Source organism: Artemia franciscana, chromosome 14 (assembly GCF_032884065.1).
Source record: "Artemia franciscana chromosome 14, ASM3288406v1, whole genome shotgun sequence".
Lineage (NCBI taxonomy): Eukaryota > Metazoa > Arthropoda > Branchiopoda > Anostraca > Artemiidae > Artemia > Artemia franciscana.
Window position 1 is genome coordinate 12,729,617 of NC_088876.1, and position 72,089 is coordinate 12,801,705.

The 72,089-nt window shown below is 36.4% G+C and overlaps 3 protein-coding genes across 5 annotated transcripts in view; 2 read left to right on the top strand and 1 right to left on the bottom strand.

Moving 5' to 3' along the window:
- The first annotated feature begins 900 nt into the window (after nucleotides 1–900).
- On the top strand, nucleotides 901–33,472 carry LOC136035328 (uncharacterized). Its single transcript, XM_065717058.1, has 5 exons — nucleotides 901–1,115; nucleotides 12,346–12,601; nucleotides 20,335–20,421; nucleotides 26,321–26,542; nucleotides 33,021–33,472. The coding sequence occupies exons 1-5, from the start codon at nucleotides 949–951 to the stop codon at nucleotides 33,378–33,380; spliced, it is 1,092 nt and encodes a 363-aa protein (XP_065573130.1). The 5' UTR covers nucleotides 901–948; the 3' UTR covers nucleotides 33,381–33,472.
- Nucleotides 33,473–45,849: 12,377 nt separating this feature from the next.
- On the top strand, nucleotides 45,850–70,169 carry LOC136035334 (uncharacterized). Of its 2 annotated transcripts, none has more exons than XM_065717066.1 (4): nucleotides 45,850–46,049; nucleotides 59,424–59,521; nucleotides 64,849–65,023; nucleotides 70,029–70,169. In XM_065717066.1, exons 1-4 carry the CDS (start codon nucleotides 45,867–45,869, stop codon nucleotides 70,065–70,067), a joined length of 495 nt encoding a protein of 164 aa, XP_065573138.1. In that variant the 5' UTR covers nucleotides 45,850–45,866; the 3' UTR covers nucleotides 70,068–70,169. The 2 variants fall into 2 exon arrangements, with proteins under 2 accessions (XP_065573138.1, XP_065573139.1); XM_065717067.1 differs by having other exon boundaries at nucleotides 45,850–46,028.
- The window catches only part of LOC136035331 (integrin alpha-PS4-like), a 207,886-nt gene continuing 205,928 nt past the window's right edge, over nucleotides 70,132–72,089 (bottom strand). For both annotated transcript variants that reach the window (XM_065717060.1, XM_065717061.1), the window contains 2 exons: nucleotides 71,577–71,694; nucleotides 70,132–70,287 (listed from right to left, as the gene is read on the bottom strand). In XM_065717060.1, coding sequence (XP_065573132.1) covers nucleotides 70,192–70,287; nucleotides 71,577–71,694 — 214 coding nt within the window. In that variant the 3' untranslated portion in view covers nucleotides 70,132–70,191. The remainder of the gene's footprint in view (nucleotides 70,288–71,576; nucleotides 71,695–72,089) is intronic.

Sequence of the window (72,089 nt, forward strand, 5' to 3'; positions counted from 1 at the left end):
AATATGAATAAATACGCATCTGTGATTTTGCTTCTTGCAAAAAAAATATAAAATTCCGCATTTTTTCTGATGCCAGCTTGAAATCTCAAAAGGGTTTTCTGATGCGCTGAATCTGGTGGTGCGATTTTCATTAAGATTCCTTTACCTTAAATCCTTATTTAGAAACGGATTTATGTATTTGTTTGTTTTCCCCAAGTGATAGTATCAAACCCCTGTCATAGAATATTGAAAGAGGGCTCATTTAATGGAAATTTAAGTTTTGCTACCATTTCTTAGGAATGAAACAGGGTATGTCGCAGAAAAGTGCCAGATTTCTGCCGTTTTGTACGGGAAAACAAAAGTATTGGCTCGAACACGACCAAATGCTATCGAGCAAAAATTCTGAGATAAACGGTCACAGTATAATGCAATTATTGGTAAACTTACATGTAGACTCTTGTTTTGGGCTGTGCCACAAAACAAAATTTTAAAGTTCTGCGATTTTCAGCTGGAAAAGAGATTTCTTTAGGACATGGGGACCCCATTTTTTTCTTTTTAAGAAAATTTCCAAGGTAGTCCCATGCGAGGATTGTGCGACGGATAAGAATAAATTCTTGACGTCCTGATTTCAGGCTATAAAAAAAAATAATAAAAGCTTTTAATAGTTTTTGTAAGGCTGTTGTTCCAGGAAGATTTATCCAATGTGTAGCACTGGACGGTAGGTGGATGCAAAATATGATTATCAATGACCTATAATAGAACATTAAAAACACAGCCTCAGACTTATTAGTACAAGGCTCGATTAAATATTATGTTCTTAAACCTCCGAAATAAACTTTCGATTTTGATAAACCATAGTTCTTTGGAAAATATGAAGCACTATTGCCATCTATTTTTAGAGACATGCATAAACGTTGATCATTCGAATATTAGCAAGTTTATGAACTAACCTTACAACATATTTCTATCATGATGCTAAGAAAGCAGATGTGTCAATGCGGTCTTGCTTTTTTACGTAAAAAGCGAATATCAACTAGCTCACCAGTATTTTTTGAGCCCAATCCAACAAATCCTGATGTCAAGCAATCAACAGGATATCAATTTAGAAGTGGAGAGCAAAAAAGCGGTAAAAAAGAGTAAGTTTTAATTTTAAGATTTTAGACACTATAATCTAAAGATTTTAAGATTTCAGAAATCTGAAAGCGAGGTTTATCTTGTAATTTTATGAAGAAATGACTCGTAAACTGATCGTGCGAGCAGTTTCATGTCTGAATCTCTAGCAGATCAAGAGCAAAATCTTGGGTAAGGGGGCAACTGGACCAAGGGTACCAGTGTGACTCGAGGTGATAACCAAATTAAAAAAATTATTTTAAAAAAGATTAAAAAAAGAAGAAAAAAGAACAGAATAAGGGCACAAGAAATATCTTGGGGTAAGGGTTACCCCCCTCCCCCCAACCCCATGGATCTGTTTCTGGCCTAAATTGCTTTTAACTTTTTCATTCATCTAATTTCAACCAAATTAGCCATATAGTTAAAAATAATAGACAGATTTATCACACGAAAGCCCTATTGGGCCATTCGCTCTTTAATTAGTCACAAAACTAAAATTAAGAATTTTTGAGTAGAGAGTAGACAGGGGCAGTTCAAAAAAATAACTCCTTAACATAAATTAATGTTGTAAGTTGCCTTGTCATATCCCCATCATTGAAGCCTAGACACCATACCCAAAATCGACAGGCTCAAGACAGAGAATAAAACATCAGCCAAAAAAGAAAAAAAGAAAACACATTCTGAAGATGAAGATCTAGCAAGCAACCCCCCAATATTACAGGATCTGGTCCAAATTTAAAATTAGAGCTTTAAAGCACAAGATCCTTCTAAATATCAAATTTCTTTAAGATCTGGTCACCCTTCCATAAGTTACAAATAACTCAATTTCCGAAATTACCCCCCCCCCTCCCAACTCCACCACAGAGAGCAGATCCGGTCTGGTTATGTCAGTCACGTATCTTAGGCAGGTTTTTATTCTTCCCATCCAGTTTCATCCTGATCTCACCACTTTAAGTATTTTCTAAGATTTCCGGTCCCCCCAACTGCCCCCCCAATCACGCTGGATCCGGTTGATATTTAAAATAAGAGACCTGAGTTACGAGGTCCTTCTAAATATGAAGTTTCATGAAGATCCGATCACTCGTTCTTAAGTTAAAGATACGTCATTTTTTCTAATTTTTCAGAATTAACTCCCCCCCCCCTAAAAGAGCGGATCCGTTCCAATTATGTAAATCACGTATCTAAGACTTCTGCTTATTTTTCACACCAAGTTTCATCCCGATCCCTCCAATCTAAGCGTTTTCCATGATTTTAGGTTCCCCCACCCCCAAACTCCCCCCAATGTCACCAGATCCGGTCAGGATTTAAAATAAGAGCTTTGAGACACGATGTCCTTCTAAATATCAAATTTCATTGAGATCCGATCACCCGTATGTGGTTAAAAATACCTCATTTTTTCTAATTTTTCAGAATTAGCCCCCACCCCCAACTACCCCAAAGAGAGCGGATCCGTTCTTGTTATGTCAAGTATGTATCTAGGACTTGTTCTCATTTTCCCCACCAAGTTTCATCCCGATCCCTTCACTCTAAGTGTTTTCCAAGTTTTAGGTTTCCCCCTCCCAACTCCCTCCCCCAATGTCACCAGATCCGGTCGGGATTTAAAGTAAGAGCTCTGAGACACGATATCCTTCTAAATATCAAATTTCATTGAGATCCGATCACCCGTTCGTAAGCTAAAAATACCTCATTTTTTCTAATTTTTCAGAATTACCCCCACCCCCAACTACCCCAAAGAGAGCGGATCCGTTCCGGTTATAGCAATCATGTATCTAGGACTTGTGCTTATTTTCCCAACCATGTTTCATCCCGATCCCTCCACTCTAAGTGTTTTCCAAGTTTTAGGTTTCTCCTCCCAACTCCCCCCCCCAAATGTCACCAGATCCGGTCGGGATTTAAAGTAAGAGCTCTGAGAAACGATGTCCTTCTAAATATCAAATTTCATATAGATCCGATCGCCCGTTCGTAAGTTAAAAATACCACAGTTTTTATAATTTTCCAGAATTACCCACCCCCCCTAACTACTTCAAAGATAGTGGATCCGTTCCGGTTATTTCAATCATGTATCTAGGACTTGTGCTTATTCTTCCCACTAAGTTTCATCCCGATCCCTCCAATCTAAGCGTTTTCCAAGATTTTAGGTTTCCCCCTCCCAACTCCCCCCAATGTCACCAGATCCGGTGGGAATTTAAAAAAACAGCTTTGAGTTACGATGTCCTTCCAAACATCAAATTTCATTAAGATCTAATCAACCGTTTGTAAGTTAAAAATACCTCAATTTTTCTATTTTTCCGAATTAACGGGCCCCCCCACTCCCTCCCAGACGGTCAAATCGGGAAAAAAACTATTTCTAATTTAATCTGGTCCGGTCCCTGATACGCCTGCCAAATTTCATCGTCCTAGCTTACCTGGAAGTGCCTAAAGTAGCAAAACCGGGACCGACAGACCGAAAGACCAACAGACCGACAGAATTTGCGATTGCTATATGTCACTTGGTTAATACCAAGTGCCATAAAAAGAACGGAATAAGTGTGCCAGAAGTGTTTTAGGAGGAGGGTCGTCCCCTCCGACCTCATGTATCTGTTCCTGGTCTTAGTTACTTCTAATTCTTTCATTCATCTAATCTCAACCAAATTAGCTATATAGTTAAAATAAATAGATCGTAGATTTATTCACACGAAAGCCCTATTGGGTTATTCACTATTTAATTAGTCACGAAACTAATATTAAGGATTTTTTTTTAGAGTGGAGGGGGTTTATTATTAGTCAAAACCCACCTTTTGATTTCCGGGTATTTTTGGATATTTTACCAAAATATCAGGAAATATCCTTCGATCCCCTTGTACATTCAGCTACCAGTCTTCGTCTCTTATCCATTCTATTCTCATGTCCAGATTTTTTATTTTATTCATTTTGAACTTTTAGCTACAAGCCTAATTTTCAATATGTCATTGTGAATAGACAAATAGCTATAACTGCGTTACCACGCTTATGAAACGTGTTGAAGATACTCCTTTTATCTTCAACAGGTGTTTCCATTTTCGTCAAAGAGGGGAAAGTTCCATGTTCGTAGAAAAATCTTTGCAGCAATGAAAGATTTTTATTGCTTTATGCAGATATATACTGAACAAGCTGAATAAAAATAATTTTTGTTTGTTTTAAGTTTCAACTTTGCTCTTTACATTCATAGGAAAACTTTGCTTTTTGTTGTTAATTGGGCAAATCACCTATAAATAATTGATCAAATTGACAAGTATACTTAAAAAAGGAGTAAAAAAGAAGAAGAATAGAATGCGAATGAGGGCGCCAGAAAAATCTTGGGGGAGGGAAGGCTGAGGAAGGGTGGCTATTAAAAAACTGCTTTGAAATTGGGTTCTCCTCGCAAATCTTTTTTACGGATGCCTGTCGTGAATACTGGATGAGGAACAGCCATCAATTAATGAATAGAACATCAAAAAATTTATATATACAAGACAATGACAAATATACCCATCTAAATTACAGTAAAAAATGGTAAAATTTATACTTTTCTATGTAGTTTAGCTAGGAAGAAAGTGAATTCATCACTAATGCATCTTCTATGCTGTCTCAAAATATTATAATTGCTTATTGGGGGAATTTTTTTTAGCCTTTCGTGGGGCCCTATAAGGTAAGTCATTATTTTGTCTATAGTCTTACCTAATTAGTTGAAAATTAAGTAAATGTAAAAATAGCTTTTAAATAAGCCCTTAAACAACTATCAAGCAAGTTTTAGAGTCCTGCTAGCAGCAGAGAACAAAAAATCAGAGCAAAAAAAGAACGAAGACACGTCAGAGCTAACCATGCAAAAATATGAGGTAAATGTTTAGTTTCGTTCCAAGTAAAACTATGCTGCTAAGCAGCATAGTTTTCAGTTAACAGCACTTAGAAATGCTAATTCTAGAAGCACAACCATTTCAGGTTGACCCTCCTCCTCCATGGCACAAGCTAAAAATGTATTAAGTGGGCTTGCTTAAGGGTAACATTACCTATAGAGCGAAGCGTACTAGTCCATGCGCCCCGTGGGCAGCAGGGCGAGGTCTGTATTCTATGTTCATTTAATAAACCTCGTTTGAAGTTTTATGACCTTGTTGAATAAATACAGAATACAGACCTTGCCCCGCTGCCCGCGGGGCTCATGGACTAATACGCTTCGCTCTATAGGTAATGTTACCTGTAAGCATGCCCACTTTACGCATTTTTAGTCTCGTTGGAGGGGGATTTTAGAAAGTTGAAAAATGGATTTGCTTGTCTAATAACGACAAAGAAACAATATACGATCATCAGAATCTTGCTATATGCAGTAATACGCACTTTAGAGCACTTGGAACAAAACTAAACATTTACCAAATATGATTTTCCTTGTTATTCAAGGTGGGGGGTCTAAGTTCCTTTTAAGGGTCTCCAATATTTTTGATTCCAATGTTGTACTTTGTTTAGCTGTAATCCTCTTCAAGGGGTTTTAGATTCTTTCTAAGAATCCCTTTGAATTTGTTTTCGAAATAACATTTTACTATTAAGAATAATTGAAATAATAATTGCCATTCTTGAATCAGCTACAAATGGGAATTGTTTCGTCAGGTACAAATGGCAATTGTTTTTTAGAAATATAATTTTAAAATTCTGGTGATTGTGGGCTGTTTTGAGCTCCTTAAGGGTTCAAAACAGTTCGCCCCAGAAGTTATTACATTTAGAAAAAAAATAAAAAATACATCAAAATTCAAGTGATGTTTTGACTTTCTTTCAGGCTAAATTATGTGAAAATGTAAATTTGCCAAAAAAGTTGCTTGTGGTCGCACTTTCCCCCGCAACCTTGATAATATCATAGTGTTTCTTAAGATGGCCCTCCCTTCTTGACCATTTATACCAGCAATCACATGAATTTAATCTTTTACGTAACACAGAAAAGATTTTGCTGCGATGAGACGGAAGTTATCACCCTGCTTCAATCGCATTACAGGCCTGTTCAACCTAGAAATAGGACAATATTAGAAAGAAATTTCAACTCCCAACCCATTCCACACCTCCTTTCATATCAAATAGTTCGTGGTAACGAACTTTAAGTAAGGAGCAACTTGGCTCAATAGTCACCAAAACTTTAATTTTGATACCAATAGATGCATCAAAAGAATGAGAATTTTATGGTAATTTCAAATATACAAGTATTTACAAGTTTATATACATTAAAGGCTACGATCCTGAAAAAAATGCCTTATTTTCGAAAAAGGGAGAAACTTCCCCTAAAAGTCATTGAACCTTAATGAAAATCAACCATCATATTCGGCATATCAGACAAATCTACTGTAGATGTTTCAAGCTCCTATCTGCAAAAAAGTGGAATTTTTTATTTTTTGCCAGAAGAATGATAACGGATGCGTTTTTATTTATTTTTTTTCCAGGAATAATCATATCGACCCAGTAGTCCCAGAATATCGATGGCTTATTGAAGGGCTCATTCGAACGGATACTAAAAGTTTTAGTGCCCCTTTAAGTGACCGAAAAAAATGAAGGGCAAATAGGCCCCCTCCCACACCCCCTTTTTCTCAAAATCGTCCGATTAAAATTTTGAGATGGCCATTTTGTTCAGCATAATGGAAAGGCCACATAACCATACCTTTGGACATATGTCATAAACCCCTGAAGCCCCCGGGGAAAGGTATTTAAGTTACAGAATTTACCCGTTGTTTACGTATAATATTTGTTATTGGGAAGTATGCCTACATTTTTTTGTGGGAGAGGGTGAATTTTCTGATGGTGGGATTTTCCAAAGGGATAATTTTCCACGAGGAGGGAAGTTTCCAGGGAGTAACTTTTTCAGGGAAAATTTTACACTGGGAGAATTTGCCAGAATTCCTCTACGAAATTACACTTCTGTCTTATTTTCTCTTTGCCGACTCAATTTTACGCGTTGAGATATTAACGGTAATTGTACAGGGTAAATTTTCACCAGGATTGAATTATTTAGAGAATAAATCCGTGGAGAGGGGGGGGGATTTTTCCGTCGAGGTGTAGCCAGATTTCCTGAGATTATTTTAAAAACGATCAGAAATTAAATAAAAAAACAAGTTTTTTCAACTAAAGTAAGGAGCAACATCAAAACTTAAAACGGACAGAAACTATTACGTATATGAGGGCGGTTGCTCTTCCACAACGCCTCGCTCTTTGCGCTAAGCAACATCAAAACTTAAAACGGACAGAAACTATTACGTATATGAGGGCGGTTGCTCTTCCACAACGCCTCGCTCTTTGCGCTAAAGTTTAAATTTTGTCCCAATTTTTTAAAAACGACTCCTGAAACACTATTTTGTTTAATTAGAACAATAAGAAGCTTTTTTTTAAAAGTAAAAACCACTTTCGCGTAAAAAGCAAGGTATTGAGGAAGTACAACCGCCCTCATATACGCAATGATTTCTGTTCGTTTTAAATTTTAATGTCGCTCCTCAGTTTAAGTTGAAAAAAATTGTTTTTATTATATAATTTATCTGAAGGCTTGTGAAGAGCTTGAAAATTTTTGTGTAAAATTGTACTTTTAGAGGCTTCCGGCATACTTCTCCTCCCTAAGCACAAAGATCACTCTAACAGCTTGTGTTTAAATATGTAAGACTGTGCAAAGTTTAATTGAGCTTCAAATGAATCAACTTAGTTAAATGAAGCTCCAAAATGAGTTTCTAAATTAGCTGTTTAATTTGTATGAACTAGGACTTGTCGATCATTCTAAATCTATTGGCTATTTTAGAATATTGAGTTGTGAGCAATTTCTCTCTTTTGTGGCAAAATTGCTGTTTTTGTGCCATAAAATAGTAGAAAGCATTACTTTTTGCTACTTAAAAAGGGCAGTAGAACTTCTGATTTTTATTCGAACAAGTCTAACCCTGATTTTCTAGGACCATCTATTGGATACAATCACACCCGAAAAAAAAAATAACACACATCCATAGTGAATTTGATCAGAAAAACGCCTATTTTTGAAGATAGAGGCTTGCAATTTTTTCATAGTTTACTACTACTACTACTACTAACAGCTCACCACAGCACCGAGCCAGCTGAGGCCAACACAGCTACGCAAGCTCCTCCTCCATCCCAATCCATTCAAAGCCTCCCTTTTACACCCTCCAAGGAAGTTCCCATTTCCTTTAAATCTTTATTTATGACTTCCTTCCATCCCAGACAAGGGCGACCCGTTTTCCATTTACCCCTTCACGGTTGGCCGAAAAGGACAATCTTCGGCAATCTGTCATCTTTCATCCGTACAACGTGCCCTAGCCATCTCAACTTTTCTTTCGTTATAGCCTTAGAAAGCCCGATTGAACCAGATTTTCCGTACAGCCTACTGTTTGAAATACGGTCAGTCAGCCGGGTACCCAGAACAATCCGTAGGCAATTTCTCTGGAAAACATCTAGCAAATCTTCATTCGCTTTTCAGAGCGGCCATGCTTCAGAGCCATATTTGAACACTGTCACCACTGTAGCTTCTAATCTTGGTTTGCAGACTTATCATCTTATTCTTCCAAACTTTTTCTAACTGTGAAAAAGCACCCTGAGCCTTGAATAATCTACTTTTAACGTTTTCAATGCTCCCACCGTCTTTACTAATAATACTACTAAGGTAAGCAAAACTGACTAATAATACTACTAAGGTAAGCGAAACTGCCCACCTGACCAATCTTTTCGTTACCCAACGTCACCTTTTCATCTTCATCACCTATATATATATATATATATATATATATATATATATATATATATATATATATATATATATATATATAATTTGCGTATATACATACATAAATAAATACACAGTTGCTCATGTAAAGGGAGTAGTTATTTGCAAGCAGGAGGGCTTAACCGTCTATAATCCACACTATCTTGTCATCTTGACACTGAAATCCCAGTGAATCAGCAAATCGATTTACATCATCCTCCACTTCTGACATTTTCATATATTCTTCGGCATAGTTATTTGTCTCTCGGAATATTTCTTCCGACAGATCTATTAGGTTACGAAAGATCCCATAATTTAAAGGTATGCAACGAGTTTGTCAACAGCATTATTGGGGTCTAAAAAGTACATTTGGCCATATGAAAGTGGTTCAAAATCACTTATGATGGATGTGCTGCCAAATTGATTTTGTGATGTATTTGTCCAGCTACTTTAAAGCTATAAAATTACGACTATTGATGGTTCGATCATTGCTTACGTTAAATGAAGCTTAAGAAAAACATGAGTTCAGTTGTAGATTCTTCTATGGAACTGTTTAGAGAGCGAGTGACGTCCTAAAAAAGGAAAACCAACTCATTTGGAAATTGTGGAGGTGGCGATTTGATTCGAAGATGCAAGCAGCAATCTCCAAATGATACCTTTGTTTGCTACTCCTTCCTCGGGAAAATGGAGGTCTCCAAAGTGAATGCATACTACGTTGAAGGGTCTCAATGACTTGTAATTAACACATGTGTAGTTCATGACATCTTTGTAGGTTTGTACTGGGTTCTATGCCATAGCTTGTCGGCGTCAAACATTGCGATGGCGCTGTTTTTTCCGATTTTTTTTCCCTTTATCCGAAAATTTCTTTGTTCTTCTCTTTGGTTTAGGAACCGTTGCAATTCTAGCTGTCTCTTATCTTTTAAGCCCATACGTCTTTGTTCTTCACTTTTGCTTCTGACTCGTTGTAATTGTCGCTGTTACACTTCTTCTAACCGTATATGCCTTCTTCATATATTTGTTTCTAACTGCATGTAATGTAAACTTCTTCTTGGTGTCTCGGCCTCAGGTTAAGTTCGACACAATTACCCTGGGAAAAATACAAGTTTTTCCATGAAGTTATGACCTTTTTAGATCCTTTTTGCGGCCAAAAATGTCTGTGTGCCAGTTTTAAGAGGAAAAACAACTACGTAGCCAGTTTTGAGGAAAAATAAACACATATATGAACAATTCTTGCTCGTTTCATTAATTAAACAGGCATATTATTCTAACTAAGATCTGTATCATTGGTAGTTGTCAATGCTTCCTGACACACAGTATTAAATGTTTGTCGTTCATTTTAAGGTTGTAGCAGAACTTTTAGGCTACGTTGTCATTTAATACGAGCAAATGCTACGTACATCATATCGTGATTAAAAAGGGTGCAAATTCGTGAGTTTGACCTTGCAAATTATGTAATGTCATCACAAGTAACAGTAAACAGTGAAAATAATATATATATATATATATATATATATATATATATATATATATATATATATATATATATATATATATATATATATATATATATATATATATATATATATATATATATATATATATATAATAATTTAATTTGTTACCCGCTTGTTTTGACAAATTAAGCGGAGTAAAAACATTAAGGAAAGAAAAACGAAATAACACAAACAATACAATTAATACAGTCTAATCAAAGGGTGGTAAGGGCCCAAGCGTTGAGAGGCCTCAGCACCTAATCTAGCATAGAGTTTTTTATAAACGAAAATAATATCAGTGGCACAAAACTTTCTGATAATCTTCTGATTTCTATAAGAACGCGGCAGATACAATAAATATTTACAATAACGAAAATACATAACTCGGGGGGGCTTGGGGGCGCGAAGCGCCCCCACCAACTAGGTGTTGGTATATATATATATATATATATATATATATATATATATATATATATATATATATATATATATATATATATATATATATATATATATATATATATATATATATATATATATATATATATATATATATATATATATATATATATATATATATATATATATATATATATATATATATATATATATGTGATATATATATATATATATATATATATACTACTACTACTAATAATAACTCACTGCAGCACCAAGCCGCCTGAGGCCAACACAGCTACGCACGCTCCTCCTCCAACCTAATCTATTTAAAGCCTCCCTCTTTACACCCTCCCAGGAAGTTCCCATTTCCTTTAAATCCTTATTTATGACATCCTCCCAACCCAGACAAGGACGACCTGTTTTCCGTGTAGCCCCAGACGGTTGGCCAAAAAGGACAATCTTCGGTAATCTGTCATCCTTCATCCGTAGAACGTGGCCTAGCCATCTCAACCTTTCTTTCATTATAGCCCCAGAAAGCGGGATTGAACCACACTTTTCGTACAACCTACTGTTTGAAATACGGTCAGTCAGCCGGGTACCCAGAACAATCCGTAGGCAATTTCTCTGGAAAACATCTAGTAAATTTTCATCTGCTTTTCGGAGTGTCCATGCTTCAGAGCCATATTTGACCACTGTCATCACTGTAGCTTCCAATATTCTAATCTTGGTTTGTAGGCTTATCTTTCTATTCTTCCAAACTTTTTTTAACTGTGAAAAAACACCCTGAGCTTTAGCTATTCTACTTTTAACATCTTCACTGCTCCCACCATCTTTACTAATAATACTACCAAGGTAACTGAAGCTCCCAACCTGATCAATCTTTTCGTTACCTAAGGTCACCTGTTCATCTTCACTTATTCCTAGCCTTAGTGACTTAGTCTTCTTAACATTAATTTTCAAGCCTATTTTAGCACCCTGAACTCGTAAAACCTCTAAAAATTCATTCATTTTGCTCACACTTTCATCTAATATGCTTAAATCATCAGCATAATCTAAGTCCAGGAGCGTTCTTCCTCCCCATTTGATTCCATGGTCTCCAATTGCCTTTCCTGTGCTCCTTAAGACGAAGTCCATCAAAATGATCCATATAAAGGGGGATAGAACACAACCCTGCTTAACTCCTGATTTAATACAAAACCAGTTGCTAACCTCATTTCCTACCTTAACCGCAGCAGTATTATTCTCGTACATAGCGCAAATCACTTTAATGTATTTTTCTGGTATACCATATAACGATAAGACCTTTGTTAACGCTGTTCTATCAACAGAATCGAAAGCTTGCTCATAATCGATAAAACTAAGGACCAAAGGTGTTTGACAACGAAGGGACTTCTCAATTATTAACCTAAGAGTGAAAACATGGTCGACACATCCTCTACCTTTTCTAAAACCGCATTGTTCTTCCCTTAAAACTTTGTCTACAGCATGTCTCAGTCTAAAAAGTATCATATTACTCAGTAATTTGCTACCTACAGAGACTAGACTAATGCCTCGATAATTACGACATTCACTCTTGTCACCTTTCTTATATATATATATATATATATATATATATATATATTGAAAAATATCCTTTTCCAGGAAAGAAGGAGATGAAAGTGCTTACAAAAAGATGGTTAGTACATTTAAGGAAGATTATGATCCCAATCACCCTATTAAATCTACCCTGAAGGGAACCGAAGATATCCTGACGGAAGCTACCAAGGCTGCAGATGAAGTCGTTTCAGGGGCATTTGAAACATTAAAAGGGAAAATAAGTCCCGAAGAATTGGCCCAAGAAAAAATTGGGAAAGCAGTGGAGAGTGCAATGAATAACACAGAACTAGGGGCTGAACAAGTAAGCCATATTATCATGTGTTAATGAACTCATGGTTCATTATTTTCACTTTATTTGCAAGATTTATTTAAAAAAAAAAGTTCTTTTTATGAAAGTAAAGTGTAAAATTGAAACTTAAAATGAACTGCCTTATGGTTTGTAAAACACATTTTTTAATGAATAATTTATGAGTAATTTCTTTATGAGTCATGGGCTGTCAAGTCTTTTACCGCCCATGGAATCAATGACTTTTGCAACACAATTTCAACTATTTTAAAAACTCGAGAAGGATTAGTTTTCAGTTAAAATCTAGTTTTTCAGGATTCTACAAATAAGGACAAATACTACCAGTCTGTTTGTATCGGTTTTTCATAGATATATTGCGTATAATCGCGGAAGCAGTAATTTTTGCTAGTTTCAAGTTTCCAACTTCACTCTTTACTTTCATCAGAAAAACTTTGTTTTTCTTAAATTAGATTGAGAATAGTTTTTAAAAATATTGACAATAAACCTTATAAGTTTTTTTTACAATTTAGGTAACTTTTTTACAAATATAGATTTAACTTCACATCTCTCCCAAAACTTTCCCTTAAAAACCTGGGACTTGTCACAAAAAGAGTCCATTGAGAATTATAATTTGCATCTTTAAGGAGTCTGAAGTAAAAATTCCAATATCTATGAAATTACTTAGAGTTTAATATGTGCAGTTAAATTGCCTACAAAACTGTGGTTTTACTATTTTTGCATCCTTGACTTAAACATTTTGGGAAAACTGATCATTGGAAGTAAGTCGGTACTTGAAATAAAATATATATATATATATATATATATATAAACTTCTATCCCAGATTCTAACTTCTATTAACAAAACCACAATTCAGAGCCGTTTCTATTATACCAAAGTATCTTGTGAATAGGTTTTCTTTATAGTATTTTGCTTTTCAAATAATGGACTTAATACATCCTAGTCATTTAAAATAAGCAAACCTTGACCAGAACAAACATAATTTACCTTTTACTGAAAGAAAAAAAAACAAAAACGAATGACAATGGATTGTCAGTTTAATTGAAATATACTGATATTTATTCCTGGAAGTTTTGATAATTTTTATTGATGAAAGTAAAAAAGCGAAACGATTCTAAACGTGTATTGTTTTCAGTGAAGTGCAAATTATGTTCTGGTCTTGAGAAGGCATGGGGGCTATCAGCCGTATTAATGTTACTTTTTGCTCGTTTACAGTTTGACTCGGCTCTTTATTGTGTCTTTATTTTTGTTCGTTTTGAGTTTCATTTATTTATTAATGATGATTTTTGGTAGTTTTATGCTTGGAAAACATTTTGACTTTATTTTCGCTCATTTTTTGCTTAATGGAGCTCTTTACTTTTCTTTGGAAAATTTGTATTGTGGAAAAAGTTTTCCCGACTAATTTCTGTTCGTTTTTTATTGACATAGTCTTTTTCATGGAAAAAAAATAATATTCTATATATTTTTGTTTTTTTTTCTGTAAGAATCCGTATATTGGGTTGCTATTTACATGGTCGAAAACTTTTTCAAAAATTTTTAATCCTGACACAAACAGTATCTTTTGATTTAATCTTATAACTCCTGAAGTTTACCTGAAATATAAAACAATATCATTCGCAAAAGATTCTATCTATGTTGTTTGACAACCTGGATGCACTTACACTCATTTTATTTATTTAAATTATAAGAGAAGTAGTAATAGTATTAGCCCCAAAAGTTTCAACTTAATACTCCGAGTCGTTCTCGATGTATTGCTGAGGCATCTTCTTAGCAACCATAAACAAAATTCTTTTTGATATAGTTTAAAGCAACATTAAGTGTTAAAGTATAATGGGCCAATTGCACGATTGTGGGGGGGGAAACATACCCAGTATCCCTAGACTTAGCTGCTGGACCTTTCTACTATGCTGAACAAAATGGCTGACTCAAAATTTGGCTGACTCAAAAAATGGCTGACTCAATCTTAAAAAGGACACTAGAACTTCTGATTACCAATCCAATGAGCCCCACTCCGAAGTTTTTACGATCACATTTTCTATATAAACCTTATATGACCCCAGGAGATAACTTGCATCCCTTGCCCTGAGGGCTTTGGGGGTGGGGGTTGTCATCCTCAAAGACATAATTTCTGGGCCTTTCAATTGTGTTGAACAAAATGCCTATCTCAAAATTACGATCGGATGTGTTTCGGAAAATAATAGGCGTCAGAGGGGAGTTAGTTACCCTCCAAACACTTTTGACTATTAACAAGGGCACTAGCCCTTTCAGTTTCCAATCGAATGAGCCCTTTTTATGGTACTTGGTATTAACCAAGTGGCGTATAGCGATCGCAAATTCTGTTGGTCTGTCTGTCCCGGTTTTGCTAGGTTAGGCACTTCTAGATAAGCTAGGACGATGAATTTGGCAGGCGTATCAGGGACCAGACCAGATTAAATTAGATATAGTTGTTTCCCCGATTCGACCATCTGGAGAGGAGTGGGGGGACGGTTGATTTGGAAAAATTAGAAAAAATGAGGTATTTTTAACTTACGAACGGGAGATCGGATCTTAATGAAATTTGATATTTAGATGGATATCGTGCCTCAGAGCTCTTATTTTAAATCCCGACCCAATCCGCTGACATTGGGGGAGTTGGAGGGGAAGCCTAGGGATCGGATCCACTAGGAGTGGAGGGATCGGGATGAAACTTGGTGGAAAAATTAAGCACAGGTCCTAGATACGTAATTGACATAACCGGAACGGGTCGGCTCTCTTTGAGGGAGTTGGATGGAGGGTTAATTCTGGAAAATTAGAAAAAAATGAGGCATTATTAGCTTACGAAGGAGTGATCGGATCTGAATGAAATTTCATATTTAGAAGGACCTCATAACTCAAATCTCTTATTTTAAATCCCGACCGGATCCAGGGTCATTGGGGGAGGGGACCGAAAATCTTGGAAAAGGCTTCGAGTGGAAAGATCAGGATGAAACTTCGAGGGAAGAATAAAAAGTTCAAGATACGTGACTGACATAATCGTACCAGATCCGCTCTCTTTGGGCCATTAGGGGGGGGGGGTAATTTGGAAAAATTAGAAAAAATGAGGTATTTGTAACTTACGAACGGGCAATCAGATCTTAACGAAATCTGATATTTAAAAGGATCTTGGGCTTCAGAGCTCTCATTTTAAATCCCGACCAGATCTGCTGACATTGGGGGTGGATTGAGGGGGAACCGGAAATCTTAGAAAACGTGAAAATTGAGGTAACTTTATCTTACGAATAGGAGATCGGATCTGAATGAAACTTGATATTTAGAAAGATCTTATGTCTCAGATGCTCCATTTTAAAGTAGAATTGGAACCGGGGGCATAGGTGGTTGGAGGGGGGAAACAGAAATTTTGGAAAACGTTTAGAGTAGAGAGATCGGGATGAAACTTGATGGGAAGAATATGTACAAGTTATAGATACGCGATTGAAATAATTGGAATGGATCTGTTTACTTTGGAGGAGCTGGGGGTGTTGATTTGAAAAAATTTAAAAAAATTAGGAATTTTTAACTTAAAAACGGGTGACTGGATCTTAATGAAATTTAATATTTAGGAGGAACTCATGTCTCAGAGCTCTTATTTCAAATCCCAACCAGATCTGTTGACATTGGGAGAGCTGGATGAGGAAACCGGAAATCTTGGAAAACGCTTTGAGTGGAGAAATCGGGATGAAACTTGGTGGGTAGAATAAGCAAATGTCGTAGATACGTTATTGACGTAATCGCACTGGATCCACTCTCTTTGGGCAAGTTAGGGGGTGGGGTTCAGTTCTTTGGCGAGTTTGGTGCTTCTGGACGTGCTAGGACGATGGAAATTGGTAGGCGTGTCTGGGAGCTGCACGAATTGACTTGATAAAGTCGTTTTCCCCGATTAGACCATCTGGGGGGCTGAGGGAGGAAACAGAAATCTTAGAAACTAGAAATCTTGAAAAATGCTTAGAGTGGAGAGATCGGGATGAAACTTGAAGGGAAGAATAAACACAAGTTCTAGATATGTGATTGACATAATTGGAAGGGATCCAGTCTCTTTGGGGGAGTTGAGGGGGGGTAATTCGGAAACATTGAGGTATTTTTAATTTAATAACGGGTGACCAGATCTTAATTGAATTTGATATTTAGTAGTTACTCATGTCTCGGAGCTCTTATTTTAAATCCCGACCAAATCTGGTGACATTGGGAGGAGTTGGAGGGGGAAACTGGAAATCTTGGAAAACACTTAGAGTGGAGAGATCGGGATGAAACTTGGTGGGTAGAATAAGCGAATGTCGTAGATACGTGATTGACGAAACCGGACTGAATCCGCTCTCATTGGGAGAGTTAGGGGGGTCCAGTGCTTTGGCGAGTTTGGTGCTTCCGGATGTGCTAGGACGATGAAAATTTTTAGGCGTATCAGGAACCTGCACAAATTAACTTGTCAAAGTTGTTTTCCCCGATTCGACCATCTGGGGGGCCAAAAGCAGAGGAAAAACTAGAAAAAATGAGGTATTTTTAACTTACGAGTCGGTGATTGGATCTTAATGAATTTTAATATTTAGAAGGACCTTGTGTCTCAGAGCTCTTATTTTAAATCCCGCCGGCTTTAAGCCTCTGATTTTCCTTTTAAATCAATCTATTGATTCTAAGAATTTTGCTAGAGCTCATGCCATATCATGCGAGCTTTTCATCACTTTCAATTTTAATAAGGGAACTAGAACTTCTGATCACCAATCCAATGAGCCCTCCAAAGTTTTTATGATCATCCTTTCTGTATAACTTATATACCCCCAGGGCATAGCTTACAACCCTTACCCTGAGGGCTGTAGGGGGTTTTCATCCTCAAAGATATAAATTCCACACCTTTCAATTACATTGAACAAAATGGCTATCTCAAAATTTGGATTGGATGTGGTTGTCATCCTCAAAGACATAATTTCCGGACCTTTCAATTATGTTGAACAAAATGGCTGTTTAAAAATTTTGGTTAGATGTTTTTGGAGAAGTGGTGCGCTTGGGAGAGGGTTTTGTTGCCCTCCAGCCACTTTGATTATTAAAGAGGGCACTATCCCATTCAGTTTCGAATCGAATAGGCCTTTTTCGAAGTTTCTACGACAACAAATAGCAATCTCAAAATATCTCTCAGATGCATTTCGGGAAAGTACGGGGTGTAGGGGGGGGGATATCCAATCACTTTTGACTATTATAAAGGGCACTATCCCTTCAAATTTTAAATCGAATGAGCCCTTTTCGAAGTTTCTACGACAAGTCCTTCGATACGAAGCACCCTGGTCTAAAAAAAAAAAAAAAAAAAAAACATTGTGCCCACAACGCTCTTTTATTAGGCAGCGCTATTGCGCTGCCTATGATATGACATGCATTTGTGTCGGAATAAAATTATTGAAAAACAATCTAGAATGCAATTTTGTTTGCAATATCGCAATTTATAATGGTGTTAACAAGTTGACTTAATAGTAAGTGATTAAATATATAAAGAGGCTTTAAAGTGAGCCCTTTAACAACTCTCTAGTATGTTGCAGTAGCCTTCTAGTTTTGTGTCACTATACAGTTAATAAATAATATTAAGTGGGCTGGGAGGGAGAAATCAAGAATAGGGGAATTATAAATCTCAGAACTTGTGTTATAAGCCGTAACTATTATGATAGTAACCTTTTAATTCTTCCCAGTCTTTCCATTCCAGAAATGATACCGAAAGCGCGATTTTTGGTGCTATATGGCACATTATGAAAGCTTTATCAAGTCCGCTGTACGTATTGGCTTAGAGTTTTCGATAAATGGTATTACAATAGTTTATTTTTTGTTTTGATCTGACGCTTATGTCGAGGGGTTTTAGGCTCTTCCAAATTCCTGTAAATTTGTTTTCAAAATATATTTTATTATTAAGATTAATCGATATAATAGATAAAACTCCGGAACTAAATGCAAATGGCAATTTTTCCCCAATAGAAATTAAAAAAATGGAATTTAAAAATTTTGGCTAAAATAAGTCGAACTTTCACCAAGTTTCAGCTATAGCCGCAGCCATGATTTCAAAATGCTTTGAAATGTGCTGATTCTAAATATAAACTATTCATTAAGATTTAAATATTTTAGGATTATTACTTTTTTGGAGTAAAAACATTTTTTGACGTTAACCCAGGATTATACTATCCCCTCTCCCCAAATGACTGCATCAATACAACGTCAGTAAGCTCTATTTCATAATTCAATTTGATTATGATTACTTTGCGAATGAGAATTGAAATAATTTTACACATATTTTCAACTTTATATTGAACATTAGCACATTTCCTGAACTGCTACATTTCGTGTCCCCAGAGAATTTAGGATGAAGCGTATTGGGATGTAGCATATTAGAACCCACAGAGAAATGGATTTTCGTTTTAACGTCTGACTAATGATTTTTGTATTGTCCATGTCTGTTGCTGCTAGCCATCAGTTTCCCAAAAATGAGTAACCCTAGACCAAGTCAAAACCCGCATTAGAAATTCTAATTGACGTTGAGAAAGATACCTGTCAAGGCGATGTTTCCTCTCCCCTACTTTTCAATGATGGGATTCCTAATTCTATCATATATTCATATTCTTCCATCATTGCGGGTCTAAACCTGTCGTTAGTTTATTATGCTGATGAGATCTTGAACTCAAACCATAGTACCCAGTCTATAAGTGAGATCTTCACCTAGATACAGTAAGTCTAAGAGTGAGATCTTCACCTAGATACGATTCAAATGCAGAAAATCTGTTAACGAATTTAAAGTTGAAAACTCGAAGTCATATTTACCAACCAGATGTAAGAGAGTTCAGAGAATATTTCTCTTTGGGATATGAAATCAAGCCAGTTGATATCGTCGCTTATCTCGACATTCCCTTTGGATCCGCAATAAATGTTTCTTGGTTTTCATTGGCTCATTAAATCCTATTGACAAACTTTGGTAGCTCATCTTATGTCAAGTTAACATTTTTCATCGCAACTTTTCTTTTAAAATACTTTATGTTTCAACCAACGATTCCTTTTGAAAATTTTCAACTTGACAGTTTACCAAATTGTTTGTTATTACGAATTAACCGTATTGCATATCAGCTAAGTCAAAACTTCAACTTTTCTGTTTTGCCAAACATTCCATTTTTCCTGAATGGCCCCTAATTCTTATCTCATGTGAGAAAGTATTACTTTTATTTTGTAGAAGAGCAAGCATGCGTACACAATGCTTGATATAAAATTCAATTTATAAGCGTGCTGATCTGGAAATTGAGATCTACTTCTAATCACTAACGATCAATCAGTTTTTTTAAGTAGACCTGATTGGCCGAAAGTGACGGTGCCTGGACATTGACACCTGACAAAGCACGCATGAAAATAAGGATGGAGCTAAGCAGTCCTTAACATCGAGTACTGATCCACCAATTTTTTCTGTTGTTATCCTTTTTGTTTGTATTAATCGCTGTCTTTTTTAGTATTTTTGCCATTTGAGTTAATTGTATTTGATAAGTGGGCTCATTATATTGGTGTTTACTGTAGTAATGTACTTATTCTCTTACTGTCATTGTGTTAGTATTACTGTTTGTGTAAATGTTGTGATTCAAATTATGTCCATAACAATTCTTGCATCTTGTTCAATCCGTAGTTCAGTATACCCAACTTTTTAGCGGTACTTGCGGCTTTGAACTTCTGATAGCTAAGCAAAACCACATTTTTATTTCAATTTCAGATAAAAAATTTGCATCCAAAGCTACCTCGCGATCCCAAGAATCCAGATAGCATCGTGATTGAATCTAGAACAGAAACTGTGGATCAGGTAAGATCCATTTTATTAATCCGAGTTATTTATTAATCTGAGGGTCATGCAAATGAGTATATAATGAATCTTTGCGAAACTTCTTTATTAAAACAACATCAGCTACCTATTATTTAAAACTTTCAACGTGTCTCTAATAGCCTTCACCAGGAAAGACAAAAAAAAAGCAAAACATGTCAACAATTTTACAAAAACTCACTTAGCTTCGAAGTGGGAAAAAAATAGCCGTATCTCAACCAATTGAGTTGAGCTTAAGTGGGCTAAAAAAAAATGGGAAAACAGCAATGAAATAGATTTTTCTAAGACATATAACATCTTAAACAAGCAGCTTTCTTTAAAAAAAAATTCCCTTTTTCTGCATCAACTATTCTACATATAGAATTGAGGGATTTCAACCTTCCTCGAACCTTACTCTTTACCCTAAATTTTGACAAGCGCTATCCTGTGGAATTTAGAATGCAAAAAATACAGTTAGTTGTTAATTGCAAGTCCTATTGACCATTGCCCTTTCAAACATTTCAACGACAAATTTTAGCGTTTCAAGCAAACACAAGAGGGTTTTGAATAAAGAGTGATGGTCGAGGGGCGCAGTAGCCCTTCCCATATATATCATAATTTCGCTCATTTTAAGTTTTAGCACTATTCTTCATTTTTGTTTGAAAGAAATACAAATGTTTGGTTACGTTTTTTTTTGGTTTTTAAAACCCACTAGTTTACCCGTCGCGTATTTCTTCGATCTCAGAAGAAAGGAAATTCATCTCTCCAAAATCCCCCCCAAGAAAATTTCTTGCTGTAGAAAACTTCCCCAAAGAAAATCCCCCGGAAAATCTCCCCCATCCCCGGGGAATATTCCTCCCCCAAATTAGCGTTCCAGCGGAAAGTGCTCCTTCAAAAAATCCCTCCGATATTTTCCCCTGGAAAATATCAAGAGTATTTTCAAATAAAAGTATTTGAAAAATTAGGTTAAATATCAAACTAATGAAACAGTTGAATATAAAATTCAGAGCATCTAATGAAAAATAAGTTTTATTATTTCGGGAATGTGTTAAACAATATAGTTCATAATTAAATAACTTGTTAATTGAATGTCTAGAAAATATGAACAGTGCGCCCAGATGGAACTGTCAAGTGTTTGTGTTCTGGATCTCTAATTTCAGTCAGTACGAAAAATGTTAGGAGGATCTTGGGGGGTGGGGAATTTCGTACCAAAAAAACTTAACCAGAAGTGTGAATATGTAGATTTTTCATATTGAATCATATCATAAACGATAATTTTAGTCGTTTTGAGCTTTAACATAGTTTGTAATCTCCGTTTTGAAAGGGATTAATTCTTTAGTTTAATTTCTATTTTCCATCATATTCAAGTTTATCCACAATATAGGGGGCGGGATATTTTCCTTTTCATTTCCTTGTGTTTTACGCTAAACTTTAGCTTATGCACAATGATCCTTCAAGAACAAAAGTTAACTAAGGAGTGTTTTCTTTATACAAAATAAAATAGGATTATGATGAACTGTCACTATTTAATCTTCTCCATGCCGAAGCTCCAAATCTTATCAGAATGATTTAATACATAAAAATAAGTGCCTGCTATTTAAGATGTTATTTCCATAATAAGTACTGAACTATCATTCCCTTAGCACCCGTGTTGGAAGATCTGTCACATTTAGTTCTCTAAACGGGGGGGTTATGAGTTAGTTCCACTCCCTCATTTTGCACTACACATTGATCTAGACGAATTGAGGATTTGGAAATCTGATAAGTCTATCTACATAAGTCTATCTATCATCCGTCCATCGTCATTCCAAGGGGATCACTAAGGTAGATTGTCATAGAACTAGGGAACAAAAGATTGGATTGATTTTGGGTTCACGCGTGACTGACAGTATCTACTGGACTTGTATGAAAAACCTGGGACTGAATTTGCTTGGACTGACAGGTGAACAATTTTCACCTTTGAGGAAAAAACGTAAGGAACAGCAAAAAACCTAGTATCCTTGATCACCGCTCTCAGGAAAAATGTTGAATTTTATATTGTTTAACCAGGGACTTGAGACTCAAGTTCTGCTCAAGAACTTGAGACTTGAGACTTCTGCTCAAGGTTTCTCAACATGTTGCTTTTGATGGTACAACGTTTTTAGAGGTGCTTTTTTCTAAAACTGAAGCGTAATATCACTACCATTGCTTATCTTAAAAAGAATTATTGTCTCTGAGGAATTCTTTTTTGTCGTAGGAGCAGACTTACCATATAGTTGGGGACTACCTAACAAGTCAAAAATCGCACCATATGATCAAGTAAATGATGGTAATTTGAATTTTACTGTCGTAACAAGAGCTATGAGCTCATATAGCACTTGTGACGAGGCCGGAAGAGCCAAAAGCCAAGAGCTCATATGGTATGAGCTATAGCAAAATTCTAAGAATCAATAGATTGATTTAAAAGGAAAATCAGAGGCTTAATGCCGGTTGGGATTTAAATAAGAGCTCTGAGTCACGAGGTCCTTCTAAATACCAAAATTCATTAAGATCTGATCACTCACTCGAAAGCTTTAAATACCTCATTCTCTCTTATTTTTCCTCTCCCTTCAGCCCCTAGATGGTTGAATCGGGGAAACGACTTTATGAAGTCAATTTGTGCAGCTCCCTGACACGCCTACCAATTTTCATCATCCTAGCACGTCCAGAAGCACCAAACTCGCCAAAGCACTGAACCCCATCCCCTAACTCCCCCAAAGATAACAGATTCAGTACGGTTACCTTATTCACGTATCTACGACATTTGCTTATTCTACCGACCAAGTTTCATCCCGATTTCTTCACTCTAAGCGTTTTCCAAGATTTCCGACTTCCCCCTCTGACTCCCCCCAATGTCAATAGATCTGTTCGGAATTTGATATAAATATAAAAATTCCATTAAGATCCGGTCACCCGTTTATAGTTAAAAATACCTCAATTTTTCAATTTTTTTCAAATAAACACCCCCAGCTCCCCCAAAGAGAATGGATCCGTTCCAATTATGTTAATCACTTATCTATAACTTGTGCTTCTTCTTCCTATCAGGTTTCAGGCCGATCTCTCCACTCTAAGCGTTATCTAAGATTTCCGGTTTCCAATATTTCTGTATCCCCTCCAACCCCCTATGTCCCTGGATCGGATTCAAATTGAAAATGAAGCATCTGCGAACATAAGATCCTTCTATATATCAAGTTTTATTAAGATCCGATCACCCATTCGTAAGAGAAAGATACCTTAATTTTCACGTTTTCAAGAATTCCGGTTTCCCCCTCCGAATCCCCCCAATGTCACCGGATCTGGTCGGGATTTAAAATGAGAGTTCTAAAGCAAACGATCCTTCTAAATATCAAATTTTATCAAGATCTGATCACCCATTCGTAAGTTACAAATACCCCATTTTTCAAATTTTTCCATATTACTCCCCCCCCCAAACTCTACCAAAGAAAGCGGATCCAGTCCGGTTATGTCAGTCACATATCTTGGACTTGTGCTAATTCTTCCTGCCAAGTTTCATCCTGATCTCTCCGCTTTAAGCGTTTTCCAAGATTTCCGGTCCCCCCCAATGACATTGGATCCGATCGGTATTTAAAATAAGAGATCTGAATTATGAGGTCCTTCTAAATATGAAATTTCATTAAGATCCGATAACTCCTTCGTAAGTTAAAAATACCTCATTTTTTATAATGTTTGAGAATTAACACCCCATAACTCCCCCAAATAGAGTGGATCCATTCCAGTTATGTCAATCACGTATCTAGGACTTGTGCTTATTTTTCCCACCAAGTTTCATCCCGATCCCTCCACTCTAAGCGTTTTCCAAGATCTTAGGATCCCCCCAACTCCCCCCAGTGTCAGCGGATCCGGTCGAGATATAAAATAACAGCTCTGAGATACGATATCCTTCCAAACATCAAATTTCATTAAGATCCGATCACCCGTTCGTAAGTTAAAAATATCTTTTTTTTATTTTTCCGATTTAACCGTCCCCCACTCCCCCCCCCCCCAGATGGTCGAATCGGGTAAAATACAATTTCTAATTTAATCTGGTTTGGTTTCTGATACGCCTGCCCAATTTCATCGTCCTATTTTACCTGGAAGTGCCTAAAGTAGCAAAACCGGGACAGACAGACAGACCGACAGACCGACCGACAGAATTTGTGATCGCTGTATGTCACTTGGTAGATACCAAGTGCCATAAAAACTGTGGATAACCAGAACTTGCATTTTGTGCCTCAAAATACGAGCTTCAGATACGTTTTAAGGCCTTCTAGCACCTTTACTGAGATTAAGCGTAATGTCACTGACCGTTTCTTATCTATAAAAGAATTGTTGTTTCTGAGAATTGCTTTTTTGCTGTAGGAGCTGACAACCCATATAGTTGGGAAATACCTAATAAGCTAAGAATTGCACCTTATGATCAAGTAAATGACAGTAATTTGAATTTTAATATCATAAAAACTATGGGTAACCAGAGCTTGCAGTTCGTGCCTCAAGGTACGGGCTTCAGATACGTTTTTAGGCTTTTTAGTACCTTCGCTGAGATTAAGGGTAATGACACTACCTTTTCTTATCTTAAAAGGAATTGTTGTTTCTGGGAATTGCTTTTTTGCTGTAGGAGCTGACATCCCATATAGTTGGAAAATACCTAATAAGCTAAGAATTGCACCTTATGATCAAGTAAATGACAGTAATTTGAACTTTAATATCATAAAAACTATGGGTAACCAGAGCTTGCAGTTCGTGCCTCAAGGTACGAGCTTCAGATACGTTTTAAGGCTTTTTAGTACCTTCGCTGAGATTAAGCGTAATGTCACTGACCGTTTCTTATCTTTAAAAGAATTGTTGTTTCTGGGAATTGCTTTTTTGTTGTAGGAGCTGACATCCCATATAGTTGGAAAATACCTAATAAGCTAAGAATTGCACCTTAAGATCAAGTAAATGACAGTAATTTGAACTTTAATATCATAAAAACTATAGGTAACCAGAGCTTGCAGTTCGTGCCTCAAGGTACGAGCTTCAGATACGTTTTAAGGCTTTTTAGTACCTTCGCTGAGATTAAGCGTAATGTCACTGACCGTTTCTTATCTTTAAAAGAATTGTTGTTTCTGGGAATTGCTTTTTTTGTTGTAGGAGCTGACATCCCATATAGTTGGAAAATACCTAATAAGCTAAGAATTGCACCTTATGATCAAGTAAATGACAGTAATTTGAACTTTAATATCATAAAAACTATGGGTAACCAGAGCTTGCAGTTCGTGCCTCAAGGTACGAGCTTCAGATACGTTTTAAGGCTTTTTAGTACCTTCGCTGAGATTAAGGGTAATGACACTACCTTTTCTTATCTTAAAAGGAATTGTTGTTTCTGGGAATTGCTTTTTTGCTGTAAGAGCTGACATCCCATATCGTTGGGAACTACCAATAAGCCAAGATTTGCACCTTATGATAAAGTAAATGACAGTAATTTGAATTTTAATATCATAAAAACTATGGGTAACCAGAGCTTGCAGTTCGTGCCTCAAGGTACGGGCTTCAGATACGTTTTTAGGCTTTTTAGTACCTTCGCTGAGATTAGGCCTAAGGGTAATGACACTACCTTTTCTTATCTTAAAAAGAATTGTTGTTTCTTTGGAATTCTTTTTCGTTGTAGGAGCTGACTTCCTATATAGTTGGAGACTACCTATTAAGCCAAGAATTGCACCATACGGTCAAGTAAATGACGTTAATTTGAATTTTACTATCATAAAAACTATGGATACATATGATTTGAAATCTATTTAAGCTTTAAATGTTAAATTTTGACAGGCATTGTTGTTGTTTTGGTTTACTTTCTTATTGGAAACTTCCTTCATATGTGTGTTTGCACTAGTTCAATTTCCTTTTTCAGCCCAAAAGTATCAATCCAGTGACTCATCCCCGAGAAGGAGAAACCAAAACATCGGGGACTTCACAGACAAAAGGTCCCACTGGAAACGAAGGTGCCTATGAAACATCTGACTACAGAAATAATACCCTCAAAGAGACAATAGCACCCTCCCGTTCTACAGGTGTCAAGGATTTAGATGAGGGGGTAGCGGAAGCTGCAAAAAGAGTGGTGGAGCCAATCACAGTAAGTACAGAATGTTTTCATTGACACCTTGAGTTTATCACGAGTGAATGACATGATCACAAGTAAAACAGTGACATTAATCATTTAATACCTAAGTCTTTAAATGACACTTGTACAAAATAAAAAACTATTTATTCTAAAACCATAAGTTCTCATCAGAAAATAAAAAAACACAGTAAGAATTACTTAAGCCGCTAATGAACGCCGTCCTTATTTCTCTATCGTTGAATATGAAAATGTTTATACCTTAAATTAAAAAAGAATAAATCTACCCTTCTTGAATCTCTTATCCTTAAGCCTTTTCGATGTTATGAAGCGTCTTCAAGTCTCAAAAGTCTTGTTTCTTCAATTCGCTACATTTTTTTAAGACATTTCTTTTTCTTCATTTTTTTTTAAGGGAAATGTTGAACCCTGTTCTTTTATTAAATAAAAAAGAAGCAAGTTTTTTTTAACTGAATGCCCCACTCTTTACGCTAAAGTTTGAGTCTTTTTCTCAAATCTACTTTTTAAAACAGTAAAAAACTTCTTGCGTAAAGAGGGGCATTGAGGAGGGAACAGCCCTTTTCATATACGGAGTAATTTCTGTTCGTTTTGTTTTAACGTCGCTCCTTACTTTCAGTTAAAAAACATGTTTTTTCATTTAATTTCTGAACGTTTTTGAATTAATGCATGTTCTGATTTTGGCTCTCCGCACATGAATACTTAAAACAAATTTTGCATTTTGTTTCAAAAATACTTACGAATTAATTTACGTAACGAACTTCTATATTCGTATATTTTTGTTACGTATGTTAGGGGGTTTGCCCCCTCGTCAATACTTTGCTCTTTACACTAAAGCTTAAATTTTGTCCCAATTCTTTAAGAATGACCCCTGAATTACAAAGGCCGTAGAATAAATAGTTGAAATTACTAAAAATACTTTAGCGTAAAGAGCAGGTATTTAGGAGGAGATGAACCCCTCATATGCGTATTAATTTCTGTTCGTTTTAAGTTAAATGCTGCTCCTTACTTTCAGTTGAAAAAAAATCATATTTATTTTTTCATTGTTTTTTGTTTTAAATAATGCTAGAAACTGCTGAGCCCCCTTCATGGAAATTCTCTTCTCTCATGAAAAATTCCTTTATAGAAATATCTTTCCACGTAACCCCCTCCCCTCAACCCCCTCCCATAAACCCCCTCCCCAACCAAGAAAAAAATCCCCCTGAAAACGTCTGTGCACTTCCCAATGACCATTACTATATGTAAACACTGCTCAAAGTTAGTAACTTGCGGCCCCTCCCCCGGGGATTGTGGGGGAGTAAGCTGTCCCCAAAGACATAGTTATTAGGTTTTTTGACTATGCTGAACAAAATGGCCATCTCAAAATTATGTCAATAACGGTTACGTCAATAACGTATCTACGACATTTGCTTATTTTGCCCACCATGTTTCATCCCGATTTCTCCACTCAAAGCGTTTTCCAAGATTTCCGGTTTCCTCCTTCAACTCCCCCCAATGTCAACAGATCTGGTCGGTATTTGAAATAAGAGCTCTGAGACTTGAGTTCCTTCTAAATATCAAATTTCATTAAGATCCAATCACCCCTTCTTAAGTTAAAAATTCTTCAATTTTTTTAATTTTTCCAAATCAACACTCCCCAGTTCCTCCAAAGTAAACAGGTCCGTTCCAATTATATCAATCACGTATCTATAACTTGTACTTATTCTTCCCATCAAGTTTCATCCTGATCTCTCTGCTCTAAACGTTGCAGGCGTAACAGGCACCGGACTGGATTAAATTAGAAATAGTTTTTTTTCCCGATTTGACCACCTAGGGAGAGTGGGGGGCCGGTTAATTCGGGAAAAATAGAACAAATTAAGTACTTTTAACTTACGAACGGTTAATCAGATCTTAATGAAATTTGATGTTTGGAAGGATATCGTGTCTCAGAGCTATTATTTTAAATCCCGACCGGATCTGGGGACATTGGGGGGGGGGAACCTAAAATCTTGGAAAACACTTAGAGTGGAGGGATCGGGAATGAAACTTGGTGGGAAAAATAAGCACTAGATACATGATTGACATAACCGGAACTGATCTGCTCTCTTTGGGGTAGTTGGGGGGGGGGGGTTAATTACGAAAAATTAGAAAAAATTAGCTATTTTTAACTTACGAACGGGTGATCGGATTTCAATTAAATTTGATATTTAGAAGGATACCGTGTCTCAAAGCTCTTATTTTAAATCCCGACCGGATCTGGTGACATTGGAGGGGGGAAGTTTGGGGGAACTTAAAATCATGGAAAACGCTTAGATTGGGGGGATCCGGATGAAACTTGGTGGGAAGTAAGTAAGGAAGGAAGTAAGTGGGAAATAAGCAGAAGCCTTAGATACGTAATTGACATAATTGGAACGGATCCGCTGTATTGGGGGGAGGGTTAATTCTGAAAAATTAGAATAAATGACGTATTTTTAACTTATGAAGGAGTGATCGGATCTTCATGAAACTTCATATTTAGAAGGACCTCGTAACTCGGATCTCTTATTTTAAATCTGGACCGGATCCAGTATCATTGGGGGGAGGGGGAGTTTGGGGGGGGGGGGTGGAAATCTTATAAAATACTTAAGGCGGAGAGATCAGGATGAAACTGGATGGGAAGAAATAAAAACCTGTTTAAGAGACGTGACTGACATAACCGGATCGGACCTGCTTCCTTTGGTGGAGTTGGGGCGGGTGATTTTGAAAATTGAGGTATTTGTAACTTACGAACGGGTGACCAGATCTTAATGAAATTTGATATTTAGAAGAATCTTGGGCTTTAAAGCTCTAATTTTAAATTCTGACCACATCCTGTGACGTTGGGGGGATTGGAGGGGGAAACCGGAATTCTTGAAAAACGTGAAAACTAGAGTATTTTTATCTTAAGAATAGGTGATCGGATCTTAATGAAACTTGATATATATATATAGAAGGATCTTATGTCTCAGATGGTCCATTTTCGATTCGAATTGGATCCGGGGACATAGAGGACTGGAGGAGGGAAACGGAAATCTTGGAAAACGTCTAGAGTGGAAAGATCGGGATGAAACTTGATGGGAAGAATAAGCACAAGCTCTAGATACGTGATTGATATAATTGGAATGGATCCGTTCTCTTTGGAAGAGCTGTGGGATGTTAATTTGGAAAAATTAGAAAAATTGAGGCATTTTTAACTTACGAAAGGGCGACCGGATCTTAATGAAATTTGATATTTAGAAGAAATTCATGTCACATAGCTCTTATTTCAAATCCCGACCAGATCTGTTGACATTGGGGGGAGTTGGAGGGGGAAATCTTGGAAAACGCTTGGAGTGGAGGAATCGGGATGAAGCTTGTTAGATAGAATAAGCAAATGTCCTTGATACGTGATTGACGTAACCTTACTGGATTCGCTTTCTCTGGGGGAGTTGGGGGGACGAGTTCAGTGATTAGGCGAGTTTGGTGCTTCTGGACGTGCTAGGACGATGAAAATTGGTAGGCATGTCAGGGAGCTGCACAAATTGACTTGATAAAGTTGTTTTCCCAGATTCGACCATCTGGGGGGCTAAAGGGACAGGAAAAATTAGAAAAAATGAGGTATTTATAACTTACGAGTGGGTGATCGGATCTTAAGGAATTTTGATATTTAGAAGGAGATCGTGACCCAGAGCTCTTATTTTAAATCCTGACCGGCATTAAGCCTCTGATTCACCTACGAACTCTAAAATCAGTGCTTCCGAATATTCTTCCAGTACTATTATTTTTAATAAATTTGTCAATGGCAGAGGGCCCTGTTCGCTGAAAATGGCCAAAGTCATCCCGCTTCCGAAGTCTGGGACTCTAAGTGACCTTTCAAATTGGAGACCTATATCAATACTACCCATCATTTCAAAGCTATATGAAAAAATAGTGCACAAAAGACTATGTGAGCATCTAACAAATTGCGGATTTCTGTCTGAAACTCAATTTGGATTTAGAAAAAGACAATCAACTGTGCATGCCGCTTTAAATTTAATTGATAAGGTAAACGGTGCACTGGAAAAAAATTATTTTTGCATGACAATTTTCATTGATTTTAAGAAAGCTTTTGATACTGTTGATTTTTGAATTTTGTTGGATAGATTGTCGAAGTTAGGTGTTAGGAATAAGTGTTTGAGTTGGTTTGAGTCGTATTTGCGAGGTAGAAGTGTAAAAGTCGTAATAAATAATGAAGTTTCACAAGCTTACCCATTGAATTGCGGAGTGCCACAAGGTTCTGTCCTAGGTCCTCTTTTATTTTTAATTTATGTAGATAGTATGAGATTTTTTGTCCCTGGTTACTTAACGTCTTTTGCTGATGACACTGCTATAACTGTTATTGCCAAATCGTTGCCGGACTTGATAGACCGAGCAAACAGTGCTTTAAAGGGACTACATACGTTTTTTACACTCAGTAAACTTGCTGTTAATGCTTCAAAAACAAGTTACGTGGTTTTTAGAAGGACTGGTGAGCCCCAAGATTTAACTTCAGATATTAAGTAAAATGGTGTTTCTTTAAAACAAGTCCGAGAAACGCGTTACCTCGGGTTTCTTCTTGACTTCAAACTGAGTTGGAAGGCGCACAGTGACCTAGTTTCCTGCAAAGTGTCAAGGGGAGTTGGAATGCTGCGGCGTCTAAGAAATGTGCTTCCTTTGAAAGTTTTAATGTCACTGTACCATACTTTAATAGCGTCGTATATAAATTATGGTTGTTTAATCTGGGCTAGTAACTTTCAGTCTAATTACAGGAGAGTTCAAGTGCAACAGAATAAGGCAATTAGAATTCTAGGAAATTATGATCGTGGAAGCGCTAACACTGTGTCTATATATAAGAAGTTTGATATTTTGGATGTTGGAAAAATCAGAGACATGCAGATTGGTATTTTAGTGTATCAGTGTCTACATAATTTAGGGCCTGATATTTTTAATGATTTTTTTAGCTTGGGTTCTTCCTATCATGATTATGACACGCGAAATTCAAATAATCTTGTTCATGAGTTCCGGAATACTTTTCCGGCTCATGTCATCAGATACATGGGACCGTCCGTCTGGAATCCATTCCCACAGCAAGTTAAGGAATCAGAAAGTCTGCCTCAGCTGAAACGACGCCTCAAGGCCCATCTTCTGAACAATTAGTAATGTAGAGTATTTTAGATTGAGAGAAGGGTATTTCCCTCCATATTGTTAAATCGACCATTAGTTTTTGTTTTGTTTTCTTTTTTTTGTGTTTTTTTTCTTTTTTGTAGTTTATTTATCTTATTTATTTTTCTTTTTGATGTAAGTTAAATATTTTAAAGAAATGGATCGTATTTGATGTCAGCTATGCTTACAGGCCATTGCGGCCTATTTTTTTTAGCTGATGAATGAAAGTTTATTGTATTGTTTTTTGAATAAAATTACCTACCTACCTACCTATTGGTTCTTAGAATTTTGTTAGAGCTCATACCATGTGAGCTCTTGGCTCTTAGCTCTTCTTGCCTCGTCACAAGTGCCATATGAGCTCTTAGCTCTTGTTTTTTCTTACTTTCAACAGGCTTTCACAGTAGTATAACATCATAACAACTGTTAGCAATTTTGCTATAAGAAACAGAGTTGATAAATCAGTTGCGGTCTTTATTAATGCATAATTTTCATGATAATTTTTTATGGCTGACAGGTTTTTATTCAAATCTCTTCTCAATCTTCTTTGTTTTTTCTTTAATCTTTTCCGGTATTCTTTAATACAACGGTATTCTTTTCAATAAGGCTGATGAGACTAACATAAATGAAGCAAATTTTTTCAGGCTCGTAATTTATCTTTTTGAAATTGCTCCCTAAGTTTTACATGTTTTATATTTATTAGCTTGTTGGAATATCTTCGCTTGTGATAGTCTTTGAAATATCATGGAAGCACCCATGCGTTAATTTCCATGAACATCCTTGTGCATTTTCATTTGCTCCTTCTTTGCCATGTTCCTGTTTTTGTGTTTGTTCTTGCGTTCAATCCAAACTTTGTTATTATTTTCGTTAAGCTGCTCCATCCCTCCTGTGTTTTTTTTTATTCTGCTTCTATTTTTTTAATTTTGTTCCTTGTTTCTTCCTGTAAAAATTTTTGTGCGTTTATTACTTCTGAACATTTCAAAATTCATGTGTGTTATATCATATACTATGTTGTTACATAAATGAAGAACTACCAAAAATACAGATTTTCATGAAAGTATCTTCTTATTTCCATCCAGTCACCTTCGATTCTTAAAAAAGAAACTAGAAGCTTCAATTTCTAATCGAATGAGCCCTCTCCTAGCTTTCTAGGACCATCATCTCAATTCAAAGTCGTTGGTGAAAAAAAGTAATACAGGCCACATCGTTCTTTACTATGTACTCCCAACTGGGTCACTTAATGTACACTTAATGTATAATGTTAAATAGTTTTTTTTTATTTAAAATAGTATTATAAAACAAATATATTATACGTCTTTTTTAGAAAGTTGCAAAGGATGTCAAGGATTACACAGTGGATAAAGTAAAGAACGCTGCATCTGGAGCAAAAAATAAATGGAATGAAGTTTCTAAAGCCGAACAAAAGACAAAAGAAGATATAGCAGATGTGATAAGTGATGAATATACGAAGTCTGAGAAGGAAGCAGCAGATAAGGAAGGAGCAGCGGTCCCGAAAGCGAAGAGACATGAGCGGCTTATGGGTGTAGAAATGGGTGATCAAAGGCCCTCAAATATGCCAAGATCAAGAGTTGTACAAGGAATCGGAATTGGAAATGCTGATCCAGTGGCTAACAAAGGATTTGAGCCGCCATCAAAGCCGAAACAGAAAAAGCCGAAAGGGTGAATTAACAAAATTCTAGAAAGAATCTACTTTGTATCTTTTCTTGTGTTTTTAAATATCCTAAATGAAATAAAACAAGTTTATGTTAATGATAATTCAACATTTTCTACGATTTTATGTAAATAATAAAATTTTAAGGTTTCAAACTAATAAAACCAATCGCACCATATTTCATTCTGTTACCACAGAAAAAAACAACATATTTTGAGTTACCTTTTTTTTGAAACAATCTGCTTTTAAAGTAAATTGGTCTAAAGCAGTCATTCAAACCAAAGTGAAATATTAATTAGCGAATTGGCACTAACTAAGCACTGTTGGCTATAGTTGTAATTTTTCACCTGTTTGTATAATGAAAATTCTCTTGCCTCAAGGAAGAAACGATTTTTTTTTATTTAAGAAAATAGGGGCCAACGGATAATCAAAAAATAAATTCTCTTTTGAAATTCCATGCATGAACATTATCTAAATCATTGGAAAAAAGGAAACAAATAGTTACATTGAAGTAAATTTTCTTCGTTCACTTAATTACCAAATTTACTTCTTTTTTTTTGAATGAACTCTCTTTATTAACTACTAAATTAAAAAAAATTATAAATACACACAACCGCCCAGGGGAAGGCTCAAACAGCCTGATGCTGGACGGCTGCAATCCTCTGATTCTCAACCTAATTTAATTAAAAAAAAATAAAGAAGGACAAAAACGCTCTCAGTCAAATAACCCCTTAACACCAGAATATACATAAATAAGGCTAACAATAATAATAATAAAAAAAATAAATATCTCCCCACTCCCAATAAATGTTTTTTTTAATTTTACTTAAAGCGACCCAATATGTTCCGCCTACCTAATGCCAGCTGGGATATCATTCCAAATAGTCGGAGCTAAATACCTAATTCCGAAAGCTGCACGTGTGGTGTTTCGGTACTCAACAATCAAATTATCTGCCTCTCTAGTCTCATACCCATGGAGTGAACGATTTACTCGAAAGAAACTGGTAAGAACTTGAGGACATACATCATTGCAACATCGATGCGCAAAAATAGCAGCTTGATAATCTCGAATCTGACCAATGTTAAGCACTCGTAATTTCTTAAAACATGACATGGTATCATTCACATTTTCTACATAATTACCAAGAAGACATACTGTTTTATTTTGTAGGATCTGCGCTCTTTTAAAACTTGCATAGAAATTACTAGACCAAAGGACACAACCATAAGAAATATAAGGCGCAACAATGGTGTGATATAGTAATAAAAGAACTGATAATGGTAAAAAATGCTTTAATCGACGCAGAATTCCCAAACCTCTAGCAACTATAGCTGCAACAAGATCACTATGGTTCTTCCAAGATAGATTAAAATCATACTGGAACCCCAAATAACGCACTTCATGCACCTGTGACAAAGGCCTACCGTTGAAAAATATCTTTTTATCAACACATGGAGGCTTACCAACTCTCCTATAAATCATAAAATTAGTTTTATTAACGTTCACTGACAAAAGGCTCAAACTTGTAAATACAAAAAATGCCTTTAATACCCTATTTACTTTCAACAACAAATCATCGACTGATTGACTAGACACATTTAAAGCTGCATCATCCGCAAAAGTCGTAATACAACACTCAGGTAAGTAGAAACGCATTGAATCAACATACACAAGGTATAAAATACTCCTATTCTGTATATTCCTATACTTCATCATAATATTCCTATCTGGAAGAATTTCTAGCATCTAACTCATAGCCGTTTGACACCCTGTTTATTTGGGTTGTTTGCTGGGTTTATTTTGATAACTGTACAAAACTTGAAAATTCTGGCTCTGCTAAATAAGACCACAAAACCTATTTGAAAAACCAACTGGGCTTGATCATAATCAACCCAATAGCGTTTATATACGAAATATTTATATGAGTCATCTATTTTTTCCCCAATGATATTGGGACGTCAGAGGTTTAGTCTTTCTAAGGCCTGAAACCAATTGGAGGGAAACCTACCACCCCTTAAATGCCCATATACTCAGTCGGTTCAGTATTGCATCAGATATAATATTTCACGAAGCTTTTTATGGCACTTGGTATTAACCAAGTGACATATAGCAGTCGCCAATTCTGTCGGTCTGTCGGTCTGTCTGTCGGTCTGTCTGTCGGTCTGTCTGTCGGTCTGTCTGTCGGTCCCGGTTTTGCTACTTTAGGCACTTCCAGGTAAGCTAGGACGATGAAATTTGGCAAGCGTATCAGGGACCGGACCAGATTAAATTAGAAATAGTCGTTTTCCCGATTTGACCATCTGGGGGGGAGTGGGGGCCCGGTTAATTCGCAAAAAATAGAAAAAATCAAGTATTTTTAACTTATCAGCGGGTATTTGGATCTTAATGAAATTTGATGTTTGGAATGATATTGTGTCTTAGAGCTCTTATTTTTAATCCCGACCGGATCTGATGACATTGGGGGGAGTTGGAGGGGGAAAACCTAAAGTCCCGGTTTTGCTACTTTAGGCACTTCCAGGTAAGCTAGGACGATGAAATTTGGCAAGCGTATCAGGGACCGGACCAGATTAAATTAGAAATAGTCGTTTTCCCGATTTGACCATCTGGGGGGGGGGGAGAAGGGGCCGGTTAATTCGGAAAAATAGAAAAAATGAAGTATTTTTAACTTATGAGCGGGTGATTGGATCTTAATGAAATTTGATGTTTGGAATGATATTGTGTCTCAGAGCTCTTATTTTAAATCCCGACTGGGTCTGATGACATTGGGGGGAGTTGGAGGGGGGAAACCTAAAATCTTGGAAAACACTTAGAGTAGAGGGATCGGGATGAAACTTGATGGGAAAAATAAGCGCAAGTCCCAGATACATGATTGACATAATCGGAACTTATTTGCTCTCTTTGGGGTAGTTGGGAGGGGGGGAGTAAGTCTTAAAAATTAGAAAAATGAGGTATTTTCAACTTACGAACGGGTGATCGGATCTCAATGAAATTTGATGTTTAGAAGGATATCGTGTCTTAGAGCTCTTATTTTAAATCCCGACCGGATCTGGTGATGGGGGCGGGGAGTTGGGAGGGGGAAACCTAAAACTTGGAAAACACTTAGAGTGGAGGGATCGGGATGAAACATGGTGGGAAAAATAAACACAAGTCCTAGATAGATGATTGACATAAACGGAACGGATCCGCTCTCTTTTTGGGTAGTTGGGGGGGGGTTAATTCTGAAAAATTAGAAAAAATGAGGTATTTTTAACTTACGAATGGGTGATTGGATCTCCATGAAATTTGATTTTTAGAAGGATATCGTGGCTCAAGGCTCTTATTTTAAATCCTGACCGGATCTGGTGACATTGGGGGAAGTTTGGGGTGGGGAGACCTAAAATGATGGGAAACCCTTAGATTGGAAGGATTGGGATGAAACTTGGTTGGAAAAATAAGCAAAAGTCTTGCATACGTAATTTACATAATTGGAACGGATCCGCTCAATTGCGGGGGGGGGGTAATTCTGAAAAATAAGAAAAATAACGTATTTTTAACTTACGAAGGAGTGATCGGATCTTCATGAAACTTCATATTTAGAAGGACCTCGTAACTCTGATATCTTATTTTAAATCTCAACCGGATCAAACGTAATTGGGGGGGGGCAGTTGGGGGGACCGGAAATCTTAGAAAATACTTAAAGCGGTGAGATCAGGATGAAACTGGATGGGAAGAATAGAAACCTGTCTAAGATACGTGACTGACATAACTGGACCGGATCTGCTCTCTTTGGTGGAATTGGGAGGGGGGAGGTAATTTTGAAAATTGAGGTATTTGTAACTTACGAAAGGGTGACCAGATCTTAATGAAATTTGATATTTAGAAGGATCTTGTGCTATAAAGTTTAACTTTAGGTTCTGACCTTCTCACAAGTGCCAAATGAGCTCTTGGCTCTTGGCTCTTCCGACCTCGTCCAAATGAGCTCTTGGCTCTTCCGACCTCGTACCATATGAGCTCTCGGCTCTTCCGACCTCGTCACAAGTGCCATATGAGCTCTTAGCTCTTGTTTAATTAGACCAGTCGAAAGCTGCCTCAAAATTGCACATTGGGACAGTCTATTAAGTGCCATCCCAGGAAAAAAGGTATAATATTATAAAATAGCCCCTTTACATCAGAGGTCCATAGGTATTTTTTTAAATTGATGCAGTGGCGATGACTGAGTAAAGAACGACACATTCCAAATCTATGACTTTTTTTTACCCCTTTACATTGAAATTTTGGTTTTTAGAAAATTACGATGCCAGTCATTCAGACGGAAAATGAAATCGTGCATTTTCAGGATTGAAAGTAATTGGAGGGCTGTCCACATCATCCTGGGCTGGTTTTTGTTTCCATGAGTCTCTGTAAATTTCTTAATATCAAATCAGTAAGTCGCTAAAGTGTTATCATTCAAAATGATCGAAATGTTAAAAAAAACATCGGGAAGGGGGGCGTAAATCACACAGGCCTAAAGAAAATAGCCCTAGATCCTCCAATTGCACATTCTTCACCGATCAATTTTAGTAAAAATGTGTGCGCGGTGCACCTTATTAAAGCCATTGCAAATTGAAAAAAAAAATTCAGTTCTACATGGTTGGAGGTATAAATTAGACCCAGGTCCAGGCTTCTCCGATCGATTATTCCCTCCCACAGTCAAATTTTTTAGCAGAAAAGTTGACACGTTGGAGAATATTTAGGTCGGATTCATGCAAGACATCTTAATATTTTTGAAAAAATGAACCACTTGCAATCTGTGGATCGATTTCATGTCATCAAACTAACTTATGGTTTTCCTCAAGGGGAGCTGGGTTTTGACTTGTTACTTAAATAAGCCGAGTTTAAACTTAGCACAGAAACGAGCCAAGGCCTCACTTGGTACGAAAACGACCTAACTCTAAGCTACAGAGTTTTAGCGGTGCGGTCCAAACGAGCCAAGTCCTGACTTGCTAAATTGAGTGAAGTCATGACTCAGTGCAGATACAACCCAAGATCCTGTTGTGAACTGACTAGAGTGACTAGGAGGGAAAATAAGGTAAGAACCGTGACTAGGAGGAAAACAAGGTAAGACCCTAACAGAGCACGAGGCCAAGTCGCTGAAGTTTGATGACACTTTGTGAGAACCAACTAGTTCAAAAGAATCGAAGTTCTGACTCGTTGCAAAATGAGCGAAGTCCTAACTCTGTGCAAAATTAATCACAGTTCACCTTGCGGACAGATTCTACACAAAGGCAAGGCAAATTCCAGACTTAGTGCAAAAACAAATTAAGTCAGGCTGGGGAATTTCGATAACCCGGTGCAAAAATGACACAAGTCAAATGATTTGTTGTGAAATTGTGAATTCCTGGCTTAGTGCAAAAACTTGCCAAGACCTCACTCGGTGCGAGAACAAGCTAAGTCATAGTAGTAGTATAGCTATAATTACTCCGGAACTTACGCATGAGGCTTTAAATATCATAGCCTAAACCTGATTGCATATACCATAAGTCTCATCAGCATATTGCAGATAACACAAAATCTGCATACTGAAGATGGAGCATAATTGACATATAGCCATAGGAGCCTAGCAACCAGATCCAATTTAAGACTGGATTTTATATGTGTTTTACATTAGTAAGAGAGTAGAATTCAGAGAGAGTACAGTTTGAATATATCTTTTTCATCAAGTTTTTGTTTGACAAGACATACTAGCAAAAATGTGTGGTTCATTTATACTATTTGAAATTGATAGTTTAGCTGATAGCGGCAGCAATGATACCAAGATAAAAGTACCAACCATAGCAGGAGAAATTACAAGAGGATGTCGACTAAGCCTTGAATGGGATGATTTATTTTTGAGATATGTGATATCATTGAGTAAATTCAAATTGGTGGAACAGTTATGTTTTGCAGCAAAAGTCAATATAATGAATATACATAGACTTCAAGCTGCTTTAAATTTAATAGCAAAATATATTGAGGACAATAACTTGAATCAGTATGTGGAAAAAGAGTAATATTTATGTTATTGTAATTAAGAAATAAAGATGTTTCTAAATCGAAATGTTGGTTTTTCTTTTCCCATGTAGATATTTTTATTTGTTTATCGCTCCTCTCTCTAGGGATACTCGAAGTAGAAAGAATCTTTGGATTTTTTAGTTAATCATTTATGAAACATAAAATCATACGAAACATTGTTATTTTTGGCAAATGTTTGATTCAAGATAATGATTTTCAAGAATTATTGATTCAAAGGAAAATATTTTCTCAACAAATGCTGGGTGATATAATGAAAACTGAGACTCCATCTTTGGACTATTGTTTGAAACTTTTACCTCGTGGGTCAGATGAATTTACGCAATTGATTGATATACTAATCGAAACAAAACAAAATGACAGTTTGGAATTGCTTTTAAACGCTATCTAGATTCAGCCAACAAATAAGTCCAAAAATCCTGGCGTCGCACTCCTCTCCAGAAGATATTCATTTTGTCGAGATATTCAAGTCAGTCTCTTTTTGGCGGTAAGAAAGTGAAATAATGTTTTACACATGTCCATTATGTTTGTATGCATTGGGCAGCTGGTCATCCTGTGAAAATTGTACTCTTGTTCACGAGTATGATGACAAGCATAGATTATGCAATCCGTTTAAATTGCATAGAGGATATGCAGTCCAAATTGAAGACTGTAATTCCTGTCTTGAAGAGATTTATGACTCATACTAGATGATTCCCATCCTCCAATTGTCACTAGGACAAATGTGATCAATGGGAGAATACCTAACCCGGTATGATTGGAAAAAACCCTAATTTCGACTTTAGTTTTTTTAAGATTAGTATCGTCGTGGTTTTAAATTGTTTTGAGAGGAAGACCTGGCCTACACTTCAATTGCTGAAATAATAAGAGAGTTTAACTTTTACGACATCACAGTGAAGATACTGGGAACTATGATTTTAAATCTACTGATTTTCGATTGGGTGTTACAAAAAGTGATTTTTAATATGAGAATATCGTGTTTGAAATTACTTCAAATAAGTAAACTGAATACACTTAAATCTTGTAATATGAATCGAAATAGTATTATAGTAGACTTTATACGAAATAGTAGACTTTACAAGGAGATATAATAAAAATGAAGCTACATTATATTGTAGAAAATTTGACCCTGACTGTGCATGCCAAGATTAACACAACCTGAATCTTGACAAGCTGCCTCCACTTATCGTTGTTAATGCTCACCTATACATTGAAGAAGAAATCTAAGGAATGACGGCTCTTTGGTACGTACAAGTTTTTTTAATAAACAAAATCTCAAACATTTTTAATGCATTTTGCTTTTAGGGCACTGAAATCTATATTATACAGGTAGGAAATGGTATTTTCAACTAGAATGTCGTTTAATCGAGGATTATCTTCATAAATGCTGAGAAATTCACTGTAAGTGAATTACACTGTATCAACCACTGAAAGTGAATTTCTCAGTGAACCGACTCCTCCAATGGTTCGGCAAAGTTACTCTCTAAACGTACTGTGCCCATTCGGGCAATACTCATATCTTGAGTACCAGACAAATCCAATACATTGATACCGTGAGTTTTTGCAAACATTTTGTCGGTTATACCATTTTCAAATGGTGGTGAATCTCAATCTAAGGGTTGTGTTGTCAGTTCATATAGGTTCCTGTAGGATTTACCAAAGGATAAGTTGTGGAGTGAAATTCTATTTACTTTATATGAAAGAGATAAAAGTCTAAATATTTCAAATATATGAGGGGAATTCGTCTATGCTCCAATTGCACTAGTGCTTTTTACAAAACCCAAAGCAAGTTTCGAAGGAATTTTACCATTGATAAGTGATGAATCGGCGTAGGTACATGCACCCGTGGTAATATGTCATTAATTCATAATTGTATGTGGAACGATCAGTTTGATATTATTTCCACTAGCACTTAATTTTCCAAATGCTAAGGCAACGAAACTCATAACCTCATGTTTTCATGCATGAAGTACCGCTGAAGTGAGAGAGATGGTTTCAACAGGTGCAATGGCAAGTAATTTTTGCAAAATAAAATATAATGGGGCAAATTGAAAATTTTATATCAATCTTGACGTTGGGAGGCATCCATCAAGGTATATTAAATATTTCAGGATTTGTTTTCCCCACCAAGTGCAAATCTTTAGTTGTCGCATCTGTAGGTGTATTGGTATTGTCAGTGTCCGTTCTATATTCATATCCAATGGCTACAACTCTCAATTTCTCATAGGACTCTGGTGTCATCAACATGAAATGTATTTAATTTGCATAATGTGGTAGAATGTTGCTTGTGCTCACCGAAGTTCCATTGATGTAGACACTTATTTGTCTAAACAAATTTTGTTATATACAATTTTCATAGGATAACCCCTTGGCCACACTTGTTTTTCATCGTTAGATTTTTTGACAATCACATGCGAATCTATAAATGTGAGAGTTAAATCTATTGAATAGTCTTCACTGGAATATATTTTAAAATTTACGTTTACAGAGAGCATGTATTGAAGGTAAAATTGTTCAAAGTAGCCTTGTTTTACTCTCACATTAATATTTTCTACATCGAAAAGATATAGAAATGAGGTGACTGAAGAACGAAACTCTTTAGGTGGTAGATAAGCCACTTCTAGGAAAAGAAATCCTTTTTTTCTAACAATTTTTACTCTTGGTTTCTTTTTCTTCTTTGTCAAGAGTGATATTTTCCGCTTCTGACCTGAGTAGAGACTGAGGACTGATGAGGTGTTTCTCGTCCTTTCTCCGTTTTGTCGTGATTTCAATCGCTACCCGAGGGACCGCGTGCTAGACTTGAGATTCTGTGAAACAATGTCTTTAAACTCCTTCCCAGAGCCCCAATCATGTAGTGTAGGTGACGCAAAATCCACGGCCACGGGAATAATATTTTTTTTTAGCCAGGGGTAATGCAGAGTGAAACAACTTAGCAAATCAATTGCCAAGGCCGTATCCGAAATTGACGAACGACCCCTGAAATACTCCATTCCATAACCGAATTACCGTGGTCCAAGGGTAGCAACATAGCAGTCAATATTAGGACAAACAAAAGAACTTTTTTATTGACCATCTCGTCATTGAATGGGTTGAAAATGACATACAATCACAGCCAAACCCTTTGAAATTGCTAAAGGGTCACCCAATTCGGTTCTTCATGTTAACTGACAGAGTTTCAAATACGAAGCGTTTGCAGCCATGTTTTGAAGATGTTTATATTGTACTGGTGAATGTGTTCCTGAGTGGTTTTTCGTTCAAGAACACGCACGAGGGGAAAATTGATATTACTAACTCTTGATGTCTCAAGAAAGGATGCATAAAGAAATATACAATTGTCCGATAAGAAGCCAGGTGGATAGTCTTCGAAAATAACACGTTCCATCCCATTGGTAGTTCCATAGGCAAAAGGTTGTGGAAAAGGTTCCGGTATGTGGAAAAAGACAAATCACAGATGGATGTTTATTTGTTTGTTTTTTCGTTTAGGGTTGTTTTTTTTTTAGGGTTGATCGTATCAAACTAGTATACCTAGGATGTCGGGAGAGGGCTTATTAAAACAGAAATTAAAACTTATAGTGACGTTTAAAAATAAAACAAAAATATTAAAAAAAACCCATACCCCATACCCATATTCCCCTTTCCATACCTATTTTTCCCCAGAGTCATCCGATAAAAATCTGGAGAGCGCCATTTTGTTCAGAATATTTGAAAGACTCAGTAGCTATAATAATAATAATTTATTTGCGACCCACTTGAAACAGCGGAGTATAAAACAAACACACAGAAAAAAAAACAGCTTCTGATAACTCATACTGTAGAAAATATTTTAGAAGACCATGAAAAGGGTTAATAGTAAAATGTATCGAGTTGGATAATTTCTGGTGTAGCACTTTAAGTTTATTTAATAAATCTGGAGCTCCGAAATTTGTTACCATATCACTGTTCTTGTACCAGTTAGGAAGATACAACAAAAATCCAAGGAAACGAAAATAAGATGACTTGAGAGCCTTTAAATCTTTTCTTTTTAAAACAGGATACAATCCAGAAAGATATAAAACCGAGTGATCACAAAAGCAAGAATAAATCTGTGAAAGGGCTTAGGGGTTGTATTTCCCCCTGTTCGCAACAATTTTATAATAACCCACTTGAAGTTTAACCTTAGCATCAGAAACAATTTTATTACGAAAAGAGACTAAATTGTTAGTAAGGGCAATGCCCAACCACCTTAAAGAAGTCACGCACGGAACGCTAAATTCAGAACAGTTCAGTCTAGAAGATTGGTTAGGAGAAGGACCAAAATGAAGGAATTCACAATTATCAGGGTTAAGGATTAGACCTACATTCGAGAAAGCAGTAGAGATAGAACGAACAGAAGCCGAAAGCCCAGATTTAGTTCTACTAATGAGAAGAATATCGTCTGCTTAAGCAAGATATGAGACATTTGAACTACCTAAAAGGTAAGTTGTTGGAAGACTATTTAAAATATCAGCAATACAAATTTGGAAAATTGATGGAGATAAAACTCCACCTTGTCTCACACATTGTCTAACGGAGATCTTTAAGATAGAAGGATCAGAAGGAGAAGATTTAATGTGAAGAAAAGAATGACCATACCAAAATTTTTAATAAAGAAACAATAGAAACATTCACTCCACATTTAAGCAAAGAAAACAGGGCTTGGGAGTGAACTACAGAATCAAAAGCCTTAGATAGATCTAAAGAACAAAAATAAAGATCATAGCCCTTCCCGAAAGCACCAGAAAGCAGAGTAGAAAGAACTTTATGGGCATGCTGACATCCCAGTCCACGCTGAAAACCAAACTGGTTAACTCCAAAATTTATATTATCTGTTATAGAAGGGAGAAGTAAATACTCAAGGACTTTGCTTAAGGTACAAGAAACAGTGATAGGACGATAAGATGAACATGAAAATGGATCTTTTCCCTTTTTAAAATAGAAGTAACTGTGCTACACAAGAAACTGTCCGGCACGACAGAACAACACAAACACATTTGAAAAAGTAGTTGTAAATGCGATATTAAAGGGGGGCAATCAGGCTTTAAATGTTCACTGATATTCCATCGGTGTCAACTGACTTAGACTTAAGCCTTTTAATAGCCAGGTAAATTGAATCAGCGGATATCGGTAATATATCCTGCTGAGATAGAGCAGACGGTAGCATACGTTTCAAAACAGCTGAAAAACGTGAATGAACTGCATAATTAATCCGGGAAAAAATAGTAGTATAGTGCGATTCCCAAGCCTTTGGAGATCAAATGACCCCCCATAATCCCTGGGGCAAAGGACTGGAAATTATGAAATTTGCCCAATATATAAGTATAGTATTTGTTATTGGGAAGCAAGTATACATACATTTTTCGGGAGGGGGTCTCTGGGTGATTTACTTTAGGGAGAGTTTTCTATTGGAAGGGAAGTTTCGGGGGATGAACTTCCCAGGCGAAATTTTACGCTGGAGGAGTTTTCAGAAATTCTATTGTTTGGGAGAAATTTTTGAGGGGTTTGAACTGTCTGGACGATTTTCCGTGGAAGGGATTTTTAGTGGTATAAATTTTCCATGGGGGAATTTTTCGCGGTGGCAATTTTCGGGCAGAATTGTCAGCGAGATATTCTCTGGGGGGAATAATCAGCGAGGATAGAATTCTCCGGGAAATTTTCCGGGCGGGGGTATATTCCATGGATGAAATTTCTAAGGAGGTATTTTTCGTGGGGAGAGGGAACTTTCAATGGAGGTAGAGCTGAATTTCCCAGCATTAGTTAAAAGACGATCAAAAACCAAATAAAACAAATTTTTCTGCAACTGAAAGTAAGAATATATGAGGAGAGTTGCCCCCTCTTTAATATCTTCTTGTCTGCACTAAACTTTTGCTTTCTGCCGCAATTTTTTAAGAACGACTCTTGAAACACGAGGAACGTTTTGTTAGAATAAGAAGTTTTTTAGAGGTACTAAAACCTTTAGTGTTAAGAGCAAGGGATTGAGAAAGGGAAAACCCTTATATACAGATTAATTTCTGTTGATTTAAAGTTTTAATACTACGCCGAACTTTCAGTTGAAGACTTTCAGTTTCAGTTTTTGCTTTTCATTTTCTATTAACGAAAAAATTCTTTTATAACATCTTCGTTCCATTATTCATCTAGAAGGAATAATAGGTTTTTCTTTCGTGATTTTGGAAATCCTATCAACCTTCCAAGTTGAAGAAATATCAACTAGAAAATCATGTCCCCTTTAAGGAAAACCTTGCAATAATTGTTTCGAACCTTTAAGAATTTCGTCAAAATCCTGCGGTTCTAAGTTGTTTTTTATTAATCTGAAGCAAAGAATTTATTGGTTGAAGTTGAATTCCAAATCTTAAAAAACATTCTCAGTCAGCTAGAACTAAGAAAACAAATTCTTTTTTTAGCAAAGAGACATAGCTGCCATCTATATGCTATAAAAATCGAAACTTCAACGTTTTATGATATGTTTGCAAACTATGCCTTATATTGAACTCAAAATGTTGCGTATTTTAGGCAAAGTGAATCAGTGTACAAAGAACAAGTTTTTAAGCACAAGATATTTTACATTGCTCAATTCATTGGAGAATAAAAGCCCTGGAATCACAGAAAGGACAGAGGAAGTAAGATTTGCTTTTGTCACGGTATAGCTTACGTTTCAAAAAATCTCAGGCTGATTTGTAGTTAAAATTAAGAATAATCACTAGCAAAGTCAAAGTGATGATTTGGGGAATTAGATTCTCCCCCCCCCCACCCAGAAATGAGTTTTCTCCTCTTGATTAATCTGAATATGGTTTCTGTCTAAGCACCATGAGGCAAGATCTTTCCAGTAGTGAAAATCATTTAAAGCAACTCCTTTCAGTAGTGAAAATTCTTTAAAAGGCTTGTGCCAATGCAAATAGGTTGCAAAAAAAAAGTCCATAAGCCCCACCGGCTACTAAAAAGTTGAATAATCTCCATTACGTCGGAAGGTATTTCTTCAAATCAACGCAACATAAATGTAATATTTATATAATCGCTCTGATTCACTGGTTCACTGACTAGTTTAAACTCGAAAGTGAAAGTGAACAATTTTCGACATTTATATTAATGGCTGCGTAAGTTTTTCAGTTTCTTTCGACTTCCTACTATACAGAAATTACCAGTGATAACTGAAATTAGTATTCAAAATATAATTTCATTCATATTGTACAACCCCAACTTTCCCCTCAGCTTCAAACCCTGCCCACTTAACGCACTTTTAGTTTACCCCATGGAGAAGGAGGGTCAATCAAAAATGGATGAGCTCTTAGAATTAGCATTTCTAAGTGCTCTAAACTGGAAACTATGCTGCTCACCGCGCTTGGAATAGTGTTTTCAAGGCTTGGAAAACTCTACAAAATGCTAGGCACAGTTCCACCACTCTACACGCATCACCTGGTGTACATGGTTTCTGAGTGAGACATCTGCTCTTTCTGTTATTCCTGTAGCCAATACATTCCCTGCAGCAAATCCTATTCAATGTTCTTTTTTAAATTCTTTTGTAACGAAAAGGTAGTTTGGTTCTTGAACAGGAAATATTTTAAACTGTTCATTCAAAAAATATATACTCATAAATGGGCAAAATTCATGAAATACTGAAAGAATCTCTTGTAAGAAATGCTGCAAATTATCCACCTTTACTGTATTAGAAACCTAGATTGATTCACTTTTCTATAATATTTGTTATTCTTGTATTTTTGTTTTGAAAGACCCATATGCTATCTAAAGTCAGAACCCTTGTAGCTCTCCAGTAACAAGGATGAGAAAAACAGACATCAGCAAGACATAAGGTGCCATGTTATTTGTCACCTATGCAACATGATTCATGCAAACAGTCATCTAGGAATCAGTCAGGAACAGTGGCTTTTGCAATAAATTTCTAATCATATTGTGTCTTTCTTTTTGCAGGACAGCAAAAGAGAGCTAGCCTATACTCCTTCAGCATAAGAAAGTTGGGCATTTTTGTCTTATAGCCATCACACTTAAGATCATATTATGAACATGAGACAATATCTGGTTTTCATGGTTTTTATACCAGACAGTATTAGCTTTGGCTCGGCGGGAAACTACATTGCAGCTATATTTAATTAAATATTTAGTTGGTATTTTGGTTAGGTTAGGTTAGTTTTGATTATGTATTTAATATATTCAAAATAATGTGGTCTGAGGGGACCCCTTCCATAATGCTTTGTTGTAGTTTTCATAATTTTGTCGGTAAAGTATTATATTTTCATCATGTTTTGTTTTACTTCATTAGCATTAACCAAACTCCACTTTTCGACAGAACTTGAGTGTGGTGGCTATAAGACACAAATACCAAAATTTGTTCAGGGGACAAGGCGTGATGCATGGTTAATATGCGTCAATAACATATTGATGCTCTAATTTTACTACTTTTCAGACCATTATTAAATAAGAAAACAAGTTTCTTCAACTGAAAGTAAGGAATAACAAAGAGAAATTATTACGTGTATGAGGGGGTTCGCCCCCTCGTCAGTACCTTGCTCTGTACACTAAAGTTCAAATTTTGTTCCAATTCTATAAGAATGACACCTGGATCACAAAAGCTGTTTAATTAGAACAAACGGCTCTTTTGAAAGTGCTAAAAACACCTTAGCATGAGAGTAAGGTATTTAGCATGAGAGCAAGAGTGAGGTATTGACGAGGTGGCGAATCCCTCAGGTAATTGTTTAGTTTCGTCACAAGCTGTCTAAACTGGAAACTGCTACAAAGCAGCATAGTTTCCATAATATAGCACTTAGAAATGCTAATTCTAGAAGCATGTACATTTCTGGTTGACCCTCCTCCTCCATGGGGCAAATTAAAAATGCTTAAAGTGGGCAGGGTTTTGAAGCCGAGGGAAAAGCTGGGGTTGTACAATGTGAATGAAATTATATTTTAAGTAGTAATTCTAGTCATCACTAGTATTTTCGGTATAGTAGGAAGTCGAAAGTTAAGCAAAAAACTCACGCATCCATTGATGTTAATATCCAAGATGGTTCACTTTCACTTTCGAGCAAAACCAACGTCCGATTATGCTAACAGGTAACATTACCTATAGAGCGAAGCGTTTTAGTCCCTGAGCCCCGCGGGCAGCGAGGCGAAATCTGTATTCTGATTGTTTGGATACAGACCTCGCCTTGCTGCCTGCGGGCTCAGGGGCTAATACGCTTTACTTTATAGGTAATGTTACCTGTAAGCAAAATCGGACGTTACACTACCTACCTTCAAATTAACGGAACAAAAATGTAATATTTAACAAATCGCTCTGATTCGCCCGTTCAACTTTCGTCAAAGGCCAATGTCAAAACAGCTAGTATTGCAATTGTTCAGAAACAGTAGGCTAATTTAAACTCGAAAGTGAAAGTGAGCCATCTTGAATATTAGCATTAAAAGAAGCGTGAGTTTTTTAATGGTCTTTCGACTTCCTACTATACTGAAATTACCAGTGATGACTGGAATTAGTATTTAAAATATAATTTCATTCATATTGTACAACCCCAACTTTTCCCTCGGCTTCAAAACTCTGCCCACTTTATGCAATTTTAGTTTGCCCATGGAGGAGGAGGGTCAACCAGAAAGTGATGCACTTCTAGAATTAAGATTTCTAATTACTATAGTATGGAAACTATGCTGCTTCGCAGCATAGTTTCCAGTTTGGACAGCTTGTGACGAAACTATAGTTTTACCCCCCCCCTCAAATACGTAAAAATTTCTGTTCGTTTTAAGTTTTAACGTTGCTCCTTACTTTCAGTTAAAAAAATTATTGTTTTATTTAATTTGTGATTATTTTTTCAATAATGTTGAGAAATCCAGTGCTCCATTCATGAAAAAATTCCTTCCCCCATCAAAAATTCCTTCATGGAAAGATCCTCCAAGGTAACCCCCATCAACCAAAACCCCAACAGAAAAGAGTATCCCGTCTGTATAATTCGCAATTACCGATACTATATGTAAACAATGGGCAAAGTTTAAAACTTGCAGCCCTTCCCCGGGGACTTTGGGGGATTAAGTCATCGTCAAGGACATAGTTATTAAATTTTTTGACTATGCTGAACAAAATGGCTATTTCAAAATTTTGATCGGGTGACTTCGGGAAAATGAGCGAGGGAGGGGGCTAGTTGCCCTCACATTTGTAGTCACTTAAGAAGAGCACTAGAACTTTTCTATTTTCTATTTGAGTGAGTCCTCTTGCGATATTCTAGGACCACTGGGTCGAGACGATCACCCCTGGAAAAAAAAACAAATAAGCGCGCATCCGTGATCTGTCTTCTGGCAAAAAATACAAATTCCACATTTTTGCAAATATGAACTTGAAACTTCTACATCAAGGTTCTCTGATACGCTGAATCTGATGGTATGATTTTCAGTAAGCTTCTATGACTTTCATGGGGTGTTTCTTCCTTTTTTTCGACAATAGGGCAAATTTTCTCAGGCTTTTAACTTTTAGGTAAGTCTAAACGTGATGAAATTTATATATTTGAAATTAGCATAAGAATCTGATCCCTTCGATGTATCTATTGGTATCAAAATTCAGTTTTTTTTGTTGCGGTTACTATTGAGCCGCGTAACTGCTTGCTTACAGTTCGCTACCGCGAACTGTTTGAAAAACTACTTTTCTAGACCATAGCTTAAAATTGCTGATTTCATGTTTTATAAATATGAACCACCAGTGAGTTAATGCATAATAAAATTGGGCTCAACAAAGCTAGCTTCAACTCATAAGAAAGTCTATCAGATCTCCCCCTCAGGTGATTTCAGCTGTGATCAGAAATTATTTCATTTCGGGCATTCACTCAATAGTAACAGATCCTCTCATTAGAAAAAAGTCGTATCTAATCTTCTCTCCATTGAAGAATCTAGAAATCGTCTTCAAGTTCATAGACCGTTTTTCTTTGGACTTTTCCAAACCAATGGGGTTGCTAGACCTGTTTTACTCAAAACCCTGTAAATTATCATATAGGGCTATTTGGAGAAAATTGCAAGAAGAAAAACATTCCAATGAAAAATAAAAAGCCATATTAAAACCTATGACGAGAAAAAATAAAGTAATATGAAAAATGGTACTTATACATGTAATACCACTCACTCAACTTTACGTTGTGTAAAACTTGAGAATAAATCGGTTTCTTCGTAAGTTTCTTCGTTACTTTAGTAACAAATTTAGGCTATATATTTGCAAATTAGGGGGTTGGGATAAAATATAGCTGGTCTGCATGCGAAATATGTTAGGTACAATTATTCTGCATGTTATGAGGTAATAATTGTTTTCTCACTTCAAACTAGGTAGGTAGGTAGGTAGGTATGCTTTTATTTCACCAAATAAAAATTACTAAAATTACACTTACAATCAATAATATGCTGCTAAATTTAGGGACGTAAAATGTCCCTGTTCAGCAGCAAAACTACAATAAATAAATGATAACTATTCATTCAAAAAAAAAAAAAAAAAAAAAAAAAAAAAAAAAAAAAAAAAAAAAAAAAAAAAAAAAAAAAAAAAAAAAAAAAAAAAAACGAAACACTGTGCAATCTCTAAACAGCCATCTCTCATCATAAAAAAAAGAAAAAAAAATGGATACATTTTTAACCAATATAATTTGCAATTTATTCAAAAAATATTTTTTATTCTTACTTTAAATAACATAAGGTTTTCAGACCACCTAACACTCTCTGGAATTGAGTTCCAAATAACAACACCTACATGTTTAATCATAAACCCCGATCCCGTTGTATGCCTTATTTCATTGGTCAACTAATCAGAGCTCCTAGTAGAATAATCGTGATAATTCGAATTATATCGATAAAAACTTCTAAAATACTGAGGAGACAGTCCATTAAAAACCTAGTAAACAAAAATTAAAATCTGCTGAGACTTAACAAAATCAACATTCAAAATATCTAAATCTCTAGTACTACCACACGCAAGATACTCACCCAAACTTCTAATTGCCTTATTCTGCATAATCTGGACCCTTTTCACCTGACTAGAAAAATTGCTTGCATACAATGAACAACCATACACTGAATAAGGATGGAAAATTGAATAATAAACTGCTTTCAGGGTATGTAGAGGAAAAAATGTAGGAAATCTTCTTAAAATACCAACTTTGCGAGCCAATTTTGAAGATAAGACTTTGCAATGATGAATCCAACTAAAATTTACATCAAAATAAAATCCTAGATATCTACATTGAAAAATCTGACTAATGGAAACACCTTGTAAAAGAATACTATGATAATTATTTACAACTTTACCAGTACGATTAAATATCATATAATTAGTCTTCTCAATATTCACTGCAAGAAAACTATGCTTTGTGAAGTGAGATAAATTCTCCAGAGCTACATTAGTTATCTATATAAGATCCTCGACAGATTCTCCAATCACTGTAAGCGCTGTCATCTACGAATGATGTAACTACGGCACCAGGAAGGTAAAAACGCATTAAATCCATGTATATAAGGAACAGTAAAGGTCCTAATACCGAACCTTGGGGCACTCCACAATTCACATTGAAGGGTTTCCCTACCACATCATCTATCATAACTTTTGTGGACCTACCATGCAAGTAAGACCTAAGCCAATCCAAACGCTTTTCACGGACTCCTAAACAAGCTAGCCTACTTAATAAGAGATTAAAATCAACGGTATCAAATGCTTTCCTAAAATCTATGAACACAGTAAGAGGGATAAGAAGTTCTAGGGCACTATTAACGCACTCCATTAGATGGTATGCCGCATGAACAGTTGAATGTTTAGTCCTGAAACCGAACTGTGACTCACTTAATATCTTGTCTAAATATTCATACAGCTGTCGATGTACTATTTTCTCGTATATCTTTGAGAATAGTGGTAACAAGCTTATAGGTCGCCAGTTCGTCATATCTTGCTTATTGCCTGATTTGAACAGTGGCACGACCTTTGTTTGTTTAAGCGCTTCAGGGATTTGGCCGACTTCAAGTGACAGGTTAACGAGGTAAAGAAGACATGGTAGTAGATACACTGAAAATCCTTGAATGATTTCAGATTCAAACCGTCAATAACAGCAGCATTTGACTTTAAATTCTTCACAATTTTTGTTAATTCTTCAATTGACGCTTTTTCAAATTGAAATTTATGATGTTCACCTCGATAATCTTCAAAGAGCGTGTCACTTTTTGCTGGGTCTCCGTGAGAAGTGTCTTCCTTGATTCTACTTCCAATACCAGAGAAGAATTTACCAAACTCGTCAGCAATCTGCTGCTTATCAGTGAATGTAACACTCTCGACAGTGATAGCATTTATGAGGCCATCATGTTTACCTGTGCCTTTAATCACGCCGTTAATGGTCTGCCAAGTGCCCCCGCATATCTCCTTTTTGTGCATTAAATTTTTCGATGTAAATTTTTTTTTTTAGAACGTCTTAACTTATTCACTAGATTTCGTTGACGAATATATTCATTTTTACTTTCTTCAGATGAGTCATTTAAACTTTAAAAAAGCAAGCGGTACGAGCATTTATAGCTTCAACAACTTCATCATCAATCCAGGGTTTTCGGGGGATATCTCGTTCTTTTTTCCAAGTAAGTTTCAAGGGACAAGCAGACTCAAATATCGGAGTAATTATCCCAAGAAAGTTGTCGAGGGCACGCGAGGGATCCGGTTCTTCATACACTTTCTCCCACGATATTACACTTATTTGTTCACGGAACTCATGTAAATTTGCCGGCCGAAGATCTGTTATAAGTTTACGCCTAGACTTTTGGTAAGTCGGGCTCCGTTGCTTTATCGTACATGTAACAGGAAGATGATTGGATCCCGGATGGATCATCATATCACAATAAGAATCAGGAACTAAATTTGAATGGAGAAAGACATTATCAATAAGAGTAGCAGAATGTTCAGTTATTCTAGAAGGAAGACGATTCATTGGAAAATAACCATGCGATAACATCAAGTTAAAAAACTCAAAATTACATAACAAATCAAAATTAAAATCCCCCATGATTATGCATTCATTCTTTACAAACAAAAATCAGGAAACTCAACTGAGGGAGTGCTAGGTGGTTTACAAACCAAACAAATTACAATCTTTTTGTTCTCGTCAAATACAGTTTCCACAGAAAAAATTTCCACCTTACCTTCAATCCAAAGGCATAAATCATCCCTCTCTTCAAATTTTATTCCATTTTTCAACAAAAAAGACAAACCTCCATGTCTCATCCGATTACTAACCTTCGAAATCATTTGGTAACCTGGAAAAATGTAAGACGGAAGACAGCTGTCCATAGGCAAAAACATTTCGCAAATACCTAATACATCAATACTACTATTCATAGCAGACAGAAAAATTTCAGTATCCTCAGACGATGATGTAACATGGCAATTCCATTCAGACACACGAAAACTCTTATTTCTTTCCGTATTGGAAAATCAAATGTTACATACTGACTTTTTCCTACTGGCTCAGGGCATTTTACAACACTATCTTGAGCAACTTTACACTCTGAAATTTCATTAACATCTAAAGCATTATTTTCTAGTTCATCCAACATATCCTTCTGGTGTAACGGCAAAACTAATTATCAAGAAATAAGAACAATATAAACTACTGATTCCTTCTGAAAAAAAAATAAAAGCAAAATACTAAAACCAAAAATAAATAACAACAATCTAAGCGACATCTTGCAACGACCATAGGCGACGGGGGAAAGCATCACTCGCAAGGCGTATATAAACGCGACCTTGATCAGACCACACTTGTTTATTACCGTATTTTTCACGAGCTAGGTTCAGAATGTCCCGTCTCTGCTTTGTTAAATTTTCTGATACAAATATACCAGTGCGCACTAGCTTCAACTTAAGCTTAAAAACTTTTTGGGCAATTTCTTTCGACCTGAATTTGACTAGGACCGGAGCCATGGCACCTTGACGATTTGTAGAACTGTTTATTTTAAATCTTCTCACTTCCACAATATTACCATCAGATACTCCAGATATTTCCATTTTATTGCGAATCACACCCCCGATTACAGACTTTAATTCACTACTTGGAGGCTGTTTGATACTGTTGAAAAGAAGAATATCTAGCCTTAAGTCCTGATCATACATATCTAATTTCTGCTCTGCATTCTTAACTCTCTCTTCAAGAAATATTGTTTGATTTCTTAGAAATTTCAGCTCGTTACTGAGGGCTAGGAATTTCGGTTCAAACTCAACAATCAATGCTGAATACACCCCACTAACGATAGTTGAACTCTGAGCTTTTATGGCATTCAAAGTGTCACTGGATAGAGACTGCCTACCAGCAGCAGTAGCCACTAGTTTTCATCCAGTTTCTCGTCTATTTTTTTAGCAAGATTTTCCATCACACTTCGGATTTCCTGTTCTGTCGCGGAAATGCGAGTAATAATAGCCGACGATCCCGCTATAGTTTGTTGCCCAGGAATTGGAATTTGAGTTTTTAGCTTCTCTTTTCAAAGCTCTATATAAATGTTCAGTGGATGAATAAAATCCTCAAATGCTCCCTTTACACCCTTGCTAGTAGATTTCATAGCTTCAGCCTTATTTGCCTCAAACTGCATAAGCTGTGACTCGAGAACAAACTGGGTGTCATGTGACCCGTTGCAAAAAAACAGATACTTAAAGAATTTTGACTTTGAGTTCGCAGTCTTTGCATCCAAAACCTCAATAATACGAACTGGCCAATCGGGGAATCGTCGAAACTTTGCTAGAGCCAGATCATGAATGCTGAATTTAGCCATTTATCTGTAGCTCAAATTTATCAAAAGTAATTAACAACAGTTGCCAAAAAACTCGTACCTGTTAGTGGGGCAGGCCCACGTCAGCAGTGGCAATCACTGTTTGACAGGTGGCCCAGTGAAACGCAGGACCTGCTAATTGATTTCTTCACCATACTCTTGAACAATATTCAACTATCCGAGCATCCAAAATACTCGTGCCAATAATCACACGTCACTAATTATCAGAGCTAGCGAAATGCGACTGCATTGAATGAATGCTAAGTGCGAACTGATCCAAATACTTTACACCATGTGCAAATATATCGCCTAATATTATATATTAAATAGAAAAAACTAGTTTTTTTTAACTGAAAGTAAGGAGCAACATTTAAACTTAAAACGAACAGAAATTACTCCGTATATGAAATGGGTTGTCCCCTCCTCAACGCCTCGCTCTTTACGCTAAAGTTTTTAATTGTTTTAAAAAGTAGAATTGTAGCAGAGTCAAACTTTTGCGTAAAGAGCGAGGGATTGCGGAGGGGACAACCCATTTCATATACGTAGTAATTTCTGTTCGTTTTAAGTTTTAATGTCACTCCTTACTTTCAGTTTAAAAAAAATAGTTTTTTTATTTAATTTCTGAACGTTTTTTAATTAATGCATGTTTAATTTTGGCTCTCCGCACATAAATTATTAAAATGAAATTTTTATATTAATTCTTTTTTTTGGCTAAATGGCTTTCTCTTAGTTTTGATCAGACGATTTTGAGAAATAAGGGGTGGGAAAGGAGGCCTAGTTGCCCTCCAATTTTTCGGTTAATTAAAAATACAACTAACACTTTTAATTTTTAATGAACGATTTTATTAGTAAAAAATATGCGTAACTTAAGAATTAACTTACGTAACAAAATTTTATATTCTTATATTTTTATTATGTGTACGAGGGGGTTTGTACCCTCGTTAATACCTCGCTCTTTACACTAAATCGCAAGTTTCGTCCCAATTCTTTAAGAATGACCGCTGAATCAAAAAGGCTGTAGAATAAATAGTTGGAATTACTAAAAATACTTTAGCATAAAGAGCAAGGCATTTATCTCCTCCTAAATACCTCGCTCTTTATGCTAAAGTATTTTTAGAATCCCTCATATGCGTAATAATCTCTGTTCGTTTTAAGTTTCAATACTACTCCTTACTTTCAGTTGAAAAAACGTGTTCATGTTTATTTTTTCATTGTTTTTTTTTATAGTAATGCTAGAAAATCCTGCGCCCTTTTCATTGAATTTTTCTTCCCCCATGACAAATTCCTCCAAGGAAAGATCCTCCCACATAGCCCCCTCCCCTCAACCCCACCCCCAAACCAAAACGATCCCCCTGAAAACGTCTGTACACTTCCCAATAACCATTACTATATGTAAATACTGGTCAAAGTTTGTAACTTGCAGCCCCTCCCCCAGGGATTGTGGGGGAGTAAGTCATTCCCAAAGACATAGTTATTATGGTTTTTGACTATGCGGAACAAAATGGCTATCTCAAAATTTTGATCCATTGACTTTGGGAAAAAATGAGCGTGGGAGGGGGCCTAGGTGCCCTCCAATTTTTTTGATCACTTAAAAAGGGCACTAGAACTTTTTATTTCCGTTAGAATGAGCCCTCTTGAGACACTCTAGGACCACTTGGTCGATACGATGGCCCCTGGGAAAAAGAAAATAAAACAAACAAATAAATAAACACGCACCCGTGATTTGTCTTCTGGCAAAAAAATACGAAATTCCACATTTTTGTAGATAGGAGCTTGAAATTTTTGCTATAGGGTCCTCTGATACGCCGAATGCGATGGTGTGATTTTCGTTAAGATTCTATGACTTTTAGGGGATGTTTCCCCCTATTTTCCAAAATAAGGCAAATTTTCTCAGGCTCGTAACTTTTGATGACAAAGACTAAATTTAATGAAACTTATATATTTAGAATCATCATGAAAATTCGATTCTTTTGATGTATCTTTTAGCATCAAAATTTCGTTTTTTAGAGTTTCGTTTACTATTGAGCCGGGTCGCTCCTTACTACAGTGCGTTACCACGAACTGTTTGATTTCCAATCTATTCTGTCAATTGTCTTTGTCTTGTCTCACGCTAAGCTGAAAGAAACTAACGAAGAAACCGGTTTGCCCTCGAGTTTTACATAGCGTAAACCTGAGTAAGTGGCGTATAATACACAAGTACCTGAAAATTCAGCTGGAAACGAAGAGAAATTAAAATGAATAATCAAATTAAATTTTAAATGAACTGGAATTATTAGAGCCGCGTATTTTCATACTGAACGTGAATCGTGCTTGAAATCAGCATAACGCTTTTGAAAATCCACCCCTCTGACCCCTTGGCTTGGTTTAAGTTATTAGCCCCTTAAATTTCATGGTCTATCGTATATAGGCACTTATTTTGAAAAGGTGCTTTTGCACAAGAAAAAGGAAAGCTGCTAAAGCTGCTTTATTTGAAAAGCTGCTAAAAAGTCGAATGTTAGGGGTTTCGTTGGAGGGTTACTTTATAGATCAATTTTCTATCGGCGTTCATTGAGATTTAAGATCCTTGAACGATTCTGGTTCAAACCAAACGCCATATGCCTACCTCTCTTATAAAAAGACTGTTTCATTGTGAGGGGGGGGGGCTTAGAGTGGGGATGGGGTTACTTTTGTTCGCCAGTCATATAGCTTGAAAATTTTGACAAAATTTCAGCTCAGGTGAACTGCGACATATCTATCGTCTTGCTGATAGCTGGTCGTATGGTGGTAATCAGGGGGTTGTGAAGAGGCCACTGGTACACTTTGTTTCTCAAACCGTACAGAAATAAAAAGTTTGTGGTAGTCCGGTCCTAATTTCCAGCAAAATATCTAACATTTTGCTGAAAATGTTGTCATTAAAGGGTGGTGTTGGAGTGGCAACAGACCCTTTCTTACCTCCTATCACAAAATCAGAAATCAATGTATATTTTTAATCCAAACAAGATGGAATCCTCTTACCATTCCGCTAAAAAAGTTTGCGGTGGAGAGGTTTAAACGCAGCTGGGATTCAGTCATTTTCACATCAATTTAGGACTTCAGATTCATTTACTGAGATTGGACTTAGATCGTTTTAAATAAAGTCAGGGTTTAGCTCGTTTTGCACTACATTTCCGAAAATCTACGGCTTGAAAAAGGCTCATTTTTACGCCGAGACACGGATATATGGTATTTGCGTCCGGTCAGTCCATAGTTGTGGACTTTTTGTAATTAGTGGGGGTCACGAGGCCCCCACTAAAGTTCCAATGAAAGGTCTAAAATCGTACCATTTTCAAACCTTATCATCTATGTAAAGTTTCCAAAAATCTTGAAGTGTGACAAATGTTTTTTATTATTTTTTTTTTTGTGCACTGTCGCTCTTGATTGTATCATCAAATTTTCTGTTACCCTTCTACGTTGTTTGCTGAGTAGTTATTTGGTGTGTTAAAACGGCTGACATCATGCATCCAAAATCAGACAAAGTAGAGAAGATTGAACAAGCCCGACCATATGCGTATAAGTAAAGATTTCAAAGTGCGTTTCGATGATGTATAAGTGATCTGAGTGAAATTGAGACGTGTCATAGTACAAAAAGCATTCACACTGTTCACTCTACTTGATATCTGATTCAAACATCAGCAAGACTTAATCTGAAGTTTTTCTTTTTGGCTAATCAAACTTTTTTGTAGTAGCATAGGAATGAATAAGCTTAATAACGACCTTACATACAAATTTCATAATGAAGAAGACTGTGACAAAAATAAGCTAGATTGCTAGTAATTTTCCGAAATTTCAGTAGCGTTTACCCTACCCCCCCCCACTGAAGTGAATTGCTTTGTACACTCTTAATCTGGACGCATACAAGATAGACGTAACCTAATCTTTTCTTCAATATTAAATAAAATAATCCTTTTTGTTGTTAACAATGGTTGAAGAAGAAAATCCAATTTCAAATAAGAATGAAATGAAAGCTTGAAAAAAACCTATAGCTTTTCTATCTTTACTTATTTAATTTCAAGTTAAGCAGCTTGGTAGCATAATATTCACGGCTAGGCAGTGTGTCGTGGTACAAACTTTGATTACCCCTTCTCTAAGCGGACGAAGTTAAACAGAAACGTTTGAAAGGGCATTAATAAGAGCTGAAAAACAATTTTGGTTTACAAACAATATCAATGCTGTCACATAATGGTGTTTATGCACGAAAATTATTCCTTTAAACATCTGTAATTAATTTTCTCTTTTAGGAAAAAAAGAAAGATTGGCAAAAATTAGTATCGGAAGCAGATACTAGTGACTTCGCAAACCTCATAATTGACGAAATTTCACAATACGCTAAAGTTGAGTAAGTTAATATTTTATTTGAGCTATTTAACAAAAAAATGATCCATAACAGAATAGTAGTCCAGCCAAAGAGCCTGTAGGATAATAGGCATAAAAAAGAAAAAAAAAAACAGTTTCTACTCCTCTGTAAGGATCGGACAAGAAATATCTTGCCCCTGCCCTCAAACACAAAACTTTAAGTCCCCCTAACTCCTTCCCCCAAAAAAGAACTTCCTTAAAATCACAAATCGATCCTCTAGCCGTGATACAAAACGCAATATACTTAACGCGATGAGTAAAATATTTGCCTTTTCTTAGTTGAACCTTATGAAGATAATGAAAAATATCTATCTGCCTTAAGGATTCAGTTGTAACAAGCGAAAAATGCATACTCTCTTGTAATGATCGGAAATCTGCTGACGCCTGATTGTGAAAGTACTTCAGAGAAGCACTGGCTTCAAATACCCATTGAATAGACTCAGCTGGATTACTCGGTCTTACAAACACTTACCAATTATATTTAGTAGCATAGAATTTGAAAAATAAAGCGAATCAAAATTGCCTCGTATGGAAAACATACCACGGGGCGTTTGGCCAAAATGAGAAAAATTAAAATTCGTCGATCTTTTACAGCTCGCTCGTACGTTGAACTTTTTAATGGTTTAATTTCTACACTAACTATTTTTAGTTCAATTGAAAAGTTTAAATTTCCGTCCCGTCAGTCTATTTTCGATACTTCAAAGATACTTTAAAGATACTTTAAAAGACAGTCACACGTCCATTGCAGCTCAGTTTGATTTACCGCGTGGGTCAAAATCTTACCAAAATGTGCGATAGATTGTGTATTTACATTTTTTTTTACGAAAAATGTAAATACATTTTTTGCTTTTTTCTAGTACCCGTGAATTTACTAAAAAACGTTTCTGCTATTTTGTTACCTTCTTTGGCTCCCTACTCTAGAGCCAAATTCTCCATGCTCTGTGGTGTTGGAGGATGCAAGCTTCTGAGGTTTTTGACAAATTCAAATCGAGCTATTTCATGCTATGTAAGCTTTTTAGAACGTTTGAAACGTTTTACTTTTGGTCACTTTGATTTTCAAATACTAAATTATTCAAAACTTCATTAACAGCACAAACTGATCTTTGGTGGGTTTTGAAGAAACTGTGGGAGATATACACAAGGGAAAAATCTCAGTGGGGGTGGAATTAAATGCAAAGGCCTTAAATACTTACACGTTTCTCTTCTTCTCACATCATAGAAAGTTTGAGGGCAACACTTATAAATTTTTTTTCCGCACAAATATTCTTCCATTGTAACTCATGTCTAAAAACCTAAATATATTCTACTACAAAATGTAAGAAAATCCCAGTCAGCTCACTCTTGATTTGTTTTCTATGTAAATGGACTTGGTTTGGGCTTAAGTGTTTTATCAATCAATAAAACGAGAGCTTTCTGCTTTTTATGGCACTTGGTATTAACCAAGTGACATATAGCAGTCGCCAATTCTGTCGGTCTGTCGGTCTGTCTGTCGGTCCCGGTTTTGCTACTTTAGGCACTTCCAGGTAAGCTAAGACGATGAAATTTGGCAAGCGTATCAGGGACCAGACCAGATTAAATTAGAAATAGTCGTTTTTCCGATTTGACCATCTGGGGGGGGGGAGTGGGGGCCCGGTTAATTCGCAAAAAATAGAAAAAATGAAGTATTTTTAACTTATCAGCGGGTGATTGGATCTTAATGAAATTTAATGTTTGGAATGATATTGTGTCTCAGAGCTCTTATTTTAAATCCCGACCGGATCTGATGACATTGGGGGGAGTTGGAGGGGGAAAATCTAAAGTCCTGGTTTTTCTACGTTAGGCACTTCCAGGTAAGCTAGGACGATGAAATTTGGCAAGCGTATCAGGGACCGGACCAGATTAAATTAGAAATAGTCGTTTTCCCGATTTGACCATCTGGGGGGGGGGGCGTGGGGGCCCGGTTAATTCGCAAAAAATAGAAAAAATGAAGTATTTTTAACTTATAAGCGGTTGATTGGATCTTAATGAAATTTAATGTTTGGAATGATATTGTGTCTCAGAGCTCTTATTTTAAATCCCGACCGGATCTGATGACATTGGGGGGAGTTGGAGGGGGAAAACCTAAAGTCCTGGTTTTTCTACGTTAGGCACTTCCAGGTAAGCTAGGACGATGAAATTTGGCAAGCGTATCAGGGACCGGAACAGATTAAATTAGAAATAGTCGTTTTCCCCATTTGACCATCTGGGGGGGGGGGGGAGTAGAGGCCGGTTAATTCGGAAAAAATAGAAAAAATGAAGTATTTTTAACTTATGAGCGGGTGATTGGATGTTAATGAAATTTGATGTTTGGAATGATATTGTGTCTCAGAGCTCTTATTTTAAATCCCGACTGGGTTTGATGACATTGGGGGGAGTTGGGGGGGGGAAACCTAAAATCTTGGAACGGGTTATCGGATCTCAATGAAATTTGATGTTTAGAAGGATATCGTGTCTTAGAGCTCTTATTTTAAATCCCGACCGCATCTGGTGATGGGGGCGGGGAGTTGGGAGGGGGAAACCTAAAACTTGGAAAACACTTAGAGTGGAGGGATCGGGATGAAACATGGTGGGAAAAATAAACACAAGTCCTAGATAGATGATTGACATAAACGGAACGGATCCGCTCTCTTTTGGGTAGTGGGGGGGGGGGGGGTATTTCTGAAAAATAAAAAAAAATGAGGTATTTTCAACTTACGAACGGGGATCGGATCTCAATGAAATTTGATATTTAGAAGGATATCGTGGCTCAGAGCTCTTATTTTAAACCCGACCGGATTTGGTGACATTGGGGGGGGGGAGTTGGGAGGGAAAAACCTAAAAATTGGAAAACACTTAGAGTGGAGGGATCGGGATTAAACTTGGTGGAAAAAAAAAACACGAGTCCTAGATACATGATTGACATAACCAGAACGGATCCGCTCTCTTTGGGGTAGTTGGGGGGGGGGTTAATTCTGAAAAATTAGAAAAAATGAGGTACTATTTACTTACGAACAGGTGATTGGATCTCCATGAAATTTGATTTTTAGAAGGATATCGCGTCTCAAAGCTCTTAATTTAAATCCTGACCGGATCTGGTGACATTGGGGGAAGTTTGGGGTGGGGAAACCTAAAATGATGGGAAACGCTTAGATTGGAGGGATTGGGATGAAACTTGGTTGGAAAAATAAACAGAAGCCTTGCATACGTGATTTACATAATTGGAACGGATCCGCTCTATTGGGGGGGGGGGGTAATTCTGAAAAATAAGAAAAATGACGTATTTTTAACTTACAAAGGAGTGATCGGATCTTCATGAAATTTGATATTTAGAAGGATCTTGTGCTTTAAAGTTCTAATTTCAAATTCCGACCAGATCCTGTGACATTCGGGGGAGTTGGAGGGGGGAACCGGAATTCTTGGAAAACATGAAAATTGGAGTATTTATATCTTACGAATAGATGATCGGATCGTAATGAAATTTGATTTTTAGAAGGAATTCATGTCTCAGAGCTCTTATTTCAAATCCCGACCAAATTTTTTGACATTGTGGGGATTTGGAGGGGGAAATCTTGGAAAAACACTTGGAGTGTAGGAATCGGGATGAAGCTTGGTGGATAGAATAAACATATGTCCTTGATACGTGATTGACAGAATCGTACTGGATTCGCTCTCTTTGGAGGAGTTGGGGGGAGGGGTTCAGTGATTTGGCGAGTTCGGTGCTTCTGGACGTGATAGGGCGATGAAAATTGGTTGGCGTGTCAGGGAGCTGCACAATTTGACTTGATAAAGTCGTTTTCCCAGATTCGACCATCTGGGGGGCAAAAGGGAGAGGGAAAATTAGAAAAAAATAGGTATTTATAACTTACGAGTGGGTGATCGGATCTTAATGAATTTTGATATTAAGAAGGACTTTGTGACTCAGAGCTCTTATTTTAAATCTTGACCGGCATTAAGCCTCTTATTTTCCTTTTTAAATCAATCTATTGATTCATAGAATTTTGTTAGAGCTCATACCATATGATCTCTTGGCTCTTAGCTCTTCTCGCCTCGTCACAAGTGCCATATGAGCTCTTAGCTCTTGTTAAAAAAAGCAATGATTTTCCGATCATTTTTGTGACTTATTGTGACGAATTGATGAGCTCTGTTTTAAAATCTTTGACATTTTGGAATCGAAATTCAGCATTAGCTAAGACAAAATCCTTGAAAATAAGACTCTAAAATGATAAAGAAAATAAAGTTGCTATTGGATGCCAAATAGGTTTGTGTAGGCTTACTTAATTTGCTCAATACTAAAATGTAAGTGAAAAATGTTCATAAACCTACTTCGCGCTTAAGAAATTTATTTATCACTTTTTCTGTTGTTTATTTTATTGTATTAGTGAATCTATTTTAAAAGCCGATTAGTTTAATGCGTCAAATACTGCATGCTATTTTGGTGAAGAATAAATCTTGGAATCTGTACAAAAAGAAAAAAGAAGGTGAAATTAGATAGGTTCATAGACCCTTTTGGGAATGGAATCTACCATCCAAATTAGCTTTCACTTACCCAACTGTGCTTCTCACATCAATCTTGTACACTGACCTGTAAGAATTTCGTACTAGGTGAACAAACTTCGGATTGTCTTCGTCTGGAAGGCGCGTTGCAAATAATGTACTTTCAGTAAAAAAAAAAAAAAAAAAAAAAAAAAAAAAAAAAAAAAAAAAAAAAAAAAAAAAGATTCTAAGCCAAGCTATATTTTTTTTCTGAAATGACCAAAATTGTTCAATCTCCTTTAAAATTTTAAAGCAATCTTGATACGACACCTCTCAAAGATGTTTGACTGACCTATTTTATAGTTCAGATGGACAGTTCGGAATAACAGCCTTTTTTAATGACGATTGAGCGTCTAATATTGGATCTTTATTGGGACTTCAGTTCTACAATACTCTCCTATCTATTCCAAATTATTGAAATTGACACCATTTCAAAATGCTTATTATTTTCTAATTTCTAAAAGAAAATCCCCTCCCCTTTCAAATCCACACTGGAACGTTGGGCAAACAGTTTTCTGCCATCCTTCATCAAAATTTATACGAATAGACTTTTATTTTTTTTTCTATATATCCAGTATTTATATCAATTTGCTCGTGCTTTAACTTGACTTATCAGGTTTTTTATCCTTAACCTCTGCGTTGAACCTGTATTTGGTTGTGATTTTGTGTTTATTTTTCAAAGAAATTTGATGATGTCAAGGGCAGATGCCTTGCTTGAATAAGCTGTAATATTCTAGACGATGCCGAAAAAGTACGTTCTGAATTTATCCATGATTTTAGCTCTCCAATGGGTGACATAAAAGAGACAGAAATCGCCAAGGATAAAGTAAATCAAGAAGAGAAAACTATAGGAGTTAATCAAGGAGACACTCAATATTCTGTCAATAGAGATATTGTGAGATCTGCTTCGGTGCACGAGCACAAGCCCAACCTTCCGAAGAATGATGCAACGAAAGTAAGCATACCTGTCTTGAAAATATGAGTGGTTTTTGGACGTAAAAACAGATTTTTTAGATTAAAGTTATCTAAACTATACTAAAAATAACCACGAAGTCGATAATGATTAATAAGAGAAAAAAATCAAATGAAATCATACATTGCGTTCAGTTGAAGAAAACTTCGTTTTTGTTTAATTTAGAATTGAAAGTTTGCCGTTTATTTGTGGTTCTTCGTGACTTTTTCTCAAATTAGAGACTTTGCACAAACTAAAGATAGGGATAGTTAACAACTTTAAACTTCAGTTAGCTAATTTCCCATTAGACTCATCCATTTTGAAGCAATTAAAAATTAAACATAAGTTGTTTTCAATTATGTTTCACTTCAAATAGTTCAGAGCAGTGAAAAAAGGTACACACGTCTTTAAAGACATCTTTAAAAATACATACCTCGAATATTTTCAACTTTACTGCAGAGATCTGTATTTAGCCCGGTGTGGGGTTATCCCTCTCACCATGGACGGCGCAATGCCGATAGAAACAAAAATATGGTATGGTAGAATTGAGTATTGTGGCATATTTTTAAGTGGGCAATGGGTTCTCGGTTCTAATTGTGCTAAATAATTTGAATTTTGGGCTGTATTCCAAGAAAAGTACACAAATTTGCGTTTTATTCCTTTGCAGTCAGTTTTTTAGATAAAGGTGAAGCATTGGAAGGACTTTTTTTCAAAAATATCGCAACGTAAAATTTTTTTTTTTCTAAATAACATTGTTTTTGAGTCGTATTGAAAGGTAAGATTCATTTTTTTTGTAGCCATTTTGGTTAAATAATGCATAGGAAATCCCTTAATATAATTTAAAAGCCCCGATTCAGGATTATTCTAAAAAAAATTTAATTGAACGATATATGATTTTTAGGGCATATATACCAAGAAATAAGAAATATCCAAATTTTGTATGACCACTTATTGTTTTGGTCACTTTCACTCAAACACTGCCTATCGGGAAGTTCCTAAGCTTTTTACCTATGACACTGCCCAATATCTTTTTAATATAAAGATAGGCAGGTTTTCTTTCTCATCAATCAGTTTGAATTTCTGAGGCAAGCATCTTGGCCAAAGGAATATTATATTTTGTTTACCTTCTCTCCCACTGCGTCTGCCAGAAAGTGCCCAGGCTTTGTATCTATACCACTGCGCAACATCTTTTCAAACAGCCCGTCGTACGAACTGCAAGTAAGGTGTGGCTAGGCCCGATAGTATTGTAAGCTCTAAAAACGAAATTACGATGAAAATAGATATATAAAAGAAGTTGCTTTTTATCCTGATTCCAAATATAGAAAATTCATCGAGTCAAATGTTACCCATCGAAAGGTACGAGCCTGAGAAAATGTGCGTTATTCTTTAAAGTGGGAGGAAAAGCCACACGATTTCAAGGAATCTAAATGACAACTGCACCACTAGATTCAGGGTTCTTCGTATTAGAGAACCCTGTTGCAGAGATTTGAATTTCCCATTTGAAAAAAATACGGGATTTTGTATTTTTGATGCGTGTTTATTATTATTTTTTGTCTCCCTAAAGCCTAATTGACCAAATAAAAAGCTATAGTGCTATATTTACGGGACCAAAAAGAATGGAGGGCAATACTATGCCTCTGGGGATGATATGACCCAACACAGCGTCTGAGGAAAGAGCTAAAAGTTATGAAATTTGCCCATTATTTACTTTTATTGGGATAAACACATTTTTCGCAGGGGGGGAGGGCCTTCAGTAGGGGGGTATTTTCGAAGGGGCTACTTTTCAGTGGAGATGAAAATTTCCGGGATGAACTTTTTAGGGGAAATTTGTCAGAATCCCTTTTGGAAATTCTATGTATTTGTTTTATTTTCTCTTTGGCGGGAGAAAATTTTCTCAATGTCACATGCGCAAATGTTCCAGGGGAACTGTCCGAAGGAAATTTTCAGCGAGGTTGGAACTGTCTGCGGGATTTTTATAATCAGGGGGGGGGATATTCTTTTGAAAATTTTCCACGGAGAGGAGGGGAATTTCCGGTAGGAAGTGAAAGACGATCAGAAATTAAATAATTTTTTTTCAGGCGAAAGTAGACAAAGGAGAATTTTCCAGGGCGAATGGTCTGCAGGAAATTTACTGGGGGTAATTTACAGCATGGATGGAATTGTCCAAGGGGTCGTTCCAGGGAACAGGAAATTTTATGCTGGAGAAAATCCCAATGGATATTTCATGAAGGGGCGGGGGGGATATCCTGGCATTGTTTGAAAAACGATCAGAAATTCAATGTAAAAAAAACATGTTTTTTTCAATTGAAAGTAAGGAGCAACATTAAAACCTAAAACGAATAGAAATGAATAGATGAAACCTAAAACAAATAGAAACGAAACCTAAAACGTATATGAGGGATGCTTCCAGTTCCTCAATCCCTCGCTCTTTACTCTAAAGTTTTAATTTTTACCCAATCCCTTTAAAACGACTCCTGAAACACAAGGGCCGTTTGAATGGAATAAGAAGCTTCCTTAAAGTAATAAAAAACTTTAGCGTAAAGAGCGAAGGCGTGAGGAAGGTTGACGCTTCCCTGATATACCAAATAATTTCAGGTCACTTAAAGTTAACGTTGTTTTGTACTTTCAGTTTAAAAAACTTGTCTACTTTTTATGTCTAATCATTTTAAAGAAAAACAGGTTTTCTTTTCATCAATCGACTCAAACTTATAAGGCAAGAACCTTGGGCCACAGGGATATGGGAATAATGATTTTCAGCGGCGTTTGTCCCTCTTCCGACCTTTTCACTAATGTTGTTGGATGAACTTGTAACTTATAAGGCAAGAACCTTGGGCCACAGGGATATGGGAATAATGATTTTCAGCGGCGTTTGTCCCTCTTCCGACCTTTTCACTAATGTTGTTGGATGAACTTGTAACTTATAAGGCAAGAACCTTGGGCCACAGGGATATGGGAATAATGATTTTCAGCGGCGTTTGTCCCTCTTCCGACCTTTTCACTAATGTTGTTGGATGAACTTGTAACTTATAAGGCAAGAACCTTGGGCCACAGGGATATGGGAATAATGATTTTCAGCGGCGTTTGTCCCTCTTCCGACCTTTTCACTAATGTTGTTGGATGAACTTGTAACTTATAAGGCAAGAACCCTGGGCCACAGGGATATGGGAATAATGATTTTCAGCGGGGTTTGTCCCTCTTCCGACCTTTTCACTAATGTTGTTGGATGAACTTGTAACTTATAAGGCAAGAACCTTGGGCCACAGGGATATGGGAATAATGATTTTCAGCGGCGTTTGTCCCTCTTCCGACCTTTTCACTAATGTTGTTGGATGAACTTGTAACTTATAAGGCAAGAACCTTGGGCCACAGGGATATGGGAATAATGATTTTCAGCGGCGTTTGTCCCTCTTCCGACCTTTTCACTAATGTTGTTGGATGAACTTGTAACTTATAAGGCAAGAACCTTGGGCCACAGGGATATGGGAATAATGATTTTCAGCGGTGTTTGTCCCTCTTCCGACCTTTTCACTAATGTTGTTGGATGAACTTGTAACTTATGGGGCAAGAACTTTGAGCCAAGAGTATAGAGCGGAAGGTTGGCTGAAAATTCCCGAACTCGCTTTAAGTTTGTAAAGCTGGTATTTACAGCCAACCCAGCTTTATCAAGAAATTTTAGACCGTTGCTCATCACGTTCCAGTTGGCAAGTTGGCTGTGAATTGTTATTCTCGGAACCTTCATTATTTCAAAACGACACAAACAAAGCAGCTACGCTAATTTCAGCCATCCTATATAGACATTGATTCATTATTCTACAATTATACACAGTACTACTTTATTATCCTATTTCCCACTAATATGGAGGAAATATGATTAAAATTGTGGTAAAAAAAAGATAATATATAAATTGTTTCACAACAACTTTGTTGTGAATGCGCATAAAAAGTATGTACTTCAGTAGTCTTACTAAATATTCTTCACAATTTGTGCTTAAATTCGCACTGAAAATAATATTTTTAACTCAGCCCTAACTTGGAAGATAGCAGGTAAAGATGAAAGTTTAACATGACCGAATCTCCTCTGTTTTCTTTGAGGATTATCTTACAAATTAGGGGAAATACTTAGAGATAATTGGCCTTCAACGCATTCTCTGAAGGGTTCCCATGCAACTGAACCCTTATTTAACTTAGCCCTGTGCAACTCAACCCATTTAACTGAACCTTATTTTGGCTCAACACTTTTCAATTCAACCCCCATTCAACTCGACCCCTGTGCAACTCAATACCAATTGAACTCAAGTCAGCCTAACTAAACCATCATGCACCTGAACCCCCTTGCAATTGAACCCTTAGGTAAGGTTGAGTTGCCTACACGGAGGTTGAGTTGAATGGGGGTAAAGTTAAATAGGGTTGGGTTAAACAGGGTTGAGTTAGATAAGGCTCAGCTAAATGAGGGTTAAATTGCATACGGAGGTTCAGGTACACGCACACCTCTCCAGAGGACCATGTCCAGAATTATTGCTCGATGATGGGGGTTTATAGGTCGTTACCTGGATTTTACGACCGATTTAGAAGTCTCAGAAACATTTGGAGGGTGGAGGGGTCAAACCTGTTGCACCAACCTTAGATATGCCCCTGACTCTCTGGTTTATCACTATTATAAATCCGCTGGAAACCGTCGAAAAATAGTTTTTGTCTTATTACTCCCTGTGTTTTAAGAATAACCTTCTGCAAGGTAGTTGAATTTTCGCAGTTTGGCCAAAGCATTAGATCCTTTTTTTTATAATCCGGACGAATCGTGTTTTAGGACAAGATTCGTGGCAGAAGGGCTTCACAAAATTCCCATTGCATCACTTCAGATTGGAAACCATAATGACTATTAGAGCGTGAAAAAGGATTAAATTAATTTTGCGGCAAAAAACAAGTGTTTACATTAATTATAGTTGGCGTGGCAGTATGTAGCAAACAAATTGAAGTTGTGCTCTATTGGAATCATTTTTTTTCTTTTTAGGAACTCGAAGATCAGTTAAAAGGTCAGCCTGTTATCTGACAAACTTTAGTGCAGTACTTATGGATTATACAACGCTGTTATGTTATATTTGTATTCCTACGAAAACACAACATGTATTTTAATTAAATTAGTATGATAAAATTGAAGAGTACTTTGTTACTAATTACTTAGGATTTTCGTCAGACGGAGAGTTTTCGCGTTCTTCATTCAATTTTTCTTTGTCCGCATTAGGAATCTTCTTCCTTTTAAAGAATCCAACCTAGAATATAAGACCAAGATTTAAATAGGTCACATACTTTTTTTGTGATGAAAAAAGAAATATAAAATTAAATGGGTTTGATAATGTAAGCTTACATTTAGAAATAGCTCTTGAATATCTGCTCTTGAAGCTCTCAAGCTTCAAGCCTTGCCAGTATTTAATATGGTATTATTCATTAAAAATAAATACTAAAGTGTATATTTACTTTATGTAGGCTTGTCATATAAATTTTTTTGACCAAAATGAGAAGTAGTCACTTTCTAAGTAAAAGTTTACAAGAAGTTATGCAGAACAGATTTATCAATATATTCTCTTATTCAATTTTAATGATCAACCAATGTTTGCCATTAATAGGCTGCTTGGCTTTGAAAAAGACCTGTCTCAGAAGAGAAGGTGCATTTGTTGATAGGATAATCAGCACCCTTGGTCATGGAGGCTACTACAGGCAACACAAAATAACTGATGAAATATGGCTTAGATGGTGGTGGCACTGTTGTCATACAAACACATGAGATTCCCCATGGTGTTTTCTACTGGCCTTTTCAGGCCAAAAGAGGATTACAGGACAATGGAACGTGGTCGTTCCTTGAAATAATCTGGCACTCATGCCCCAACGAGTGACAGTCATGCAACAACTGTGGCCAAGGATTGTCCAGCTTGGCACACTTGTGTTGCCACCTTACAAGCTTCCTGGCCGTTTATACTCTGTGACGTGAGCCGTCAAAGTTTATAAAGACATGATATGGACGATTTTATTGGCATATTCTTTATATCCTCCCTATAAACTCAAAGCCCTTCCTGCAGACCTGGTGTCTAGACCTTGCACTCCCTAAGAATGTGCCATTCAAATTTGTGAGGACGTGATGCATATTTCTCTTTACAATTCAGATATTTGTATTTACAGAATTATGGTTTTCTCTTAGGGTTACCATTTTTGTTAGGTTTTTTAGGGTTACCTCTTAGGGTTAAATTTTTAAGTATTAAGAAGTGTTTGTAGTTTTCATCGTTTTTTCTGGCTTTAAGTCACAAATTCTACTGTTGTGTCGTTAGGATTTGTTTGATTTCTTTCATAAATCGCGCCCAAATAATGTTTGAGATTCAGCTTTTCTAAGAAAAATAGTCAAATACGCTGTGTTTTAGAACATAAGCTCATTGCCAAATAGTGTCAAACTGAAATGTCTCAAAACTAGTTTTCGTACATAATATGGTGTTTCTAAATAATTAATTTCCCTATATCAGTATTCAAATAGTACCTTAAACTGAAAGCAGATTTGAACAAAAGAATTTACCTTGTATAGTAAGTAGGTGATCAGTAACAGCAGAAGTATTCCACCGATAATAGCTACTGGCCAAACCCACAAGGGCAATGCCTGTAACTTTGACTGTAGTACTGATGCACAGAAGTCACTGAAATATTTAATCAAATATTAGACCCTTATAGATCAGTAGTGCATTAACATCAGGTATTACTAGATAGTTCATTTTAACAACCATTCACGATGAGATTTTACTGACAATAAGCTTCATCTAAGACAAAGTTGTCGATTCAGCTGGCTCCAAACCAATGCACTGCTAAGGTCTACCTAGTGTTCAAAATTATCATTACCCCAAGCCTAGTTCTGCTGGCTTGAACCATGTTATGACTGGTCAATCAGAAGATTCTAAAAATTTAGACTGGCCATTATCTTCAAAATTAGAGTAGAAAACTAAAACTTTGCCTCGCTCCCTGTGAACTTAGACATAAGACAACATCTTGTTCGAAAGTTGAATCTACGCGTTAGTAAAACATCCTTCTAGATGCG

Bases quoted from the DNA above. Each gene is read 5' to 3' on its own strand.
- LOC136035328 (XM_065717058.1), top strand. From the start codon at position 949: ATGATGCTAAGAAAGCAGATGTGTCAATGCGGTCTTGCTTTTTTACGT. The intron at 1,116-12,345 runs GTAAGTTTTAAT...ATCCTTTTCCAG, and splicing joins CAAAAAAGCGGTAAAAAAGA to GAAAGAAGGAGATGAAAGTG. The intron at 12,602-20,334 runs GTAAGCCATATT...TTTCAATTTCAG, and splicing joins CAGAACTAGGGGCTGAACAA to ATAAAAAATTTGCATCCAAA.
- LOC136035334 (XM_065717066.1), top strand. From the start codon at position 45,867: ATGATATGTTTGCAAACTATGCCTTATATTGAACTCAAAATGTTGCGT. The intron at 46,050-59,423 runs GTATAGCTTACG...TTTCTCTTTTAG, and splicing joins TAAGATTTGCTTTTGTCACG to GAAAAAAAGAAAGATTGGCA. The intron at 59,522-64,848 runs GTAAGTTAATAT...CCATGATTTTAG, and splicing joins TCACAATACGCTAAAGTTGA to CTCTCCAATGGGTGACATAA.